A 72,089-nucleotide genomic window follows, 5' to 3' on the forward strand; every position below is an offset into this window, starting at 1 on the left:
GTTTTGTTCAGCGATGAGGCTCATTTCTGGTTGAATGGCTACGTAAATAAGCAAAATTGCCGCATTTGGGGTGAAGAGCAACCAGAAGCCGTTCAAGAACTGCCCATGCATCCCGAAAAATGCACTGTTTGGTGTGGTTTGTAGGGTGTTGTAATAATTGGACGGTTTTTTTTAAATTTTGCTGTTGTACGCAACTTTACGGTGATTGGCGTTCGCTATCGTTCGTTGCTAACAAACTTTTTGTTGCCAAAATTGGTTGAACTGTACTTGGTTGACATGTGGTTTCAACAAGATGGCGCTACATGCCACACAGCTCGCGATTCTATGGCCATTTTGAGGGAAAACTTCGGACAACAATTCATCTCAAGAAATGGACCCGTAAGTTGGCCACCAAGATCATGCGATTTAACGCCTTTAGACTATTTTTTGTGGGGCTACGTCAAGTCTAAAGTCTACAGAAATAAGCCAGCAACTATTCCAGCTTTGGAAGACAACATTTCCGAAGAAATTCGGGCTATTCCGGCCGAAATGCTCGAAAAAGTTGCCCAAAATTGGACTTTCCGAATGGACCACCTAAGACGCAGCCGCGGTCAACATTTAAATGAAATTATCTTCAAAAAGTAAATGTCATGAACCAATCTAACGTTTCAAATAAAGAACCGATGAGATTTTGCAAATTTTATGCGTTTTTTTTTTAAAAAAAAGTTATCAAGCTCTTAAAAAATCACCCTGCTTTGCCCGAACACACATATAAATTTCTATATTTACTATTATACAGTTGTGGTTAATTGAGCTATCCATTTGACAAAGTTAAAATAATTAGCTTTTTTTTCGAATTTGCCACGAATATTCTATATAATGTGGAAAATGGACTATATTCTACGAACTCTGCAAAATAAGTTCTGGGAGAAAGACTGAACTGAGAGGGGTATTCTTATATAAATAGAAAACTTAAATAAGCGCACGTATAGAATAAATATATACAAGTATATCATATAAAATTTAAAAGCCCTTTGAATAATTTCAACCCGGTTGAATTGAAAATATTCTTCAAAAGTCCTAATGAAAAATGTCACTTATACGCCATGTTGTACGAGTATAAATATTTTATTTATAAAAAGTTATTTGCTATATAGTAAAATAATGTAATTGTAGCTTTCTTCACTTCATAAAACAGATGTGCTAGTAACCATTATTTAACTGCTGCTGTGGTAACCATTGCTTACATGTATGCAGACAATATTTACTGACTCCGATAGCTGAAGGAGCGGAAGCATCGAATCTTCATACATTATTCGGTGTGCGCCATTCATCTCTGTCTGCTTCCGTTCCGTTTGCCTGCTTACTCAAAACCTACACTGGCAATTCGCCACGAATAGGAGCAGTTGTACTTGTCATTTTTAAACCACCTCCGCCTCAGCGCGAATTCCCATTAACACCTTGCTTTAGTCATTGAAAACATGTAACTTTGTAACTTTGAAACTACATTTGTTGCGTCGCCAGCGTTGCGTGCATTGACTACTGCAATGCTTTTACTACCTCCGCTGATGTCGCTCACAGGTCTGATGCCACGGCTTCTGCTGTTATAGTTGAGCTCTTTGTGTTGAGGTGAAGGCCGCCTCCTTCAGCCTTTGATTTAGAACGAGTGAAGGCAGGGAATTGTGCTTTATTGCAATCAGCACTTTAACGGTTTCATATATACATACCATTAGAAGCACACATGTGCACATTAGCATATATGCTTTGAATAACAACATTGAATAAAGTTAAGTCACTAGACGATCCGTACTTGTTGCAGCATAAAACTGAATGTTGATGCATTGAATGATTAGAAAAAGCAAATAACATGTTACTCTTTGAATTCAAAGGTTTTAGATTAATGGTATGTATGCATATAGAAATAATATTTGAATTTTTTATATTTTCGGGTACATTCAAGTTTATGTGCCCAATAAGGATAATATGTTATGATATACAAATAATCATATCCATAAATGGGTTCAACTCATGACAAAGCGATCAGTGCTCCAAAGTTTTTCTTGATAAGCAAGTACTTACCTAGAATGAGTAATAACCAGTAGTGTGATGGAAAACATTTGTTGGACTATTTCAGATATAATCATAGTTCTAAAAAAGGACATTTCGATTTAGTCCAAAGTGAACTACGGAACAGAAAAACGTTATGCTAGTTCCTTCTAATAATTTTTTTTATGTATGTATGAAACTTTCACGCCAAACAAAGGCTCCCTAAAAAAGAAAAATTTATTTAATATCTATTTTATTGATTTCGATTTCTCAGTGTGAATGTCCTGATCAAAATGTTAGGAAATTGTAGTGCTGCTATAGAAAATAATCCATGTAAAATTTCATGAAGATTTATTTTGTCAAATAAAAAAGTTTCGTACACAAGAACTTTACATCGGTAAGTTTATATGGCGGCCATATGCTATAATGGACCGATCTGAACTTTATGGATGCAAAATTCGAAAAGATAATTTACAAATTTGGTAGATCTTTTAGGTTAAAACACATTCTTGCTGAATTTTTTTCAAAAAGAGTACCGCAAACAGGTTTCTTTAGACATGCTTGTTCGAGCGAATTCCGATCCCACATTAGTGGAGAACTTTATATCTGCTGACGAGGCATAGGTTTATGAGTTTGGCATGCAAACAAGTCAACAATCATCAGAATGAAGCCCGTTTTCAGTCAATCGAAGACATAAAACAAAATTCGCTAAAGACCATACCAAAAAGTGTTCATGAAAAGTGTTTCTGGGACTGAAAAAATCGTGCAAACATATAGTGGGGATTACTGTGAATGGGAAGGAATAAATATTGATAAATAATTAAATATTTAGAAACTTGAAAAAGAGTAATTTGGGCAATAAAGTGCCACAAATAAAACTACAATTTTTTCAACCTTTTTATTAGTATTCCATCCATTAGATACCATTGCTAGTAACTATCGGAAAATCGAAAATGATTTTATCCTAGATTTGATTATACACTATATTGATTATATTCTACTTACATCTTTAAAAAAACACCATGGTAACTTCGTTTTTCATTCACCATTTATGTACTGTTCGAATGAACATTTATATTAGTTTGATACGAAGACATAGAAAACGATTTTTTGCAAATTAAAGAAGCTGTTAAAGCAGACTGGAATTAAAAAATGGAAATGATTATGAAAAAATGTGCATTTGATAAACTTAGAATAGTGGCCAAATCCATAAAACTTTAACCCTCCATTACTAACCTTAGGGTCGAATCGACCCAGACACGCAAACTTTTTAAATTAACAAAAAATAAAGAATATTTTTTAACGCAAGATATATGTGTAATCTAAATTTGTACATATTTAAACGTTTATAAACAATAAGAATAAGAAACATGTAAGATATTATGCATAAAAAATTGTTTTAAAAAATACCCTGGGTCGATTAGATTACATAATTGGAAAATCGCATTAGTCATTCAATTTTTCTTTTTACCATTTTACTTTTATATTTCAGGTTTCAAATGCACTTTATTTGAAGTCAATATCTTTAAAACTTATCATTTTATGCGGAATCTGGCTGGATAACTTTTTTTTCACTTTTTTAGCTATGTTGTAATGAATACAAACTTAATTTCAATTTAAGTATATAAATTAATTTTTTAGCACATCATTTTATAAATTTAACAATAAAATACTACAATATACTAAAAGACGTATACGTTTTAGCAATTTATAAGTTTAAACGATTTTAATAGATAATACAAATGAGGGTCGATAAGACCCATGGTTAGTAACCATGCGACATGATTTGAGGTTAGTAATGCAGGGTTAAAGAAGAATTTTCTACGATTTCCTACATACACAAAGGCTAATAATAAATATTCAGATTCCTTTCGAACTGTGTTGTCGAACAAGTACAACAGTTAATTCAAAGAAACAAATAGGACTTATTCATGAATAAAAATGCAATGCAATATATCGAAATAAATTAGAAATAATCAATAATTTACAATTCAGTCGGTTTGCAAAAATAAATACTATTCTATTTGTAATTTATTAAACAAATAAATATCTGTAAGGCTACATGCACTTTTTAGCGTATAAGGAAAAATGCAATTACCAGTAAATAAAGTTTGACATTATTGCTTTGCTTGGAACAATTTAAAATTATGTACTTCTGTTGCCATAGCATTTTTGCAACAATAAAGAAAATATATTGCAATAGATACTTATACTTATACTTATACAGATATAGCATATAAGTAACAATAAAATTGAATCATGAACAAGCACAAATAACTAACGAATTTATTTATGTTATATTTTAGCAAACGGAAATGGCAAATGAAGAGTATAAAAATAAATTTTCAACTACGCACAAACTACTAAAATGCCTGTTTTATGTTGTTTATTACAAAATTTGTATAATACTAAAACATAGTCGTTATGCGCACAAACAAATTTTTCAGAAGAAAGCTTGTACTGAGCAGAGTTGGCTCTCAAATTTACGTTTATTTCAAATTTTAGTGTAATATCATACAGTACAAACGGAGAATACTCTCGCTATTGACTTGTTTGTTTGACTTGTTGTTCGTAATATTATAAAAATTCGCCATGCATAGAGCATACGACACACGAAAACGCTACTAGACAAATTGATCGGCTCTTCTCCCTCCACGAACTCACACAAATGCCTATATTTAATACGATGCTACAAAAAATCAACTGTTCGTAGGTTAGAGTATTTCTTTAATTATATTTATGTGCAAATATCATTTAAAAGCCAAAAAATTTGCATTGGCGAAATTAAGCGAGTATGGTCGAAAGCAATAAAATATTGATGCGTTTACCTTTTCTATTTAGTATGTGTTTTTTCGTTTTTGGAGTTTCAAAAATAATGAAATGTAATAAAAGGCTGCAATCAAGCCAGGAACCCGAGGTTAGATTCGTAAGATGTCAACATTTTTTTAATTTAGATAAGCCAAATATTGGAATAATGAACATATTAAAATTCGAATACAAAATATTCCTTACAAGAACTTTGATTGGCTAGTTTGCATGGCAGCTTTATGGCATTAGGACAATAACCAGCTCAAATTTTCCTTAAGATACAAGTATTTTGTCAAGTGAAAGGGTTTTTCATCCATGGTTGCCTTTGAATAACCCATGCCCCAATTTAATAAAACTATCTTCTGCTTCTTTACTGGCATAGACAACGGTTACGCGGTTATAACCGAGTTAACATCATTCCAGTATTGGCCGTTCCAAATTCCATCACGAGCTTCTTTGTGGCGGGTGCAAAATTTCAGATCACTATCTTAAAAAGTGATGGAATGAGTCTCTCACGCTGATTGTTTACATATACACTTTATATGGTGTCCGACTTTTGCTTTGGTTGTTACAAACTTCATGGCAAACTTATAGCGTTTTCTTTTCTCGGTGAACATGTTGCCCATTATATGGCAACATTATATAAATCTTCCATTACAAACTTCAATAATTTTCCTTTTTTTAATTTAATATATTTATATACATACATATATATATATAAAATAACAGGATGACGAGACGAGTAGAAAATCCGGGTCTTTCTGCCCGTCCGTCTATCTGTGCAAACTGTAGCTTGAGTAAAAATTAAGATATCTTTATGAAACTTGCTGTGTGTGTATTTCGGCAAAAAAAAATAACGGGCTTGTGAATAGTACATGCACTGTCGCAAAACCCTTTTGACTCAAGATCGATTACAAAATATCTACTGATCTCTTTGCCCTCAGTGGGGCTAGCCTCTCACTAGTTTCAGAGCCTTAACGAGCCATTTTGGCGTCCACGCAGTAAGGCTGGGAATCCTACCAGCCGCCATCTGCAGAAGCTGTATGGAAGAAGACGTTTGGGAGGTCAAGACATAAACACTTGGGAGCGCATACCTATCGAGCTGGCGGGGATGTATATTAAATGCCTGTGCAAATTTGTATTGGCTGCTATGCGTTTTGATAATTTATGTGTTCATTCTTCTTTTCTACCGCCTCACAAAGGAATTCATATGGTAGTCGACGTGCCATCTATCTTAACCTAACCTAGATGGGCGTAATCGGATCACTTATTTTTAACAAACCTTATGCCGACTATGTCGATCAGTATATAAAGTGCATGTTCATAAAATTGATTGTAATGCTCTGGCCTTGATTCCTCAAAGTTGCAATAGCATTAAGTGTTTAGTTTCACCCGAATTTAGCCAAATTCTTACTTGTTAAATTTGTTTTTGTTTCAGTTTGGACGAATATTGAGACCCATCTTCTCCTCGACAGACATGCCGCAGACCAGAAATTGGGCCAATGAAAGCTATGAAAAACAAAAAAGAAATGTGGGAGAAGATTTCAACCCACATCGACGAAAAATTAGCAAAACAGTGTCATTGAACGATACAAAAAAGTGCTGAAGAAAAAGGCTTCGGCAGAAAGCAACCACACTTCTGGTGCCAAGAGACGGAGAATTGAGTTCAAAGAAGAATTTAGAACCATATCATCAATAGATAATTCAATTGTACAAGGTTGAAATGAGCAGCCAAGCTGCTGTATTTTATTACAACTTCCACACAGAGCCGAGGACATTGAAAAAAATCGATACATCGATTAAAAAATCGATTAAAATAAAATGATGGCTTTTAACATTGTCTAGCTTAAGCTGACCTATGTAATTATTACTTTAAACTTTAGTGTCTCTGGCATATGTAGTTTTTGATTTGTTGCGCTTTTGGTAGTGCTTAACAGTATCTTCATATGGGGTGTTATTGATGTTATCATCCAAATTCATTTGTTTCACTCTGTCGGTAGGAGTTCTTATAATATTTGTGTTAAGCGACTTTAGTTCTTGTAGCTCCATCGGGTTAGGAGATATGTACATTAAACTTATTAGAGGGCGGGGCCACCCCCAGATGCCTTTTGTTACTTCGATCCACTATGCCAATTACATATCTTTATCTTAATTTAGGGCTTAGTCATGGCACGTTATAGGACTTTGATTTATGGCGTTTTGTGGGCTTGTTAGTGGTCCGCTAACACTCACATATGAACTCTGCTTTAGTTTTTTTGCCAAGGAACATGTCGCTCAATTGCTGCAAGACCGGCATAAGTTAAAAAAATCGATTCTCCAGAAAACGCGTTTAAAGTTTTCAACTGACTACTACCTTACACGGTGACTCCAACCTTACACCTCTTCTCAAGCGGAACATATAAGAGGTATTCATATGAATTTTTCACTCAACATGAAGTATGATATAACGAACAATTCTGCAGCATTAACTCAAAAATCACGTTTTTTGATTTATGCCGGTCTTGCAGCAAATCAGCGATGTGTGCCAAGACACCTTGCATGAACGGGCAGAGATATAGACATACGGATTTCAACTTGTCTTCTCATCCTGATCATTTACACCCTTAGGTGAACAAAGCTATTATACTTTGTGGTAGCATGTTGCTACAGTATAAAATTTCACCGGCCAACTGTGGCTCTTACGCTTTGAGATGATTTGAGAGTACTTTTCATAGGAATTCTTCTATGTTCATTTCTTGCTCAGATATTTTCGGTATTTCAATAAGAATTTATGTGTATTCCATTTGTAAGCCTAAATAATAAACTGTAAATGCTTTCAAGTTAATTTTGTTGAACATTTAGAATTGATATAATTTTTATTGTGTGTTTCAGATAAATTATATGTACCAATATTTGCCAATGAAAGAAATTATTTAAAACAACTGGTAAATGCCATTAAATTTGGCATTATTTTGTTGAGCAGTTCACAAAGAAAATTGAAAGTTCAGAAATAAAACACCGGTAAACAAAGAAAACGAAAATGTAAAGCAGAAGACAAGATGCAAGTTATTTTCATGAAAGCTTTAAACGGATAGCAAAACGCAAAGAAAACTTAGATTTAGCAAACTGATAATCTGATTTTAAGCGGCTTCTTTATTTTCACGCTTTTGCTTCGTGCACTTTGTGCTGGAAGATACACATTTAATTGTACCTGAGTGATGTTTGTTGTTGGCTTTCTAGTCGTAGTGTATTACGTTGGGTGTGAAAATTGTTAAAGAAAATTTTATTTCGCGCTATTTTAGCTTTGAGTGTTTCTGCCACCTTTCTAATGCTTGGCTTTCTATTTTGTCATTTGATATCGTAGCGTAGTTGGTTGTTAAAGGTTATTTTATTTATTTGAGAATGAGAACAAAACTAATAGGTACGAAATTCGACTTCAGAAGCTTAATAATCAGGATCTGTTTCTGGGGATATCTAATATAATATAAGCACATCCTCCTCTTCTTTGGATTTGGGCTTCAAATCTTTAGAGTAGCGAATCGAAGACAATTTAGCATGTTTTATTTAATCTAATATATATATTGCATAAAATCAAGTGCGGAGATTGTGATATATGTATAATGTGCCTGATCCAGGGAAATCCTACATTTTTGCTGTATTTTTAGCTGACTACTTTACAGTTAACTATTTAATTTTTGCACTAAGTAAAATGTTGTTGTATTTGAAGTGGTATTGATTTCTGCCTGACATTTTGCATAGTAATTTAAGAAACATAAATATTTATCAAGTTGTCTAAAAGACAGAATTGGGTCTATTTTTATCGACAATTCTAAACTTTAGTGTTCTTGGCTAATTTGCGACTGAACACATGAAGCGGACCTGACAATTGTTGAATTATAATATCGCTAAAGCGATTTTGGAAATATATACTTTACGTTTATAATGATAGCAGCAATGAACCCTACAGCTAAAGCCTTCCTCTAATATAAGAAGAACAATAACTAAGTAAAAGTCTAAGTATTGTGTTGAAAGTTGGGCGTACAAAAATATGTGGAGAATAAGGAAAAACACACTACCCACATTAGGAAAATTGCAGAAAGAGTGCGATCGTCTTCCTTTGCCTCTAGCATCTGCACAGCATACACACTTTCACTAACCGCCTCCCTCAAGTGATGATACATACTTCTCGGGGTGATGTACTAACATTGATTGTGTGTCATCACATATCGTTAATGGACATGAACAGATCGAGTTTTATGGCTGTGTCCAAAGTTGGCAGAGAAGTTGAGAAGACATAGCACAAAAACTAAATAAAATATAATAACAATGGCGAACGCCATTATACGAAGGAAGCGCCCTCAAAAGGGAATGAAGAGTATGAAAAATGTCTGTTAAAAGGATATTATTACTAAAATATAGTTTCGGTCAACGAAGTGCACATTCATGCAACTTTCAACTATTGGCTGTCTGCGATTTGAAAGTGCACTTGATAGTAGTAACTGTGATAGTGACACTTACACTAGTAAAAGAGTAATTGATTTGTACCATTTAGCGCTAGAATAGCATTTTAAGGCGCACAAGGAGCACGAGCAGATTCAAGCAACGAAAGTTTTAGGTCAAATGAAATGCATTTGCTGCTGTGGACTCTAAAAAACTATGTAGAACCACATAAAGAAGTAGAAACGTTGAAAGTTTACCACTTTAAAATTGACGGAATTATTCAACGCTTCTTTGCATACAAGTACCCAAACATATTCAGCTATTTATTATAACCTCTTGTATTTGCCTTCACTTGTTATTTTTACACAAGCGCGCTTTCCAGAGCATTCTACTGCTGGCAAATTGAATTTGATTTCTGTAAACATTTAACAACATTGCATGCAAAAAATATGATACGCTGCAAGACGGCAGTGTGTGCCACCAAGCAAGCGCCGCGAAAGGAAAACAGTTGTACAGAGGTAGGGCGAATTGCCTCAACACATGTCGGGTTTTTTATTGCATATATCCTTGTGCAATTTATACCCGCTGCCTGCCAAACTGTGGCATGCAATGATGATTGCCATATTCTACGCGGTTTCACCTCACGATGCATTACGGTGTATATGGCTTGTAAATAAATGTATCTCGGCTTAATTGAATTGTATTTGAGTTATGCATAAAATCTTATAATTTTATAAAGAATGTTTATTATCATTTTAGAGAACATTCTTTGGCATTTTTTCTTTTTTTTTTGTTCAAAATTTTTGAGTGGATCGGAGTAATAACTAGTTTCAGAGATACAACCTTTAGAACTTGTGCGCTCGAGGCTAATTACATATGTAGGTCAAGTGCGCTGTTTTTAACCGCGTTTTTCTCGAAATTGTGTTCTTGATCTTAGTTGGCAAGATTTCTCGCGAACTACTCAGCCGATCTTCGTTTTACGCAGGTCTTGGGGGTACAATTCTTAAAGAGTTGGACAAAGTATTTTTTTCGATTACAACTATTCGAAAAACAAACTGTGGCGAAATTTTAATTTTGTTTTAAAAATCGCTCCCAAATTTTAATTTTCAGTTTTTTTTCCTAGTCCAAGTTCTAAGTTAAGGTTTTAACTAAAACAAGTATTTTTTCATTTTAGATTATCCCTAAAGGAGTTATACTGGCAACGCAGTCGCATTTTTTTTTTTTTTTTTTTTGAGCAATAGCCGATGCAGATGCGGAGGAAAACTAAAAGTCCACGAATGTATTTATGAATGAATCTTTGAGCAAGCTTCAAGGAATATGTAGACAAACATTTGTGTCTTCCTGCTGCATACGGATAAAGTGCCGTCTGAAACCATATTTTAGTAGACAATTTTAAACCAAACTATAAAATTATTTATATATAACGGTGCACTTGGTTAGGTGCTTAACAGAGTGCATTGAATTCAGTTGGCCAAAAATTGCTATTGCCTTTAGCGTTATAAGAATTTCATTAATTCTTAGCACACACACATTCATAAAAGAATATATAAATATGAATGTGTTCGACCAGCTGCGGTCACAATTGTAATATTGGGTTGTCAAAAAAGTCTTGCGGTATTTTCGCAAGTTGGCGCTGAAAGCGCGTAGTTCTAGTTTTATTCGTCGCATGTTGTGTATGAGCACTTGTTGCAAATTTATGCATAGACAAACTACAATCAGTACCAAATGGCACCAATCAAGTTGTTAAATTTCGGTAATATCCTTCAGTACGTGTAGTGATTGCCGTTTAATGTCTTCACTTGACTCAAAACGGTTCCCCCGGAGCGGTCGTTAGAGTTTGGAGCATGTGCGGAAGTCGCTGGGAGCTAAATCGGGTAAATACGGTTTTGCCACGATATTGGTTGAAAATTTGCCGAAGTACTCACGAAGAGGTTCATAATTGCGGCCTACTTATTCGAGTAGTTTCGCAAAAACATGACAGTTTGGCCGGTTCGTGGCTGTTGTTTCCTTTCCTTGGAGGCGTTTTTTACGTGGCGGGTCGAAAACCCTGGGGAGGGATGGTTCAACTTCTCACTATTGCTCGTCTACAAACGGATGTTCTTAAGTTACCCAGATGATGCTTGTTCTAAGACCGGAAGTCGTGAGCTGCTTGAGCCATATGTAAAATAATCGTTTCTGGTTTCTAAGAGACTGGCGCTCAGAAAACTTTACTCACTTGCGTCAACTTCTACACATGACTCCATCCTCCATCCATTGGAGTCAGCATTAACACCAACGAAAATGTCAGCTCGGAGTCCAACGCAGAATAACTCCTGCGAATAATTGCTACTTAGACTGAGTAGGCAATTGAGAAATAAAGTCCTCTCTCGACGAACGAAGACCAAACTTCATAAGTCACTCATTATTCCCGTCCTGCTATATGGTCCAGAGGCATTGACGATGACAACATCTGATGAGTCGACGTTACGTGTTTTTAAATATAATATCAATATATTAATGTGCAAAACCTCAACCGGAAGATAGGAATTGAAGATATTGACCACATATACCGTAATAGGCCGACCGAAGAAAAGTCAACAGAATGTATAAACAATATGATATTAGCTGTATCCCCCATATAGGGCAAATTTTCACCAGATTTTATCCTATTTAATTGGCCGATATATCGCGTACAAAGTCAGCCGGTTGTTTGAAAATTTTTCTATTAGACATATGGAGGATAAGGGAAATATTGATCTGATTCAACACAGACATACTATTATATGGAACGGATTCTGTGAAAATTTCAATTATCACACCTTGACCAATATTGTCGGCAAAAAATTAGCAAAAGGCAGTGAGTTCACATTTTCTCTATTTAAGGGCTTGAATAATTATAATTTAGTTTATACAAATTTTAGTTATAAGGTAGAACATCTTAAACAGAGGAGGTAAAAAAGAACATATTAAAAGATTGGTCATTGATTTTAACATATTTTGACCACCTTTCTGACAATTTGTGGATATCATACCAGCAGAAATCTTGGTTTTTTGAAGCAAACCATTCAGACTCCCAATTTTCGATTTTCGCGTAATAACCGGAGCGAACATCCCATCGATGAAAATAAATTGTTTTCGGAAAGGACCAAAAATGGTGAATGTGGCCGGTAGGGCAGCAGCTGCCAGCCAAGTACTTTGGTTGTATCCTGAACCTTTTAAGCCCTCTCAAACATCTCGGGTGTAAAATTTAATGCCTCTTTAGTCTAGTAATTTTTAATAGTACTGCTAGGTGAATGTGGTTTAAAAGATATGTGTATTAAACTTATTATAGGACGGGGCAACGCCCACTTTTTCAATTTTACACATGAAATCGCAAAGTTTCTTTACTTGAGCTGATAGGCCATCGCCATTTCAACAATCGTTAAACCCAATCTTTCTGTTTTAATAATTACACTTTTATCCTCCTACACGTTTGGATGTCAATATTGCGGAGGGAAGTAGGCAGAAAGAAATGTTAATAAAACCCTAAGAAATGTACTACTAAAATGTCTTTCTTAACTCATAAGTACGTGTGTTCTTTTTTTAGTCTGAAATGGCATAAAAGTCCTTAGCTACAGCGTTAGGAACTATTCAAACCATTGCAATGCATACAGCTAATTGGTTGACTAAGAAACCCACATCCTCGGCCGTGGTTAGACACTTTCCAAGCAACATAGCAGCAGATAAGCTTACTTAATTCTGCACTACGTTTGGCTTTGGCAAATTTATATGTCTGTGCAAAAATTTATCTCTTTATTTATCTTGCTCTCATTACGCTGATCTCGTGAAGCCACAGCCTGTCTGTGGTGACATTAACAATTTCGCAAAGTTTTCACAGCAATGAAGTATACTTACCAGAAGTAGGGTAGGCAGACATACGTACGTCAGCATGGTGACTGAAAAGTGTACAAACGCAGAAATCAAGAGAAGCCCTTTCGGAATATGCAGTTTGCGAAGATGAAAAGCTTTAACTTAAATATTACTCGCTGCAATGCCAACAAATACATATAAGCGTCACATTAAACGCTATAAACGTGCTACTTATATGTACACTCGTACATGGATTATTATGTGCACATATTATATGTGGCAGTACTAACTCTTTGAAAAGCCAATGAAAATAACGCCTGAAAGTTTTTCATTACTAACATAAGCTATCGCATTACGTCCTATATATACCTAGATCTGAAGCGGTCTGAGAAATTTTGTAGATTGAATATTTTATAAAAAGTATTGATAGAAATTTACCATCATGCAGACTCTCATACTTGTAATTTCGTTTTGCGTCGATTCATCATGATAAATGAGACTTGGGTTCATCACCATGATCCTGAATCAAAACAAGAGAAGAAAGAGTGGTGTGAACCTGGTTGTTCGACTTCGAAACGAGTTCGTGTCCGGAAATCGGCCAAGAAGATTATGGCAACAGTTTTTTGGGATGGGAAAGGAATTTAGTTTGTGGATTACTTGCAAACTGGTGGAACCATTAATTCTGAATATTGTTGCAATCTTTTGGATCGGTTAAAAGAAAAAAATCGTCAAAAAAGGCCCGGTTTTCAGAAGAAAAAACCCTTTTCATCAGCATTTCAACAATGGCTATAATCCATTAAATACAGTTCGAAATGATGAGGCATCTAGCGTATTGACCAGATTTGGCACCCAGCGACTTCCATTTGTTTCCAGAACTTAAACGATTTATGCGTGACAAGCGTTTTTCATCAAATGAAGAGGTCATACCGGCTATTGGAGCGTATTTTGCAGACCTTCCGGATTCTCACTTCAGGGATGGGATCCAACGATTGGAGTATCGTTGGAGCAAGTGTATTAATGTTCAATGAGGTTGAATAACAAAATGTATTTTAAATCATAAAATTGTGTTTTTCTTATCAAAAGACTTATTTAAGTTCCTGGTAAATTCTACTGTCCTAAATTTTCTAGTTAATTTGAGTAATAGTTTCGGAGATACAGTTTTTAGAACTTGTGCGCTCGAGGGCAGCTAGGTTAAGTACGCCGTCTTTAAACGCGTTTTTCTCGAAACTGTGGTTTTGAAGACGGTTGGCAAGATTCCTCGAGAACTAGTCAACCAACTTCATGAAAGTTTACACAATTCTTTGAGATACAAATCTTAAAGACATCGCCAAAGGATTTTTTTCGATTAAAACTATTAAAAAAAACGAAATTTTAATCTATTTTGTAAAGATGTCTGCCAAATATCCAATTTTCAGTTTTTTTCCTTCGTTTAAGTTCTAAGTAAAGATACTAACTAAAACACGTATTGGTTCACTTTGGACAACGCAGGCACACTTTTTTCGGGTGGTCGCCGTTTTTTCTAAAAATTTCAGAATTTCTTAGTTAATAGTGTATTTTTGTAACAATAATAAGTTCTAATAAAATATTTAATTTCTTGTAAGAGAAAAAAATTCTTGAAAAAAGGCCGTTTTTTTACCACGATATTTGTAACACTGGAAAGGAAACGTCAGAGACCCTATAAACTTTTGAGATATTGATGAGAAATGTTCACCTGTTCTTTTCTTACTAAAAAGCTGCTCGTTCGTCAGAATGACATACTTGTATATAGGACCACTGCAGCAAATAGCTGTCATACAAACGTCGGTATCAAGTGTTTGTGTGGAAAACTTTTTCGTTTGAAGAGATATTTTCACGAAATTTTTCATGGGTTGTTTAAAGCAATGGTGCAATATCGCGAGAAATTTTTTAGATCTGACCCATTACCATTCAAATTTCTATAAGGACTATTTGAGTTTGGGAAGGGTATTAAAGCTTCAGTTTTTTGTTTTAACATAATACTGGTTATGGTGTCGTTTGTTTTTATTCTCTTTTCGACTTAACCTGCAACTTAGTTATTTCATTACTGCGACGCACATAAATAGTATTATTGGTGTTTTTTTTTAATAATGTTAGAGCCCTTATATTTATATGCGCGATCTTAAAAGCATTCTTAATATAGAGCAATATATCTGTACCATAATACTTTTTCACCCAAAGGGTTAAATAACGCTTTAACTATTCAGTGCCAATAGGATGACTTAAGCAAAGTGTAGCACTTTTGCGGTCCAATATACTTTTATCTACTTCACAACTTATTCCTTCATTTTAAATATATGTATTTTCGGATATGTAGTACATTATTTCTTTGCGACGCGTGGCATACCGCTCCTGCTGCTTATTTCAATTTTACCATTAAGCGAGCTTCCGAAATGTCCATGTATTGTGACAGGGTCAGTTATAATTTACTATGTGTTTTTCGTTAGTGGCAATTCAGTGCTGACTCTTTGAGTTATTGCTTTAGTTGGCTTATGGTTTTGGTATTTTGCAATGAGTCGCTACATTACGAGATAGTTATTTTTCAATTACTCCGCCTATCATCTTGCCAAAAATCGTTCATTTTTTCTGCACCTTTGACTTGTGTAACACATAAATAAAAGACTGCATCCATAAAAAAGTAAAGCTTTTTATATAAAACGACTCTTTTATAAATAAGTTAGTATTTTAATTTTTACGAGTATAGAGTAAAGTATTATGTACTACATAATTTTACTTCAATAGTACCACTTTAATTTTACTTTATGGTAAAAACGTATCCGGGTACAAACCGCATTATTGGCTTATTATTACACATGCAAATTAATTCCCGCGACTAGGGAATTAAAAAAAATATATATATTTTATATCAAACGATTCAGTGATATATGCTCTGGGTTTTTCTGAATCAGAAAGTTGTCTTAAGCGGATATGTCTCCAATAATACCCACTTTTATTGGATAAAATAGGCTGTTTAGATAGTGCATAAAAGTTATATGACAATTTATTAATTTCATTTTAGAGTCCACCGTATTTTAGCCTTTTGGCGTCAACCAAATATCTTCAGCGATGGTATGAGAGTATGTTACGAAGACCCAAAAGATAGTACTTGATTGTACTTGTATGTTGAAATTGTGTCCTTATTTTTTATTAAAGTTTTGTGAAATTGGCGTTTTCGACTTTTGGCACTGAACCCAAATAATTTATATTAGTCTGAGCGTGTTTCCCGAAGTGGATATTTCAGTGTGAAGAAAGTTAAAAGTCACATGAAGCTAAATCAGGGAGATACGTTACTTGTTCAATGATATATGTTGAGTGTTTGGCACAAATACGTTAAACTACTACTACTGAGGTCGACTGACATAAACAGCTGCTGTAAACACACTGGTTGATAGATCGCGCTAATTTTTGGCATCACAATTAAGGATAGCTATATCAACCAAGAAAAAGAAATTTACCTGTATTCCATATAAGCGGGAGATAGGAGGGGAAATGAAGAATTCTCTTTACTTTTTTGATAGAATGTTAGGCTTGTTAGAAAAACGTAAATCATTATATGTAGGATATTGGAGATAACTACCCCCATCGACCCGATTTCATATATTTTTGCCAACACCACATACTATTAACATAGTATATAAGCAAGCACCCCACACATTTAAAAAGTATTATATGATGCATTAATTTCATATAATACAAAGCAATATAATATGATACCAACTAAATCGCTGAGAGTGCGGCACGCACACTCCACATCCGCTGCAGCGGCAAACATAGGATAAATTAGATAAAACGATAGAATATTATGAGCAAAACATTTTATATTTATATTGAGATAGCTCACATATTGGCGGTATGAAGTTACTCGACAGTCAGTTTTATTAGGTATGTGGAGGCTATGCATAAATTGGTATAGAGGATGGCAGTACAAAGGGGCATCTTTGGGCTAAAGATTTTGAAAAAATGGGCGGGTCTCCACCCTTCAATTAGTTTAATATACATATTTTCCAAACTGCTGAAGGTGCAACAACAAACTTCATATATGACAAAACCTTTTAGCACCCCTATCGATACACTAAAAATGGATGAAATCGGAGGTAACCCCATCCACACCTCATATAACGATACTGTTACAAACTACTAAAACTGCGTTAAATTCATAACTAAGACGCCAGAGACATAAAATTTACTGCCGAGATGGTACGTGATCGCTTTATGAGAGCCGGAGTTAATAATGAACGATGGGCGTGACGCAGCCCTCTCTTAGTTGAAACGACATATTCCGAGACCTGCCAGACTGATTTCAATTAAAATTTGGTAAGTGAAGTGACTAAAATCACGCCTACTTCCCGCATAAGACAATTTTAAATTCCATCTGATTCTTTACTTTCCAATGTACAAGTCAAGAAGAAATTAATATAACTGTGTACAACCTTGCAAAATACTTTTCTGAGCCTCCATATACCTAATATAAAGATTTTCGAACTTCCGGGTGACTTTATCTCAATGAGTGAGTTAACTCAACAAAAACGAGAGAGCGTGTTTTACTCATAATATCATATGAGCGAAAACTTGACCTAGCTCCCGTATAACTAATAGAGTATTTTTGAACATCCGGATGAATTTGCTTCATATGAATGATGGTGGTATGAAACGCATGGAATATTTTTGTAGTATATGACATGTTAATAGTATGTGGTGTTGAGATAAAATCGGGTTAATAGTACCCCAACTCCCATATATTGCATACTATGATTTTCTAAGAAAGCTTATGCTGAATCTGTCGTTCAGTGTAGGTGTTATATAGAGTATACTATATAAATGATCGATCGTCAACAAAATCATTATGATCTGAAAACGAGTGCTGAATCAAATAGATGAAATCAATCACTTGTTTTAAGCAAGAGGGTTCTTTTGCACTTGCACAAATCAGTAGTTTAGGAAAAGGTATTTAAAGCGATTTTTTAGTATACATTTATTTATTTGAACACATTTATTCCATCCATTAATTCTTTTTTAAATATTGTGTGTAAGGCAGATAAGAGCCTATATTTTCTGGTTGACTGGAAAGTCCTAACTCCTAAATAACGACACTAACTTAACTTCTATGTACAGTTTTTTTTGTCTGGCGAACTCTGCTTTAAATTTAAAATAGCTTTTATACAATTCGTTAACGTTGTCGTCCAACTGACATATCCCTAGGGTATAATTTGCTCCAATTATACTAAATTCGTCTAAAACCAACAATGCGCAAGAGCACAAAGCAATAAATAGTAACCACAAATACTTATCCGATCACGCTATGGTGTTGAGACCCTGTGGAGATTGTCTGAAGAGAAATATAATTCGCCGCAATGACACTAATATAAAATTTTTGTAAATATAAAGAAGTATAATGGAAATGTTTGTATCTAACAGTAAGTAATCTCTCTCTCATATTTATCATCGATTCGCCATTTATTTGCAACACTTAAGAGGTCGAGTTCAAGACGAAACTAGAGGATAAATGCATAAAGATCGTTATAGACACAGATTCAAATAAAAAAGTAAGTAAGTTAAGTATTTAGTTTCTGATTTTTCTAAAGTTCTACTAATCTAGTCTTTAACACTGGTAAAAACGACGAGTTGTAGTTGTTGCATAATACTTTATCTCCCACGTGGTGGAGACTGCAATAATAAGAGGAAGAATATTTCAAGAAAAGTATTTGGCCTTAACTTCTAAAATCTAGTTTAATGCTGGACTGGCAATTTAACTTTAATCGCATTATATTATATAATACTCAGCACTAAATCGTTTGGCAAAGTTGATCAATTACCTTAGAACTGAAAACAACAAATTATTTTACCTTTTTCCTGCTGGGTATTATCACACATTATATCGGTTTAACCGTTGATTAGTAAATATGGGAGCTTTTGCAGGCATGATGGGGTGGTCCTTTGACTCTCACATCATGGAACCCATTTAAATTATACCTGCACACACACTAAGCGAACAGACGCTTACTCATTCTGTGCACCATAATTTTGCTGGTCTCCGATATTCCTCGCATTTACACAAACGCTGTTATATCTATGTGTGCGTGTGTATGCCTCGCATAGCAGTGATATTGTTAGTGACATCACGTTAATGTTTTACACACCGAAAATGGCTGCGTGTTCCCCAGCTGCGGTTGAAGTTTTTGTCATGTCTCTGTTGTAAGCACTGTCTGCTCGTTTAACTGCTCACTTACCGTAAGGTCTATGTACATATGTTTGCAGCAGATCTATTTAACGTTATATGCTGAAGCGCGTTGTACTGTTACAGACATGGTTGCTATGCAATAATTTTACAAATTACTTCCGGATTACCACAAAATTTATATGTTCAAAGCGTTTCAAAGTAATATATTATGTGTATATTCCTAAGGTGTAAAATATGATTTTTGGTATAACCAGCTTTATGAATGAAGAGTAAAATATCAGCAGCAACACTGATTTGTATTTGTAAACATTTAATTAATATCTACATTTTTTTATAAATATTAAATAAACCTATCGAATACTGAGGCACAGCACTCTATACTCAAAAATAGTTCATATGTGAAGGGAAATACAATAATAAGATATTTACAATCTATAGATGGTTTTGTAAAATACCTATGGTTTTCAATGAAGCAATACCTGTTTCGGATTAGATCTCTATGGTATATGGATCCAAATTATAGAAATACATATTGGGCACTGTTTTTAAACTCTTGTTGGCTTTTTATGTTGTTGAGTTCAATACATAGGCTGCTATATATGTATATTTCTGGACTAGGCAACACTAAGTGTTGCCAGGTGCAATCTGACATTTCCATTGGAAAGTTTGACACTTTTAGCATAACATCACTCAGAACGTTTTGTCATTTAATCGTGAATTGTTTTATTTAATTTTGGAATTAACTCGTGCGATCATTTTTCACAACTTTCGACGTGGATTATCACAACAAGAGTGCATTGATGAACTGAAATCTTTCTATGGCTATGAAGCACCATCTTATAGCACTGTGAAAAACTGTTACAGCGAATTCAATTGTGGCCGACACTCGCTCAAAGGCGAATTCCGTGAAGGTCGTTCAAAAACAGCCGTTGTGCCAGAAAACATCGATGCCGTACGTGAACTGATAATGCAAGACCGTCATGTAACATACCTTCAGATAGAGGCATGCCTATGCATTTCTCCCACCAGCATACATTCGATATTGCATGAACACCTGGTCGTGAAAAAGGTTTATTCTCGTTGGATCCCGCACAATTTGACAATCTCTCAAAAAAAGGCTCGTGTGGATTGGTGTAAAGATGGTGAAAAAATACGATCGCGTTGCTTCAAAAGACGTTTATAAGATTGTCACAGGTGACGAATCATGGATCTATGCGTATGTGCCCGAAACAAAACAGAAATCGACCATGTGGGTCTTCCAAGACGAGCCAAATCCAACGAAAAAAAAAACATTTTTGTTGATAAATATGCCTATTTTCATTATTAGGCCAAAAATATATATAGCAGCCCACGTATTATATTCAACAGAACGGATCTAAGATTACAATCTGCTAAATAAATAATAACTCTAATTTATTGTTAGAAAATACTTCTTCCATTTTTACGTATCTAATCTCGTAATAGGTGTTACGTTTATCTGAAAAGTAGAAGACCGTATATACTTTAAGGCATCTCCGGATGACTGATTAATTTTTATAAGAAAGTTCATTTAATATATGTAATTAAAAAAATGCTAGAGCAAAATATCACAAGAAATATGACTTGCTATAAAAAAGGCAACACAATTTATACCGTTGCAATTAATATCTATACATAGTGGCATGCTTGGAAAATACGTCTTCCATATACATATATATAATAAAATGCACAGATGAGACCAACACTAAAGTAATAAAAAAAACGTGTACTTTATTCTATCAATGTTATGTAAATGCAATTACACTGCTGCTGTGTCATCATCCAGTACATTGTTATGTAAAAACTTATTCATGCTTAGAATTTGTTTATAAAACAGTTTTCCATTTCGCTACTCAGACATCATTGTGCAATGAAGCTGCAAAAATTGGCTGCATGCCGTGCATGGGTGGCAATGCTGGAGCGCACTCGAAGCGTTAGTCCTCAGCTAGCACCTTCGTTCTATAGCTTTTGTTGTATGCGTCTCTGCAATTTACCTGCGCAGCATTAAAATTCCCATAACGTAAATGCATGGGAAATTGAATATAATTGCATTACCGATATTTTTATGGCGTTTTAACGTTGAGCGTTGCCCAGGCTGCCGACAACTACTGCAAAATGGCTCTTTCTTGCGGAACATTATTATCAGTGATGCATTTGTTCTTATGTGTGTGCAAACTGTGCTCTTTGTGTTTCTATTTATTGTTCTTTCTTTCTCCTTTCTACTGTTTATGATTGGTTTATTTTCTAGTGTGTCCTCTCCTCACCTCATGAATATTTGCGCTACATGTGAAATTGAGTTTGCTAGCTGTACGCTGATGGAAAATGTGGTTTATTGTTTTTGTTGTTGCGTTTTATATAAGGCTTTTTATTCTATTTCTATATTCAACATGTTGAAATAAAGGCTATACCTGTTATCATATCAGTAAATATATTATATAATACTTCCACTTACATTGTCAGCATTTGCATGCCTCTGAAATAATGTACAGAGGGTGAAAAAAAAAACCAAACGAGGAGGCGAATTACGGCTTGCAACAAATTTAATTATTTTCAACTATTCATAAACCTAAAAATAATCGAGGTACATAATACAATACTTTATCAGTTTAATAAGGATGACAAAAACAAATTTGCCTTAGAACTGAAAGAAGCTTGATACTGCAGATGGATGGAACTGGAAAAATTATGAAAAATTTATCTTAAGGTCACCCATGCTCCTCATATACCGTAACGCCGAGTCCTTTTATAGGAACTGTTTTTTGCTCCTCCTGAACATTTGTCATTTTTCGAATTGTAACTCTTTTTTATCAGTAGTAGTCAGCAGTAGTGTCATCCCCACTCAAAGTGCTGGGTGGGATGTGGTACACAGAAACAAAACGTTTTTACACGAAAACCTATCTGTGCTTTATTAAAAATCTCTTCTACGTATTCATGCAAGACCTTTCGCCGATTAAAGAAGATACTTCCCTACAAACTATGTTTAATCAAACAAAAACGTATTTTTATTTCGTTAGAATTGAGATTCTATGGTGTTGTATTGTTCCGCTCCAAAATAATCCAATATTACGGCAAAAGTAGCATAGAAAAATGAATCGGAATCGGAACCTTGCTGCATGAAACTGATTACCGTACATTTATGTTCGTATGTGTATTGTTTAAGACCCAACATGCTTTCGTTGGGCTCATACAGTTACACAATCGTCATTTTCCTGTAGGCGCCCTGTAGGCGTCACACAGACACTGCCAAGTGAACACTTCGCTCTATAATCTAGTCAAACGCATTTTAGCAGTAACACCTGCAACTGTTCATTTCTTTTTTGTTCACAAAAAGGATAGGAAATATAAAATAGAGAGCTGTTTTGCTATTATGTTATGAAATCATACACCTCCATGTGAACGTCATGACAATAAAATGCAGCAAAATTCTTTTTTCCATGGAATCCTTCGAAATTTTTATTGTCATATAGCTCGCGTTTATTAGCTGTCTCCAACTGGGTAGACTTATTTAACTTTATAACTTTATAGATAGCAGTAGGGCGATTCGTCAAAGCACGCTTGAGTATATAATGCTGGAAAATTACGATTTCATGGTTTATGCGAATGACGAGGATTATTTGCATTATTTTGATTAGGGTGATCGTGATATTTATTGTTATCCTTATTATTTTGTTATTCCTTATTTAAAAGTACACATACATATATAAGTAAGCATGTTTGTCAAAGCAAGAGAGTTTTATATCAAGATCGCCTTAATAAAAATAATTGAGATAAGCAAAAAATATATTCTTCAAAAAAATTAAAATTCAACGCTTTTTATTTATATAATCAAAACATGTTTTACTTGTATTTTTTCTGAAAAAATAAAAATTATAATTGCATAGCATATCAAGCTTTTATCCAAACCTCAGAGTTAATAAGACAGTACAACAAGTGTTATATTACAATAGTTGACTTAGTGGTCCAATGCCCAATTTATGGGCTATTCCCGTCCATTAGCTATACATTCTTAACTAAGTTTAGCTACTTTGAAGGACCTCCCTCAGAAACATATGTATATTCACCACTTATAAGAGTTATATTCTTAGTTAAGTGATTGCAGCTTCATACTTGGCAATAAGCTTCATACAAGTATATTACATCACTTCAGACGATAAAGTGTCAAATTTATCTTCATGTGGCACATATATGCCGCTGCTAAAAGCACCGATTTAAATTGTAATGAAATATGTATGCTTTTATGAGCTTTCATGGAAATTTGTTTCTCATATGCCAAGCTTTTAAGTCGCATGCAAATATTAGATATGCCATTAAAATGTGTGGATTTTGCGAAGGATAATGGAAACGGCACCGACAGTTGTGTTCCATATCTACATTGATACTAGATTCATAATTATGTAATAATTAATATATTCATATAAAAATATGACCTTACAGGCAAAAGAAAATCAAAAAATAAATAAATCGTCTTAAAGTTGTATGATTTCTTTAGGGAGCTTAGTATGGAAGAAAAATTGTCCTGAACGATTAAAATTATTACCTCATATTTTTCATTGAAGATTCAGATCCTTCAGTGATTCCTTAAAAGATAAGTTACTAACTCAAATCTTCAAACCACTCCTGTAAATAGATTCCCACCCCAAGAATTTATTTTATGGCAAATTATTACGTTTTTTGTCTTGAATAAAATTTAATTATATAATCCGCCGCAACATTACTAAAAATATCTGCATTTTTAATAACCAGAATAACATTTATTTATTATCTCCGATTTTTATGTTGACAAAAATTAATATTTCGTAAAACGAAGTTTACTTCTTACACATTATGCGACCATTAAAACAATCAAATATTAGTTGTATTGTATATTATGCATCACTTTAAAATAAGCCATGCGCAGTTAGCAGAGGATATAGACTTGAGGACACTTGCACATTTCAGCTTAAATGTTATAAGATTCCAAAAGAGCTTTCAGTTGAAATGAAACCAGAAGAAAAACGTTGTCGAACAATATAAAGAATAAAATAAAAAAATCGAAGCAACAATTAAAGAATATTGTGAACTCCTTAAAATCAGTTATAAGAAGTACGAGCAATGAAAATACCTTGGCGTATACGTAATTTACATAAATTTAGTACGTATACGCCAAGTTACTCCCATTGCTCACATATTTATTACGTATACGCCAAGGTACTTCCGTTGCTCATATATTAATTACGTATACGCCAAGGTACTCTCATTATTGATAGTGCTGTTCGGGGAAAAAATATAATAAAGAAAAAAGTGTGTCACAATATAAAAAAAGAATTTAGTAGGCTTTACCTCTACCATTTGGAAAATCATGAAAATAAACTTGCGATTCTACTGCAGGACAATAGTTTACAGCGTAAAAGATTGTAAAGATACCACACCTCCCCTTTCGATTCAATTAATTGTTTCTTTCTGCTTTTTATTTACTTAATCATACTACCACAATTAATCCTCATTGTGTTTTCATGAAATTTAGGAAAAAACAAACAATATAAAACAAGTAAGGAAGTGCTAAGTTAGGGTGCAACCGAATATTTTATATTTTTGTAACTTGCGCGAATCAAAGCCAGGGGAATACCATAATGGCTAAAACCAATAATGTGGAGTAAATTCAGACGGATATTCGAAAATACTGATATTAATTATATAGGGGTTAGAATAGGTTTTCGCTCAAATGTATCTATTTTAGGCACAAAGATACACTGTTATGAATAAAACACGCTCTCTTATTTTCATTGGAATAACTCACATATTGGCCGATACATGCGCTGCAAAATCACCCGGATGTCCCAAAACCTTGTTATTAAGTATTTGGAAGCTTAGGGAAGTATTGACTCGATTTAAATAATTTTTGATAAACAGAATTACTATTGTCAGGAAAGGATTCTGTTTGAATTTCAATTGTATATCTCATACATTGGGCCCCAAGATAGGGGATTTCACCAAAAAGTGGGCGATGCTACGCCCATTATCCAATGTACACACCGGCTCTCATAAAGCTCTCTCAAACCATATCGGTGGAGAAATATAATGTCTCTGGCCTATTTGGTTATTTATTTAACGCGCTTCTAGTAGTTTTTAACAGTACCGTTATATGGTGATTTAGCGGTTTTGCCCCCCGATTATCTATTTCCACACTGTCGGTAGAAGTTCGTATATGATTTTTACTTAGCAAATTTGGTTGTTGCTGCTTAAGTGGTTTAGAAAATATGCACATTAAACTTGTTAGAGGGTGTGGCCATGTCCACGTTTTCAAAACTATTTGCCCAAAAGTGCCCCGGTATGACAGATTATAGTCGATTTTATTGTCTGACAACGCTATTGCTAATAAAATGGATATATATTACTGTGCGATTAAATCCTTTCAGTTGAGGAGATATATCAAAGAAATTTTATATGGTTATTGTTTAATGAAATGGTGTGAACTCCGAAGAGACTAGAATGAATAGCTTGTATGGAAAGCTTTTCCATTTGGCAAGACATTTTCAGTTTATATCGTGTTTCATTATTTTTGAAAATAAATATGAAACCAGAATATAATACACGGTATTCTTTAATTTCCGTACAGTTGGCTATAGAAGTTCGTAATTTGGCAACCATTTAATATATAGATACATACAATAAGCGACGAAAACATTTTTTAATACATTTTCCAAGTTAAAAATATGTGTTTGACATTTTGCATACCTTGTTTAAGTTCTATCTTATATATACTATACATATAATAATATTTGTGCTTATAATACAAGTTTACCAACTTTTTTTAACAATGTACGTAAGATTATAAGCACAGAGAAATTGAAAAAGTGAGCCCATGTTCATTTATAATACCATTTTTCCTAAGTGATTTTCTATGTCCACGAATATAGTATATAAAATATGTTGAAAGAGAATTATAATCGCCTCAATCATTTTAATAGACGCGAATATTGTTCCACGTGCATACTTATCTATCCACAGTTTATCTATTGTTCACACACAATTTTTTCATTTTAATACTTATTCAATGAACGAATACGTAAGCAGACATGTACCCAAAAGCGCACATTGATTTTTTCGTTAAGTGTTCTCGAATACTCTGGGTATAAATTCGTTACCGAGCAGATTTTACCTTTTAAGCTCCACCAGCTTATCACATATTGTGTCAGGTCTTACCTGCTGTGAGCAATTTTGCATGAGTGGTGGTATAGTATAGTTGTATGTTCTGGTTCCTATTTTATTTTCGACTTCAAGGGTAGGCAAACGTTGAGGACATTTTATATTGATTCAATAAAAAATTATTGCATATGGTATAACAACAAAATAAACATAAAATTCAATAAGAATGATCGAGTTTAAAGTAAATGTTTTCTGACAATATATTTAAAATGTATTAGCATTGTATTTATATTCATTCTCATACTGTAAGAACGTTGCCAGAAATGTCATTAAATTTTATTTAATTCATTTGATCACTAAATTTATATGAAATCAATTTACCAACTCAACTTTTAAGTGGATATGAAGATTACATATCTTCTCCAGCATTGGAAGTGCATAATAGACAGATTCAGAAAGTAGTTGTAACATTTCTCTGCCTTATTAAGTTCTTGCTACGTGCACCCAATTGATTGGCAACAAAATAACTAATGTCTTCGCCACGACTGCTTCCTGTTCATCTTTTTACTAGCTTAATAGTGTACTTCCATCACTCCTTGTTGTGGCATTGAACCTGCTAGTTGGCAAAAAAGCGAAAATAATGAAATAAGCGTTCAATTTTTCATCACCAATCGGCTATAAAAGCGGATGTTGGTTCGACGCAAAGTGAATAGTATTATGTGATAAAGCAAAAAGTTGTGTTGATTTCGTTGTTAACATAACACCATTAACTGCATTCTTATATCGTAAATCATATTCCATTTTGAAGAGTGGTTGCAAATATGGTAGCAAAAAACTATTGGATCTACTTGATAAAAGATTCAAATCTACACCTTAAAAATTTTGGTAAAAACTTCCATCACTACTTTAATAGCTCTAAATGAAGATAGGGAAGGCAAAATATAAACCTTGTATTAACAGATAATTCTTTTGGTTGGAAAATAGCAGCGATATAACGACATAATTCCCCGTTTCAAACCTGAGTTTTAATTCAGTAATAACCGCTTAGCTTAATAGTAAGTAATAGTAATATTTTTGTAATTTCAGACGATATTATCACGGTATTTAAGAAAAAAAAAACAAACGATTTTAGTTAGGCCCTCCCTAATATAAACATACATAAGACACGTTATGTGAATTGTATTTTATTTTCGAGTGAAAACATTTTTGCTAATTAATGTGTTATTACGGGTATTTAGCACAGTAAACACAATTCATAATGATATTGAAGAGCATACACTTATACCAGCTTTGGCTGAGTGCAGATTAACCGCATATGTTTCGAACTTATTTTTATTTATAACGCAATCAATTTTATTGCAATATGGTAAATAAGAAGAAGATTACGCTTATGCGAAATATAACATATAAGGTGTTCGCAAATGGGGATGATATGATTTCTAAGTGCCGTTTCAGCCATTTGAAATATGTTATCTTCTATATTATATATATAATATACTTTCATGTTATTCAGTTAAGTTTACAATGTAATCATGGAAAGATATATGCAAGAACAACATCTAAAGATTATTCAAAAATTTCAAAATAAAATAACTGTTCTCCAATTGCAAATTTTCGTGCACTTTTGAGAAAGAATTTGGGCTTACATTTATTATACAAATTTTCTCACTCCAGAGCTGAAGACATAGGACTACCCTAAACATAGGGAGTTTGCTCATTTCACCCTAGAAGCACTTAAAAATTATAACGGTGTGGGTTTTGGTCTGGAATCATCGATCTGTACTTTTTTCGTAATGAATCTGGTGACACCGTTGCCATCAATGGAGAGTGATATACAAGGTGCGTTCCAAAGTAAACAGGACTTAAAAAAACCAGACAAAATGTTTTTTCGGCAAAATCAATTTATTTTATTCAAAATAGTCTCCTTCTGTTTCAATACAGCTTAATTTACCCATGTGTTGAAATCGGCTGGATCGGCTAAATAACGGGTGATTTTTTTGAGGTTAGGATTTTCATGCATTAGTATTTGACAGATCACGTGGGATTTCAGACATGGTGTCAAAGAGAAAGATGCTCAGTATGCTTTGACATTTCATCATGAATAGACTTACTAACGAGCAACGCTTGCAAATCATTGAATTTTATTACCAAAATCAGTGTTCGGTTCGAAATGTGTTTCGCGCTTTACGTCCGATTTATGGTCTTCAGCGATGAGGCTCATTTCTGGTTGAATGGCTACGTAAATAAGCAAAATTGCCGCATTTGGGGTGAAGAGCAACCAGAAGCCGTTCAAGAACTGCCCATGCATCCCGAAAAATGCACTGTTTGGTGTGGTTTGTACGCTGGTGGAATCATTGGACCGTATTTTTTCAAAGATGCTGTTGGACGCAACGTTACGGTGAATGGCGATCGCTATCGTTCGATGCTAACAAACTTTTTGTTGCCAAAAATGGAAGAACTGAACTTGGTTGACATGTGGTTTCAACAAGATGGCGCTACATGCCACACAGCTCGCGATTCTATGGCCATTTTGAGGGAAAACTTCGGACAACAATTCATCTCAAGAAATGGACCCGTAAGTTGGCCACCAAGATCATGCGATTTAACGCCTTTAGACTATTTTTTGTGGGGCTACGTCAAGTCTAAAGTCTACAGAAATAAGCCAGCAACTATTCCAGCTTTGGAAGACAACATTTCCGAAGAAATTCGGGCTATTCCGGCCGAAATGCTCGAAAAAGTTGCCCAAAATTGGACTTTCCGAATGGACCACCTAAGACGCAGCCGCGGTCAACATTTAAATGAAATTATCTTCAAAAAGTAAATGTCATGAACCAATCTAACGTTTCAAATAAAGAACCGATGAGATTTTGCAAATTTTATGCGTTTTTTTTTTTAAAAAGTTATCAAGCTCTTAAAAAATCACCCTTTATTTCCCAGTATGTATTAGGTATATGGGGACTATACCTAATACAATGATTTTCGAATTTTCATGTGTGCAATGTATAAGTATTAATGTATTTAGCGGGACGCATTTTTCTAAAAGCAGTGTATCTTTGTATCGAAAATTGTTAATATCGGGTGAAAATGATTTGCACCTGAAGGTATTTCCTCGGATGTGATCCTGGCAAGTTGAAAGACTGTGAAATGTTGGGGTACACCCGAAGTTACTGATCCTTTGACAAAGGGAGATAACGGTTCATCCTTGTGCCTAAAATGGATAAAATAGGGTAAAAGTTGTGCTAGATCCCATATAGCTAACAAACCTGGAAGAGGATTATTTTGACATACTTGTAGATTTTAAATAAAAAATTTAGAGTTTAAAATTATGAACATAGTCTTACTACTTTTTGCTCCTAGTAATATATATGATCCGGACATAATTAATTCATTTCCTAGCGTTCACATATCACTATTTGTACATTAAATGTTTCCGGCTTAGCTTCTTACAAATAAACCCGCCAACTGCCAAACAATACCAACCTCTCACTCAAATATTTTGACTGAGTAGGAATTTCAATGCTTACCTGCCACTTAGTTTAATGTTCACTTGGGCGGTTAAATGGATTAAAATTCCGATAGAATTCAACTATCAATGTGCTTGTGCACACGCTGTCATGAATGTACCATGTATTCGACTGCGGGACCTATGTGCCTTCCGGACTAATTGGATTGATTATATGGCGCATTGAGACCATAAACTTGATTTCGTTTGCCGTTGTTGTATGCTGAATTCAAGATTTGTGATTCAAGTTGAGAAATTCAACGAGTATACTGTCATATATTGAAAAATTAAGTTTTTTATGTTGAGACAAACGCAAAGGGAAACCGTTGGTTTTTAGTTAAAGGTTTAATTTCTAGATTGTGCAAAATAGCACTCATTATTACCACGCAGTAACAAAAGAGGAAAAACCTCACGTCAAAGGTATAGAAACTGTAATAATAACAATAGCGTGTGGTTTGGAATTATCAATTCAAGATTTTCGGAAAATTATTCGACTTAGGTTAATCTTAATTTATAATATGATTCTTAATAAAGGAAAAACAATTAATGAAAGTATAGGGTGGTTCATCTAACGTTTTAAATTTGAATTATCTATATTCCGACATCGAAAACGTCAAATACCATACGGAAAGTGACAGATATTCAGTAAAAAGTCTAAAACTTACGAAATGGGTCACTATTCACTATTCTACAGTTCGCAGACTGGGCAAAAGATCTTTTGACCGAAGATGGCCAATTTTACCGAAAAATCATCTTTTCGGACGAGGCTCATTTCCACCTCGATGGTTATGTTAACAAGCAGAATTGTCGCATTTAAGGCACAGAAAACCCGCACGTAATCGTCGAGAAGCCAATGCACCCAGCACGAATCACTGCATGGTGCGGTTTTTGGTCTGGTGGAGTCATCGGCCCATTTTGCTTCGAAAATGAAGAAAGATCCGTAACCATCAATGGTAAGCGATATCGATCAATTTTTGTTCAAGCAAATTGAAGAATTTTTGTTCAAGCAAATTGAAGAGGAAGACTTGGACAACATTTGGTTCCAGCAGGACGGCGCTCAGTGCCATTCAGCAAACGCTACACTCAATCTTTTACGCCCTATCTTTGAAATTTAAAATTTTATATGGCCCACCCGTATATTTACAAATATTTGGTGGAATGTAATTTGATAACTTTTTGAAACTTTTCCTCAGATTCCATTAGTTTGGCTACCTCTATAATAAAGCCTACTGAGAAAAAAAAAAAAAAAATAGTAAGACACCATGCCGAAAATATTGGACAAATTAATTATGCAATAAATATTACAGTGCCGTTAGATAAAATAAATTGTGCATTATGGTCCGCAAAAGCAATTATGTGTGATTTATAGCGATGCCGCAAATTTAAAACAATTGCATTCAATACTTTTTATAATTCATAATTATGTATTATTATTAATAGGAAACAAAACTATATACTGATTTCGGGTCAAACTTAATTGCTGGACTTAGCTTCGATGTACGAAAAGTGTGTGGGTAAACACGAAGGCAACGAACAATCTGCTGAGAGCGAAATTTATATAGGGTGATTTTTTAAGAGCCTGATAACTTTTTTTTAAAAAAAAACGCATAAAATTTGCAAAATCTCATCGGTTCTTTATTTGAAACGTTAGATTGGTTCATGACATTTACTTTTTGAAGATAATTTCATTTAAATGTTGACCGCGGCTGCGTCTTAGGTGGTCCATTCGGAAAGTCCAATTTTGGGCAACTTTTTCGAGCATTTCGGCCGGAATAGCCCGAATTTCTTCGGAAATGTTGTCTTCCAAAGCTGGAATAGTTGCTGGCTTATTTCTGTAGACTTTAGACTTGACGTAGCCCCACAAAAAATAGTCTAAAGGCGTTAAATCGCATGATCTTGGTGGCCAACTTACGGGTCCATTTCTTGAGATGAATTGTTGTCCGAAGTTTTCCCTCAAAATGGCCATAGAATCGCGAGCTGTGTGGCATGTAGCGCCATCTTGTTGAAACCACATGTCAACCAAGTTCAGTTCTTCCATTTTTGGCAACAAAAAGTTTGTTACCATCGAACGATAGCGATCGCCATTCACCGTAACGTTGCGTCCAACAGCATCTTTGAAAAAATACGGTCCAATGATTCCACCAGCGTACAAACCACACCAAACAGTGCATTTTTCGGGATGCATGGGCAGTTCTTGAACGGCTTCTGGTTGCTCTTCACCCCAAATGCGGCAATTTTGCTTATTTACGTAGCCATTCAACCAGAAATGAGCCTCATCGCTGAACAAAATTTGTCGATAAAAAATTTTCGAACCGAACACTGATTTTGGTAATAAAATTCAATGATTTGCAAGCGTTGCTCGTTAGTAAGTCTATTCATGATGAAATGTCAAAGCATCCTGAGCATCTTTCTCTTTGACACCATGTCTGAAATCCCACGTGATCTGTCAAATACTAATGCATGAAAATCCTAACCTCAAAAAAATCACCCTTTACATTAACTGAGCCGTAGAAAGTAGCGAGTACATATACGAGGGCTGTCTGATAAATAACCGACCTAACCATGATGCACGCGACATTTTCAAAAAAAATTTTTTTTCTACATAGTCTCCTTGTAACTGCACACACTTCTCCCAGCGATGCTGCCATCTCTGCAACCCTTCCAAACAGAGCGCTGGAAATGTTCATGCGCGCACGTTTGTGGTCTAGCGAAAGCAAACGCGGCACCCAACGCGCGGACAGCTTCCTCATGCCCAAATCTTGGTTTAATATGTGACAAACAGTTTCTTTTGATATCTTCATAATCTCAGCTATTTCCCTATCTTTAATACGGCGGTCGTCTAGTACCAATTGATGAACTTTAGCGATGTTATCGTTAGTGGTTACAGTTTTTGGACGCCCAGGACGTTCATCATCTTCCAAGCTCCTGCGACCACGTTTAAATTCAGCTGCCCAAAATTTTACGGTGGTAAACGATGGTGCAGAGTCACCATACACAGAGTCCAACTCGTCTTTGATTTGTGAAGGCGTATTGCCTTTCAAAAATAAAAATTTAATTACAGATCGATATTCAATTTTTTCCATTTTGGGGAAATCACCGAAATAGACTCACAAAAACGACTGTCAACAGATAATTGCGCAAGATAAATTTCTGAAATTTTGGCGAGTAGCTATTATAATATGCACAATTTGAAGTAGAAACTTTTTTTTCAGATGTGCCGCTAGCTTCACGTTGAGGTCGGTTATTTATCAGACAGCCCTCGTTTGTATGTAGTATATTTTGGCTGTTGTCGTGGAATGAATGCCTCGGGAATGTGATATGTGGCACCGAAGTGAGTAGGCAAACATACCCTTTTAACTTTAAGTTATATCCAGGAAGTCAAATAGACAATAAATAACACGGAAAGAATGTTTGCAAACACTCTTCAAAGTATACTTGTTTGCAAAGCTATAAATCTATCAACTCCAGATGTGGAAATCTCTGGACATAATTTTGTGTCCTTACCCGTCTTAAAACCACACCAGCAGTAACTGTATAATTGTAGGAAGAATGAATGTTGCTACATACTTCTCGTATATGTCTACATACTGGTGGCAACAACTGAGAATTGATACTATAACAAAGAAGCAAGAATATTCAACCGAAATATAGCAGTCTGCAAATCTGAGTCGCAAAATTGCAATGTAAGGATTGATTTAAGGGAAACAGCAAGGCAGCATGGTGCAGTTCTCAATTTGGGAACAAAACGGCATCAAATTGAAGATTTATTCAGCGTTTCAAAACATGCTGTTAATCTTACAAATCCTCTACTATGTAGGTAGGTAGGTAGATTTGCTGTGACCCTGGGATTAACTAGCGCAGAATGCGCCATTTCCATGCACTATCTAAGACCTTATAATACTTCTATACCGTTAGTATTTTTGTGGACAACCATTCAAATTTGTTGCCTGATAGGTTTCAAGTATTTTGTTCCGGGTTTGTGATAGAGCTGGGCATTCATAGAGAAAGTGGAAACGCGTTTCCTTATTTCCCTCTAGCTTGCAGCTCCGTCATAAGTTATAAGACAGTTCCACTTTTAGCGTTTTTCCGAAAAGGAAGAATACGCACGGTGCCATATCAGGTGAATACGGGGAGTGGTTAATGGTTAAAATGTAATTTTTGGTCAAATAATCGATCATAATGATGTCCTTCGAATGTTGGATTCTGAGAAATTTTTGGTCGTCAGTTAATTTGTGCGGAACAAACCGTGCACACACCTTTCGTAAGCCCAAATGTTCGGTCAAAATGCGATAAATCGATGTTTTGGAGATATTCAATTCCAATGATGATTTCAGCTTATTTTTGATGAATTCACGCACAGTTTCGATGGAATTTCCGGTGATCACGGATTTTGTTTGGCCCACATGTTGATCGTCTTTTAAATCCTCACGACCACTTTGAAAACGTTAAAACCACTCGTGCGCTCTGTTACGGTAAAAGTTTTAACAACTTTAAAACAAAAGGGGGAGCTAGATTCAAAAATGCTTACTTTTGATCGCACCTTTTATGTATATTATTTCTGGACATAAATCGTTCTAGAGAGAATCCTACCCCTAAAGTGACTATGGTATTGAAATCTAACCTTGGACTACTCTCTGATTTGCTTATGTTTAGCGGGTCCAGCTTTGCGCTCTATCCATAATATTTTCTGTGCCAATCTCTTAATTCCACTTTCTGTCGATGTTGAGAACGACTGTCAAGAGTCAAACTTTCATTGAAGGCTTTTAACATTAGCAATGTTATGTTTTGTGGTGAACGCTTAACGGTGTAGATTGATTTGAAGGATGTGGTTAAGATCTTCTTTATCTTTTGTTCCTCTGGTGTTCTGTTCTTGATAAATACTGATTTTATTGTTAAACCCACTTGTTTCTCACCGTTTGTTGCTCTCGTGGTAAATTCCTGCCTTACAGGTGCAGGGTACTTTGGTTGATACCCGCTGTAATCTCTGGTGTGTTCTCTGGCGTACCATGGCCCGGAGCACTCTTAATTGGCACCGTTTTTGAGGTGAGGAAGGTGTCTATGGGGGAATAAGTTGGATTCGTCAATAGTCGTCAAAGTATTGGTGTTTGGTGCTTTTATGATATTTTTTTTCTGCTTTAATGCTTTGTCCCACGAGTAGGGCGGAAGGAGTTGGTCACTCGTCACCGAGTCAGTATACTTGGAGAAGCCATTTCATAGTAGACTGTTCGCGATTTATTAATCCTCGTTGACCAAACAGCCATCAGCACAAGTACCTTGTCACATTGTGTTAGGTTGGTTTCGGTGTAGGTGTCCTCACATTTCCACAATAGAAGATGGGTGTAAAACCAAAAAACCATCACGGCAAGGTGATAAAGGAGTTTCTTCGATTCAGCAATAGAAAAAAACCAAAATGGTTGGTTTATAAATATGCAACCAAATTACTTTAGATATTTACCTATAATTTTTCCAGTTTTCTTAGGTGTTGATCGTATTTTCAGTAGTTTTAAAAACGTCGATTTATATACTTATGTTGAGGATTGTTATCGATTGGCACGTCTTTAATCTTAAACCATAAAGAAACTACTTTAATTCAACTACAACTCAGTCTATAATGCTGGAATCTGGTATGAAGGACCACTATAGAGTTTCAGCATTGCAAAACTTTCTTGAGAAGTTTTCGCCCTCACTTTGTAATAAGTTGACTGTGTGCTTCTTATCTCTAAATTTAATTGACCCATACGTATAACTTTTATTACCGAAGTACCAACATTACCATCATCTTTTAGTAAAATTTCTAATTTCAGTAAAATGTTAACTGCTTTGGTTCGTAACATTTCTGGTGAATTGGTTTTTTGTGACATGAAAAGGGATAAATGAATTCACTCATTGTATGCAAAACATACGGTAGATTTGGTATGCCGGGGTGTGTTCTGGATAAGTAGGACTTTTACCTGCTATAGTTCCGTGAGTGGAACTCTATATTTGAGCTCTTCGAGATCTTCTTCTGTTATGAATGTTAGTAAAACTGCAAGGACGCCATTTACTGAGAGGGGGCCAGTGAAGATGTTGATAGTTCAAATAATGGCATTCAGTCAGTCAGTTACGTTCAGTAAGGTGTTCAACGTTGTCAAAAAGAAGAAGTTTATGAATTTTCCCCTGATATTCCCCTCGTTTTCTGAGAAAACATCCCAACTGAATCTGGTAAAAAGTCACAGGAAACCATGTCTGACGAATATGAAGGATGAGGTTTCGTTAAAGTTTTTTTTTTTTAGCCAAGAATTCATGAAAGTGGGGTCTAAAATTGTCCATTTTAAATCAAAAAATAAAACAAAACATTCAACAAAATTAGCTTTTGACTTCGTGTCAATCTTCTAATTAAAAATATGTAGTCTGTACTATCAGTTTAAAATAATGTTTTAGTTCTTTTCAACACTAGTCTTCTATTATCAGCTTTCGAAATCAGAATCTTAAGCTATAACTTGACAATTTAAAAAATCAGCTATTGCTAACAAACCGTAAGTTGTTTGTACTTACCTTCTTATGAACTACTTACTAAATTGAAAGCACTCAAAGTTAATTTGCGGCTTATGATTTTGTAAATTGTTTACGTGAAGCTTTTCCATTAACATCAAAACAACACTTTATTGACTGGAGACTGGTTTACTGCTTAGGACTAAAAAGTGCGGCGAATACCAAAGAGAAAAAAATGATCAATTCCCGAAGCGTGTATTAGCAAAACAAACGGGAACAGTCGCAGAAGAATTGTATGAAAAACTGTAAGTAAGTTGAAAAAATATTGAAAACAGCAAAACTGAAAAAAGGCAAACACTTCAGTCTAATCAAGACTAATTGGGCAACGAGAAACTTTTGTCGTTGACAACTTATTCAACTTATAGGCACGTGTAAAAGAGGGTATGATGCGTAGATATGTGCACAAAAGTGAAGCCAAAGTGAAATGGCCGCAAGGCAGGCAGCACATGCGTCTGTCAAAATATATTTACACATTGAGCGTGTGTGATGTTTTATATAAATATTCACGTGTGTTTGTGTGCAGAGATTATGAGTATACATATACTCGTACATTGCTGTGCTCACACACAAGTAGCGTTAAGGACAAAAAATAAAGCCATCAGCTGTAAATTGACTACATCCGTCTTCAAGATTTAGTCATTGAATCAGTGGATGTGTCATTGATTGAGATCCCAGACATTGTCCGGTGTCCGTTAATCCGAGTGAGCATACATTTTTGGCAGGAAATTCAGTGCCGCAATATTTAAGAATTGAAGACCTTTTGAGAAACATATAAGTATAGTAAATACGCATATTACGCATTTTTAATGACACCGAATTTGCAAAATTTTCATTAAACAAAATAATTCATTTTTGATTTTAGAACAGCGGCGAACCGCAAAAATAAAAAACGTTTGACTAAGATGCAAAAAGTAGTCTTCTGTGACGAGTTCATGTTCAACATGTTATGTAGCAAAGGGATTTCGTATGTATGTAAGGAGAACTCGTGAACGCAAAAGCGAAAAGTTCGTCCGAAGAACGGTAAAAAAGGGGGGGGCCAATTTTTTCATGCCTTCGGTTCACACAAATTATTTCATTCACAAAATTTATTCTTTTATATTTCTAAGGACAAAACTTTCTCTCGCAAAATGGATATTGGACGTTAGAATATTCAAGTAGTACATTGGAGCCTCATATTGAGAATCTTTGGCGTATTATGAAACCGAAGGTAGCAAAGAAGAGACCCAGTACCTGAGCTGAGTTGGATACAATTCTTGTGGATGTCTGGTATAACGAAATCGCAGCACAAACATTGTAGAATTACGCAAAGTTAATGCCACAGCGCGCTAAGACCGTTATGGAAAGCAAAGGAGTCTCAGCAAAATATTAGTTTTACATTTTTGGAGTGCCTAATATTCACTCTACCTAACGATTGAAAACTATTTTTTATAAAAATTAGCATTAAAGTTATATAAACATTTATTATTCACTACTAAAACGCTAAAATATTCAATAATAGCGAAAAAAATGCATTTTAATAAGAGAAAAGAATTTGCACAAGAATGTTTGCACAGATAATATTAAACATAAAAATCTAAAACACTTTGCTGAAAAAATAAGAAAAACCGTAGCTTTTTAACTGTCCATTTTAATTTCCGCTACTGTATATTTCAAATTTTCAAGTCAAATATTTCGATTTAGCATGTTGACTTTGAAAAACAGAGAAACTACTTCATCACTTGTGACCCAGAAAAAAGTTAATTTTGCCAAATGAAATTATATTATTAATCTATAAAGTATTTTTCAACGGAAAAAATATATGTGGTATGTATATGTTCGGAGTGCTACTCTCAAAAATAAAATATTCGCTCTTTCAAAATTCAAGTTCTTTATATCACAAAGAGGTCGTTATTGATGTATGGTATGTAATATCCAGTTTGGACGAACGAAGGTTAACTTTTATACTTGTAACTGCTAACTTTTATGACCGACTTTACCTCACTAAGGCTTGTGATTTTTGCAAATTACCTTCGCTTAACTTTAACATAGAAACAACTTCAAAAGGTTACTTTTACTTCCTGGCATGCATAAACCCACCTACTTTCTGTTACCCTTCATATAATTGGACTGTTAATAGCTTCTACGTATACTGTTTTTTCTCATTTTTGTTTCTTATTGCAAATGTTTAAAGTAAACTAACGTAATTGCGATCACGTCTTTTGGTTCGAAATATAACTGACTGCAAATTACTTTACCAAAACGTGACGAATTTCTGCTACTTACATACAAAAATTTTAAAAGTAAGTTCAAACGTGTAGAGAATTGGAGAATGCTGAAGACTAAGGCAAGCCAAAAGCACAATTTTTGAAAGGTGAGGGTATTTATTGATTTACATAAAAAATGGTTGAGAACCCTTTGAATTCTCCTTGCGAATGCTTATAATGTTCCTATATCTATTATTTACTTGCTTTTTATTAGTGGCCTACTGGTGTGGATTTCTAATCAAAGCGCAGAAATAACGGCAATTTAAGGCAATAAAAAATATATTTACAGCTATGTGGTTGATATTTTGGGTTAAAGGGAAGGAGAGCAAGAAAATTTATTTAACTTTCTAACCCTTCATCTTTTATTTATTGTTGAATGCTAATAAAAAGACAGCAGCATTACATTAAAAAATATATTTTATTGCCTTTTTATAAATAAAATTTAAAGCTTTGACTTGAGTGTTTTTTCCAACACGGCCAAAGGTTGTTTTTGGTTCTATGAAACAATAGTTAAGCCCATAATGTTCTACGGAATTTTTGTATGGAGGAAAGCGCTGAAAAAGTCTACACACACGAAAATAATTGTCAAGTATTCAACGAGCTGCTCTCAACTATATTTGTGGTACAATATGAATCACATAAACTGTTCTACAAAACGCCTTGCTGCATATAGCACCGATGGGTATAGCCGCAAGGTGTGTTTTCGCTTGAACTGCCCTTTGTATTTTGATGACTACGCTCGCAGGCACCCTGAAATCCTCGCACATTTTGGTTTTATCTTGGATTACCAGGTCGCCTAAGCAAGTCCTGGCTGACGTTTTTCTGCTCACATACTTTTGTGGAAGGCATGGAAAGGAAGGACTCGCTAGAGGAAAGTGGCAGTGAGCAGTGTTTTGAATGAATCAAATTGTACGGAGAATTGCTGGAATGTTAAATTTCCTTTAACTGTCTAATAACTCCAGTTTTAGGCTTCCTGATCATTTAATCGTCTTCAAAGCGCAAGTAGATGCCATAACGGCGGCACAAGGTCAAGGGCTCTAGAACGCAACCTCATTCAGAAAAGAGATTATTCACTACAATAGTAATGCAGCGAATTAAGCCTCAATTTCGCTGACTGATGGGATGTCTAGACTCCTTATCTCTAACATCAAGTTACTTTGATACCGACACCAAAATATCAACGACATTGCAGGAAATTGTAAGACTGATGAGCTTGCTAGCACTTGTAATTCAGTCTCAATAACAAGAGGTAGAAGCTCAGTTGGCCTCCAATCCAAAAACTTCACATGTGGCACCACCTAAAATTTTCAAAAGCTTACTTAGTTTCATCGAATATAACTACAAGTAGGCAGCTGTACATTTGCTACTAAACTAATACTTAAACACGCAAACATAAAAGTGTATATAAGTAGTTATAATCTTCCCAAGTCATTCCTATTTGCTTATGCTAATCCAATTACCATAGTGTTGACATTTGCTTTTTTTATGATTTATAATTCTATTTTAAGACAGTATATGTCTTAGAAGTCATTACTATCTGTCAAGTGCAATCCTTTCTTGGCAACCTTACCACCAACGAAAAATGAAACCCTCCTTGATTATGACAGTGAGCATATTTTGTTTTTGCTTATTTATGTTCATACATTTGGATTGTTTTTGTTTCGTAAGTTTTTGTTGTGCTTACCGCTATTGTCTTTTCACATTTCAAGTTCAGCTTAACTAACAAACTCACAAAGCGGCAACAACAAGGAACCCGCTGTAAAACAAATAGCTACAGTATCTACATAGCGGAATTGCAGGAAATTGTAAGATATGCGTCTTTATGGAGATATGTACATATATATTATTTGACATACATATTTTGGACTCCGGTGCCCAACTTTGGCGCCGTAACATATGTAGATAAACATGTGTGCACAGAACAACAACTATAATAGAAGAATGTGGTAAAAGTTTGAATAAGGAGTTTGACGAAACTGTACAAAGCTTACTAAACATGTCCATCCAACCCATGTCGCTTTTTCTTCACCCTAAAATTTTGATTTGTGTACTCACACCTATTTGTTTGTCCTGTGCAGATTTATTCCTTCATCTTTTTGAGGAATTTAGTTTTGATTTGACGTGCTTTGCAAATGTAATTTTAAACTGTTACATGTTAGTAATGTGGATTTAATATCTTTAAGAGGAATACAATCAGAATTTGCAATTAATGTAAATTAGAGACATCAACTTAATTAAACTTTAATTATTTCATTGTTTGTAAGTGTTTTTTTTTTTATTTAAATAAAGATTAGAATAAAGTTGTCGAATGATATATAATTTTGTTATGTAATACAATCCTGAAGATATCTTGTCAAAATAAAAAGTTTTCCATACAAAGCAGGTGATTCCGATCGTTTACTTTGTATGGAAGCTATCTGCTATAGTGGTCCGAAAAATGGCGGTGTCGACAAATGAGAAGACTCTTGCGAAGAAAACGACGTGTGCAAAATTTCAAATTTGGTACAACGATGACTCGTAAATATAAGAATGTACTGATGTATTTACAAGTAACATAGAAGACCGTTCAGCAGTGCCTGTTAAGCTGAAAGAGCCAGAATTCTTCTTTTACGTACATATGTTTAATGAGATGCCCGCACCATAGAGGAGGAGCTCAGTGAAGATATCTTTTACTATTTTGGTACATCTTTAATCAAAATGCTGCAAATGACAAAAAATATAGGCTTGTGTAGAATATCCTTTTATAAGAAACCGCATTTCATAAAAAACTGTTAATGGCAATTTACTAAGAAACTTTTTACAAAGTCCGAGTTCGAGTTATTCGAGTTTAAAATGTTAGTAGTCATAATTAAACAACCGACTTACTTACATTCTTCTTCTTTTTATACTCTTGCAACATTTTGCAACAGAGTGTAATAGTCTTGTTCACCTAACGGTTATTTGTATCACCTTAAAATATTCAAACTAGATATAAGGTTATATATACAAAAGATTATGGTGACGAAAAGAATTAAAATCTGGTTTACTGTCTCCCCGTTCGACCGCTTGTGCAAGCGATAATTGAGTAAAAGTTACAATATCTTGATGAAACGTTATTAAGAGGTTTGCTGTTAAAGAACTGAGCCACACAACGCCATTAAGCAAAAATTTATAGAGTGTCATATTTAAGCGCTAACTTAAGATAAAGAGATTTAATTTGGCAAAGTATTATGAGACACCTAGGGGTAAAATTTTTGAAAATGCATAAAAGTGGATGAGTCCACTCTCCATATATCGTTTCTATTAAAAAGTAATAAAAGTGCGATAAGTCAATTACAAAATATGCCAGCGAAATTAAACTTTACCCCAAATGTGATCAGAAGTGCTTTAAAGATGCCGGGTCAATTCATTCACATATTATCGATTAGTTGCCCAGGGATTCAAAATTTGATATAAGCTTTCGTGTGATAAAAATATACTTAGATAGTTAAAATTTTTTTAATAGTGTAATTAGTCTATAAAATAATCTGCCGACTATTCATTAACGCAACAAAAACTGCGTAACTGTCAATCAACGCTAAATTCATTTGCAAGTTTGGTCGACGGGGCGTATGAGTAACTTGTTGCTTCTAACGTAAGCTGTAGAAAAGTTTGTGCTCGTTAAACACCTAACTAAAAGTTTAGCGAAAATACATTTTATGGAGGAAAGAAAGATTAGAGGAATTTAACAGCATACTTTCACGGTTGATAGTCTGTGAATGATAGCTGATTGGAGCTAAGAAAATGTTTGCCGACGGAAGATAGACTAACAGTTAGTAGAATACATAAAAATTGAAAAGTGTGTTTGTTGTTTCCATTTGATGTGCTGAAATCCAGACAAAACATCATTATGAAGCCCAGCATCCCCTGAAAATTTAACTTATTTTAAAAAGGTCTTTTTTCAGATCAAAGCAGTGTTTCATCTAAATGTACTTTTCAGTGAATTTACTGCTCAATTTCCTATTATTTCTATTATATTAGTAGTGAAAACTTTTTTAACACATATTTTCAGTAAAAGGGTAATAATGTATTTCTGAAATAATATTTACATATTTATCTAACTGCTGAACACTAGTGCCGATAGACTCTATTTGATACAATAGGGCAAATAAATGGTGACAACAAAACAAATGGTGGTGTTACATATATGATAAAAATGTAACAAGTCTTTTATACAACATTGTTGCGGGCAAAGCACATTGCACCATCACTGTTAGACAGCTATTGAGAGCATTTATGTGCTCTTGCTCTAAAAGGTGATAACTTGCTACGGAGCGCACTGCGATTGCAAGTGCCAAAGGGCAAAGTGTAGAGCACTTTTAAGCTAACGTCATTCACATTTAAAAGTACAATTCTCCCGGCACAGCAGTAGCTGCAATAAAATATATATTGCTGTTTATAGTTTACAGCCAGTTTAGTTAGTTTACAACCACTAGACTTTATTTCGCTAATGATTTATGTTAAAAGTCTTCAGTAGATATTACATTTACTTCAATTAATATCCATTGGTTTTTATTTCACGTCAGTTTTATATTGAGCCTTAAAGTTACATATATTGAGTTTTCCATAATCGTGATTTAATTTCATAATTGCATTAATTTTTCACCTTTTAGGCATTTTCTGTGCCGGAGCACTTTAAGGGGCTATACCAGTGTGACACATTCAAAAAAAATAATTTTTTTATTTGCTTTTTTGATATTTATTTCCATAAATATCCTGCGAAATCGGGAAGGTCGTACCTTGAATAGTTTTTGGATGGATTTTTGGATTTTTTTTAAGTGAAACTTTAAACGCGTTTTTCTCGAAACGACATTTTTCAAAATTGCCGGCGTCATAACTCAACGAGAAATGCACCGATCAACTTCAAATTAAAACTGAGTATTAGTTGAAAATTCGCAATTTGGCATTAAAAAAAGACCATTTTTTTACATAAAAACCCGAAAAATAACGCCATTTGGTTAATTTTTGATATTTTTCAAAAATCGTAGGTCATTGTATAGGAAATATCTTTAAGTTTAATAAACTTTTCAAAAATTTTTGTTTCAGGTACTCATTCGGCCAGTTGGGGCACTTTTTTTTGGAACCTCCACAGACAACCCATAACTCCTTTATTTTTCAACAGTTTTAAAAAAAAAATTTAAAGTTAGTTGAAAATATACCTTTTTACGGTCAAAGGAGTTCGAAATATTCAATAGCGTACTTTCGCTTAAAAAAATTCACGAAAATCGCCTAATTTTTCATGCGTAACACTGGTATAGCCCCTTAAACTTATTAGAAGACGAGGACATGAAATTTTTTGTACCACAGGTGCACCTTGCTATTGCTATCCTTGTGTCAAATAAAGGTTTCATATCTTAATTTAATGCTTAGTTATGGTATTTTATATGTTTTTGGTTAATGGCGTTTTGTGAGCGTGGCAGCGGTCCGCTTACGCCTATTTCCTAAGTCGTCCTTACTTTTTTTTCCATTGAACGCACATACGAAGTTTCGTCAAGTTATATTTTAAAAATACAGCGTGCACAGACTGAGAGACAGGAAGTCACCCGGATTTCATCTCGTCTCATCATCCTGATCATTTATATTTATATAACCCTATATCCACCTCGATTAGTTTAAGGTGATATTGTATATACAACCGTTAGGTGAACAAATTTATGATATACTGTAGAAACATGATGCAACGACATTAAAAAAAAGAATATATAAAATCAGAAGCGGAAATAGCTACACAAAATACAAGAAGAATAAAAGAGAAATAAACACACTTACATTTATTAATAAGTACTTGGTGTATAGTGGTATTTTTAGTATCCGTTGAAATTATTTTCCATTTCTCAATTTCAGCTTAACACAAGCAGCGGTACCTTTTAAAGCGCCCGAATTTTGTATTGGTGACAGCCAAGATTTGTGCATTTTCATTATTGAGTAATAACAAACTAATAAATATGTTTAATTTGGTAGCGTGAAAAGATATTATGTTCCTTTTTCACCTTGAACGGGTCCCTTTCTCCTGGCCAACTGAAACCAAATGATACTTGCAAAAAGCTTGTTTTGATCTATGTACTTTTCAGCACCGTGCGGTAAGGCCTTTGTCGGCAGGTAATTTTATTATTATGCTGTATTATTTTGTTGATTTACGGTCACATTCCTTCATTATATCCAGAGCAGTTTTCCATTGCATAAAATGAAGATGTCTGGCTTGTAAATTGGTGGCAGTTACACCTTGGCTCAATATCGGCACAATATGTATTTTAAATGAATTTTCCCATAATGTTCATTTGTCTGTTCGCAGACATACTCAATCCCTCCATGGAAAATATTCACTCAGTGCCGTAGTAGTTTTCTTTAGAAACTTTTGCTGTGCCTTTCAGTAATTATGCGACTATTAATTGTACAAGTTTGAAGACGAATTTCGAACTCCATAGTCGCTAATGAAGTTTGCTCGCAAAGAGTTGAAAGTTATCTATAGACATATGCTCGTAAATACATGCAGTATGCATGCTTAAATTTTTGCGCTTTCTCGCCGAAAGTTTAACTTTTTTTGTAAATCACAAAAATTACAAAATATTTCATATTAATCTCATCTGAAAATTTGCTTTTGAGCGCTTTCTATATATCATTATTTGTGCACAAATAATTTAGATTTCACGGAAAATACTCACACTCTCTGCACCCAAATTGCGGCATGTGAATCATTAGTTTTGGCTTCCAAACAATTAAATAAACTCTTTGCATGTAAGCAGCTTAGAGTTTGACACTTTTTGTGTCAGAGCTCCATGTGAAAATAATGCAAAGTTTTAGCAGATTATACACAATCAACTAATCTTTGTTAGAAAATGCTCACGCTCAGAGCGATGATCAGGATTTAACATAATGTTGAGCTGGGTTACCGTAGACGAGCGTTGGTATACTGTGCCGAACTGCAGCAGATTTGGTGAGTAAGTACCATGTGTTAGAATTTTGCATGGCCAAATGAGGTAGAAAGAGCTTAGTACAGCTTAAAACTTTTTAGAATGTCGCAGAAGCTAACAAGCTATCGTACCTTCGTATATATAATATATGTTGATGTGGTTGCAATTCGAGTGCAATGTTGACGATATAAAATTTTTAGCCGTAAAATAATAGTAGAAACTCAGTTTTTTATGGTAGTAAATGTGGAGCGTTTTCTACTTAATTGGAAGGAAAATATGAAGGTTTTCTCACATTTAACAAATTTTATAGAGTTGGTGTTTAATGTCTTATCGTGCGAAATCAAAAAAATATTAGTTCGTATGTATTAAAAATTCCGAAGTATTTCCAAGCAAACTTTTATACCTTGAATAGGGTATATTTAGAATGCTTTAAAGTTGGTAACACACAAAAGAAAATGTCGGAGACCCTATTAAATATATACACATATATGTAAATTATCGGCATGATGTGTGAGTCGATATAAAAAGGTACGTCAATCAGTTTTTGAGATATTAACGTGAAATTTTGACACCTCCTTATCTCTGTAAAGAGATACTGAAGAGTTATATTCAAGAAATTCAGTACGGAGTATTGTCCGAGACAATTATGCGATCTCAAAAACATTCGCTCAATAAATCCATTGACTCAAGCGATGCGTGGGAAGTGGCGGCGTCTTGTTAAAACTAAATGTCGGCGAGATCACGAGCTTTAATTTAAGGCATCAAATAGTCGAATATTGTGACGCGATAACGGTCGCGTTGACGGTTGCATTCTCACCGGCATCATTTTTAAAGAAATACTATATGGGCGCTAATTCCATCGGCAAAAATAGCACACCAAACCATTGATTTTTCCGGATGAAATGGTAACACTCGAATCTCTCTTCGTCCCAAGTGCGGCAATTTGGCTTGTTTACATACCCGTTGAGCCAAAAGTGAGCCTCATCGCTGAGCAAAGTTTGAATCAAAAACGTCGGTTCTACTTGGAACTTTTCAAAAGACCAAGGATCGAAGCGATGTCGCTTGGGAATATCGAGCGGCTTCAGTTTTTGCGCAAGCTTTATTTTTCACGCTTTCAATTTAAGATTTTGACGTAAAATGCGCCAAGTCTTTCCATCTTCGTGTTTACTCTCAGTTACGGCTGCTATAATTTCTTCACTGAGTGCTGGACGTGATATATTCGATCAAATATTATCCAATAAGGAATGTTGGGTCTGAAGATGGGTGATGGAGTTGCGAATAGTGGGCTCAGTAGGCCGCTTATGTTGACCATAAGTAGAGCGTACAGTGTGAAACAAGCAAAAAAATCACCCATACTGGGATCACCCATTATTTAGCTAGTGTTTTGACAGAAATTCTCCGATAACTTGTTTAAATGCCTCACATTTCAAATAAACATTGATAATATCCATTAAGTAATATTTTGTGAATACAAACAAGAGACAGGAGTCCTTAAAAAGTCCATTTGGTAATAATTTGGACAGGTTTGCAATAAAAAATGTCTTAATAAAGTTAATGCGATAAAAACTAAACCATAACGGTACATTTTTCATAACTCATACGGGACGAAAATTTGACATTTCTGGAGAAAAGTTCAAAACTATAAGTCAAAAAACTTAAATTTCTTGCATTCTAACTACAGTGTCTATATTTGGGCGTATATTTTCATTAATGAAGATACATGTAAAATATTTTTTATCATGGGTGGGTGAATACTGTTGTTAATTTTCATTGGGGGTGTTTTTTTTACGTGGCGTGTCCCAAACTCAGCCCACAACCCTTTTTAGGGGATATTTCGCCTTCTCACTTTAGCTCGCCTTCAAACGGATGTTCTTAGGCTACCCAGAGGATACTTGGTCAAAGACCGGAAGTCGTGAGCTGCTTGAGTCATATGCAAAAGAATCGTTTCTGGCCACTCCCAAGTGAATGGCGATCAGAGAACTTTCCTCGCTTGCGTGAACTTCTACACATGTCTCCATCCTCCAACTTCTACACATGACATGAATACTGTACAATACTATACCCACGATGCATATACTTAAGTAAATACCAATTTTTTGCAGTAAATTTCCTTTTCACAAATTCTCAAACAGATAAACATCCCAAATTGCTTTCGAACTTAAATGGAAACTAGGAAATCAAACTCAAAGTTATTTGGCATGCATAAAATAATTTTTAAGGAACGAGCTATTATTAAATTTCCACGGCTTTGATACTTGACATGAAGCACTATACAGCGATGAGTCATTTATTTGCAGAGTTCGTTAAACCATTGATGGATACGTCAAGTAATGCTATTGTGGCTTCTTTCGCGTATAAGTAGCTTTAAAGTATGACCACTTTAGCTTCTCAGTAGTTTTAGGTTTAGTATCACTTCGCAGCGTTCATTATACCTTTATGTTCATATTTTACCTCCGTACTATCTATTAGCTCCTAACTTTCTTCTTATATTGGTATGTAGAAATAAACTAAATAATGAGGTTTGCGGAGGTTGATCAGTTGTTAAGAAGTGCGCGTGAAAATATTCTTTTGACGAAAAGAGCAATGAAACGAGCTATAATGACTCAAAACTTCTTTGCAGCTGCGCTAAGTACTCTTTTATTTTAATGAAAGTGAATCAAAGAGAATTTGTTCTAATCAAAAGTATTTGTATGAAATATAATTCATCATGCATCTTGCAGGTGAACTGTTCTTCGCTAATGTGGGGAAACTTCTTTTGGTTGAATATCTATATATAAATATCATAAACACGCACACATGTACAATTAGGGTACCCGTTATTTATCAAGTTGATTTTTGCTTTTGCTTACATCCACTGTAGTGCTAGTTATGCCCTCACAAACATATCAAACGTAAACAAGTTCATTATTTTCAATGTATTCAGGGCCTAAATCATTGTACATTCACATAACTGATATACATACCGCCGAAAGCTAATCGAGACAGATATAGGGTTAGACATATATAAAAGAAAAGAATGACGAGAAAGTTTAAATCCGGGTGACTGTGTGTCCGTCTGTCCATCCGTTCATCCATGCAAGTTATAACTTGAGTAAAAATCGAGATATAATATTAGGTTGCCAAAGAAGTCTTGCGGTATTTTTATTATATTATATTTATTATTTCCTCAAATGGTTTATAACGGTTTGATGACTCATGCCCAGATCTTGACCGATGCTACGGCTGCTACTGTGCTGGTCTCTTTCGACCAATTCAGCCATTTTATCGCAATTTTCGAAGAAAGGCCTTCTGGAGCGTGGCGCATCTTCAACCGCCTCTACACCAGAACGAAAACGTTGAAACCATCGTTGTGCGGTGGAAATGGAAACTGTATCGGGTCCATAAACTGCACAAATTTTATTGGCGGCTTGAGATGGATTTTTGCCTTTATCGTAGTAGTACTGTTAAATATGCTGTATTTTCTCTTTATTTTGCTCCAAGCTTGCGATGCTATAACTCACGAACGACTTAAAAGAAACGACAATCAATCAAACACGTGTTAGCGCGTGGAATGGGCTTTCCAAAAAGGTATAGCATGACACGATGCGACGAATAAAACTAAAACTACGCGCTTTCAGCGCCAACTAGCGAAAATAACGCAAGACTTTTATGACAACAACAAAGTACATGTACATATATATTAATTTTTTTTAATTCCAATCTTCTGGTTGACGTTTTACACTTTAAGGTATTTTCCTGGCTTTGATTCTTACATGTTGCGTACAATAACTTCGGTTGCACCCGAACTTAGTCCATCCTTACTTTTTTTCAATACTTGTTTTATCTCCACATCAATTTCTTTATCTTTAAAAAAAAATATATCCGAATACAAAATATTTTTCTCCACGAAAAAGTTTGAGTTCCTGAGTTTTTCTCCTAAAAATATTCGTTTAGAAGTTATGCATAGTTAAATTTATGTATAAGATATAGGGTGATCATAGTATACACATAGTACACCAGGTCGAATGAGTAACACAAAATTTATAAATCACTTGCATGAATGCTCAGGTCTTTTATAACTATATAAATTAATATATATTTTTTAAATTAAATTGATCAAATTTAAACTACAGTGGGCGTGTGCAAAAAACTTGCGAAATAACGGCCACCCTAATGTATGTATGTTTGTTTGAATTCATATTAGCTAGTACTCAAAGAATAAGTACGTCAAAGTAATATTCGTTTTTGAGTCAAAGAACTTTAGTTTGCTTTGGAAAATCAGCTCTAAGTCTCTTCATAAGAGAACGTAAACAGCTAGTATGTCTATGAACGTATATATGTATATACACAAACTGGAAGTTAATTTATTTAAAATATAGTAGCAGAAGACCAGATTAAGGTGAGAATTTATAACAAATATTTAAAATGGAATTGATATATACAGTATCGTAAAGCATTCTGCAGCATTCAGTGATGGCGAAAAGTTATTCTTCATACAACCCTATTTACAAATGACCAAAGCCAGTGTAAAGCGAAAAAGGCGCCGCCTTTCATCGTCAGATAGTAGTAAATACCTCGTACATATAAATACAAGGTACTTTCCGAAGTAAACACATCTTAAAAAAACAGAACAAAATCTTTCGGCAAAATCAGTTTCAATCCGCTTCAATAGAACTTTTGCACGATCCAAAACCATGTCGAACTAGTGTTTTAGTTCGTTGGCCGGTATGGCCGACAGTCTACTATACGTCTGCATAACGCTTTCTTTTCTTGGGCAAATGCATTATTCCGAAAAGAAAGAAGTCGCCATATCAGGTGAATACAAGGAGTGGTTAATGGTTAAAATGTGATTTTTAGTCAAATAATCGTCCTTCGAATGTTGGATTCTGAGAAATTTTTGGTCGTCAGTCAATTTGTGCGGAACAAACCGTGAACACACCTCTCGTAAGCCTAAATTTTCGGTCAAAATGCGATAAATCGATATTCATTCCATGAGTTTCAATGATGATTTCGACTAATTTTTGATGAATTTACGCATAGTTTTGACGGAATTTCTGGTGATCACGGATTTTGATTGACCCACATGTTGATGGTCATTTGAGTCCTCACGGCCACTTTGAAAACATTAAAACCACTCGTGCACTCTGCCACGAGATAGGCAATCGTCGTCATAAACTTGTTGAATCAATTGAAACCGGTTAAAAGTTTTACCAATTTTAAAACAAAATTTAATGTTGGCTCTTTGTTCGAAGGTCATTTTCGCACCGATAACACAAACATACTGACACTTAAAACGCAATAACTTCACTTCCAATCTATGAAATGTCATGAAATTCTCACTGGGCCATTGATAATAATAGCAGATTCTAACGCACCAGTATATAGATGGCGCCAGCAGGGGCGCGGTATTGAAAGAGTCCTGCTTACTTTGGAACGCACCTTGTATATCTCAAGTTTGGTCGGTCAGTCTGTTTGTTAGCTATATGCTATAATTGTCCGATCTTAACAATTTCTTATGAGAGTGTACCAATGTCTTGGATAATAATCTACGTCACATTTCCTGAAGATACCTTGTCAAGTAAAAAAGTTGTCCACACAAAAGTTCGAGTTGAATTGGCTTACTATATGCTAAAGTGGTCGATATTGACGGTTCCGATTAATGACCAGCCTTTGACATCACAAGCACTGAGGGGTTAGTCACGTTTATACAGAGGACTCAATTGGTCATACTGATTTTTTATACATGTACATATTATGGTTTATAGGGTCAATGACGTTTTTTTCTGGTGTTACGAACAAAACGACAACTTAATATACCCTGTTCAGCCCATATGATCATGCAAAATGTATAATATTAGTAACCACAAGCGGTCGAATTTACTTCAACATTTAGCTGTCGAAATTCAATTAAGAAATCTTGTTGAATTTGGTACGTATTTGCTCTCTAATTCAATAATGAACAGACTTCTGGGAAATCAGTTGTTTGTGTCCATGAGCTCTTGCAACACAAGTGCATAATTTAATGCATCATATTGTTCACTGAATTACAATCAAATTAGAGCAAGTTTACCTGTTGGGGAATATATGTGCCTTGTAGCTAATTATGTGGAATCAGCAAGTTAATTTGGGTCAATTGTGGAATATTTATGTACTTGTTTTGGTTATTGAGTTTGATTAGAATTCTATTGAATTTCAATTTCCAAAGTAGTATGTTTGTATATAAACCTTCCAATGTCATCGATTTGGTTAATCGTGAAGCGATTTTGAATCTAATCAATTTTTCTACGCTGAAGTTAGACACGAAAAAATATCTATAAACAACTAAGGAAGATCTTAATTCGGGTGCAACTGAACATTTTTTACTCTTGCAACTTGCAAGCCTCAAAGCCAGAGGAATACTTTAAGGTGTAAAACCAAACATATAGAGTTAAGTCAGCCGGATGTTCGAAAATCCTGATATGTATTAATTATACTGGGGCTAGGTCAAGTTTTTGCTCAAATGTGTACAATGTATACATAAATATGAAAGTTTCATAAAATAATTTTTTTTATAAATTACCACGACCACGCTCTTACTTGACAGACTGTAATAAAGTTTTATAAGATTGCTTTTATACTCTTACAACATGTTGCTACAGAGTATAACAGGTTTGTTAACCTAATTTTGTATCTATCGCCTAAAACTAAATCTATATAGACCTTGCGGACACTACAATCCCTTTTCGATATGTCTAACAATAAATGCACGAAACACTATCCGCTTGCTTTTCTGAAACCAAAATTTGTTTATCAAGCTGCGTTACATTGAAAAAAAAAAAATGAAATGATAAATTCAACTTTCTTTTCATTTCAAAACACATAATTTCACGCAGGACAACGGCTGCGGGGCCAGCTAGTAAAATATATATACGGTTATAACATATATATAAAAGTTCAGGATGATAAGAGGAGATGAACTTAAGAAAGAACTAAGACATCTTATTAAAACTTGGTACACGTGTTCTTGGCAAAAATCGGCGAACACCCACAAAACGTCATTAATCAAAACCCTATAAATTGCCATATTTAAGCACTAAATGATATATTGCAAAATAAACGTGGATCCGGCCACTTTTAGATGAAATCACATATCTCGGAATACGTCTAATTGTTTTCAACCAAATTAGGTACCTGACATTCCCTTCGCATTTCTTGGTCACAGTGCCTCCAGTACTAAACACCGATTATATTATAGTAAAGTTGAAATTTTTAGCATCACATGTCTTTAAACATATGCATTTAACTTGAATATTGTTTGCTTATAAAAAAGGTAATCTTGCTTGATAATTATTTATGAATACTTCGAAATTCATTATTAAAAATGTTTACAATACTGGTAATATATTGGTAAGTCAGGCGTAATTCTACTCCTCTTAATTACTCTCTAAGTCCACATTTTCTACCATTATTTGTTTATTACGTTAGGCCCTGTTTAATCTCATAATAATTTACATTTTGTCTGCTTTATGCAACATTGCAGAATGCAATGCAGAAGGAACAACATTTCAACCAAGCTTCGGGCCAAAAGATGTCCGCAACTTTATAAACACATGAATTTCAAAATAATTCAAGCACAATTTTCTACATAGAACAAGGAAAACTGTTTTCAACAAAGCCAATAAAGAGCTTATTTTAAATAAATATTTTAACAACATTTGTCAGCTGCCATAAATGGCACTCAGTTAATTTCATTATTACTAAATATAAGCTTCTTAAATGTAATTCTGTGAGAAGTTTCCACAAAAAGGCAATTTATTTAAAAGCACCATGACATAACAGCAAGAACACTACAGAATTCTTTAAAAATATACAAACCGTATAGTATATAATCACTAAGTAATGCTGTCGAAGATTCAGCACAGCTCCCTGAGAAGTTTATGGAAATGTGATTATACTTACATATGTGCACATACAACACTGAATATATAATATAACAATTTTAATTAAACACACTTCGTCGTATTCACATATAATGTGGTAAAATATTAAATGAAAATAACCATAGTTTGTTAACTATTTTCTAGCACATCTTGATTTTTTTGAATATTTTTTTTTATTTGTATTATTACAACTTATTAAGCCATTGATAGTAATTTAGTTAACTAGTCAACACTCGAAATTCTACATTCCTTCCCTTCCCATTCAATTTTGATTTACAATTTTATTTACTCTTGCGCACTTTTACCATTGGGCACAATAAAGGGATACCCTGCTTTGTAAGCCATGGAACAAATAATTTTCTATGGGCATTCCAAGTACTGTCTATGATGCTGATACTTATGAGTGCGAATGCTTGAGGTACAGTAGTCACCTAAAGAGAAATATCGGCCTATAAAACAACATTAATCAACATTAGAAAGTACCATAATTAAGCTCCTGAATAAGATATATGGCTGTTATTTAGCACATCGATTTACATTAGAAAGAGGTATCGATGGTTGAAAAATTTTTTAAAATGAGTACCCGTCCCTTAATAAGTTTAATATACATATCTCCTGAACATATCTCCCATTCTAGCTATAATAACCAAATTTGCTGCGAAAAAATACCCTGCCCACCAGCTCACTCCATATATAACGGATTTGGTAAAAACTACTAAAAGCTTGAATAACTGAATACGCCAGAGGCACAAAGCTTTACAACCGAGATGCTATGAGAAGACTTAATAACAGCCGGGTAAAAACTGGACGATGGGCATGGCTCGCCCAAATTTAGGTAGAAACCCATATCTCAGGACATTGATTTCATAAGTAATTATCCTGACATTTCTACGTTATCGAACGAAGATGAGAGGCATCTGATGAAAACCGCGTGTACCAAGTTTTTTAAGATTCATCTGAATATTTAAATTTTTAGTATACAAATCAAAAACCAATTAGTGTATCCGAATAAAACTTTTCACGAATATTATTTTTGAGATGCGCCACCTTGAGACAAAAATTTGTTCACATTAAACCGAATATGTGGACCCCAGTTCTTATTGCGAATTTTTTATTGGAAAAAATCCGTAAATAGGTGAAATATATTATAGAGGTTCTCAGAAAATTCGCATCAATAATTCTCTTATCCCTCTTATGGTATACATAATAGAAAATCTTTGGAACTTCCGGCTGACTTTATTGCGCACACTATATATCAGTCAATATATGAGTTGTAGCTTTTAGAGCACCCATGTAAACTAAGTATTTGTGTCAGATGAAAATCCGGGTCTATCTACAAGTGGATTTGGATCCAACGCCTTTTTAATTAGAAATTCCACCGCTGCTGCCATATTTTGGTGCTCTTGTGCAAAGGCAGATACTATTTTATCCGCTGATTGCTGATATATTATATAGGGTGATTTTTTAAGAGCTTGATAACTTTTTTAAAAAAAAAAAACGCATAAAATTTGCAAAATCTCATCGGTTCTTTATTTGAAACGTTAGATTGGTTCATGACATTTACTTTTTGAAGATAATTTCATTTAAATGTTGACCGCGGCTGCGTCTTAGGTGGTCCATTCGGAAAGTCCAATTTTGGGCAACTTTTTCGAGCATTTCGGCCGGAATAGCCCGAATTTCTTCGGAAATGTTGTCTTCCAAAGCTGGAATAGTTGCTGGCTTATTTCTGTAGACTTTAGACTTGACGTAGCCCCACAAAAAATAGTCTAAAGGCGTTAAATCGCATGATCTTGGTGGCCAACTTACGGGTCCATTTCTTGAGATGAATTGTTGTCCGAAGTTTTCCCTCAAAATGGCCATAGAATCGCGAGCTGTGTGGCATGTAGCGCCATCTTGTTGAAACCACATGTCAACCAAGTTCAGTTCTTCCATTTTTGGCAACAAAAGTTTGTTAGCATCGAACGATAGCGATCGCCATTCACCGTAACGTTGCGTCCAACAGCATCTTTGAAAAAATACGGTCCAATGATTCCACCAGCGTACAAACCACACCAAACAGTGCATTTTTCGGGATGCATGGGCAGTTCTTGAACGGCTTCTGGTTGCTCTTCACCCCAAATGCGGCAATTTTGCTTATTTACGTAGCCATTCAACCAGAAATGAGCCTCATCGCTGAACAAAATTTGTCGATAAACACATTTCGAACCGAACACTGATTTTGGTAATAAAATTCAATGATTTGCAAGCGTTGCTCGTTAGTAAGTCTATTCATGATGAAATGTCAAAGCATACTGAGCATCTTTCTCTTTGACACCATGTCTGAAATCCCACGTGATCTGTCAAATACTAATGCATGAAAATCCTAACCTCAAAAAAATCACCCGTTATATAATGCTGAATATAGTCCGGAGAGCACTTATTACTCGATAGCAGAAAGCCCAAGTACTGCAATTAAATGTTTAGCATACGTTTTTTACGTGCCTGTATCCATATTGTTGCTGCTATTTGTTTACTTTAACGGTTTATACGCCAGGTGTTCCTATTTTAATTCAGAATCCAATATTACTCCCATATACTTCGGCAGCGGCTGTAAGTAATATCCCACTCCCTTATGGTAAGCTCTGTTTGTTTTTCCACTTTCCTGGTGCTTACGAGTAAAACTTCTATTTTGGGCGCCGCCAGTTCCAGACTTAAAAAAAAAGAACCAATACTATTGTCTTCGCCAGTATCATTTCCACAGGCCATACCTCAGCGAAAAAAAGAGTTTGGAAACACCCGTCGATGTGTATGTTTAGCCCCTAGCTACCTAACTTAAATGTTGAATATGTATACGTATTATTAGGGAAATCTTGTATATCATAATTTCAGTACAAATATAAGGTAACAATTTGAACATTTTGTTGAAAAGTACAATGTACTTCGCACAAACAATCCTCAGATATCCTCCAGAATAAAGCTTCACTTTAAAAATTAAACTACACATTTTCTGCTCCCGTCTTCCAGTGTAATGATACGAATGCAAATACGTACATACTCGTACATACATGTAAAATTATCTACATGTAAGAGTTTTGCGGAGTTAACGGAGGAGTGCAACCGTCTGCATCAAGTATGTTAACAATTGCACTTCAATTACCAACCAGAAGGTAGAAGTTAGCAAGGTAAAGTAACATGCATATTTTTTTTGTTATCGATATGCCTGATAAATGCTTTAATCGAAGCTTTAAAGTTCAACGAAGTGTAGAGACTGCAGATGCAACATGGATCAACGCCTCTAACTACTGCAATTATGTAAGTGATGTGCGTTAATGCATGAGCGTTTGTTCGAAATAGTGTGCGTAACAAACCCATAAAAGCACACGGAAAATAGGAGCGGCACAACAAATACTTACTTAAACAAATGCATTGAATAATATACATACAATGAGCCAAGGATGAAAAAAGTTGAAAGAGGATAAAATGTGTATGCTTTAACGTGTGGGAAAGTTGAAGGGAATTGAGAATTCAATAGTTAGGGTTAGTAAAATTGTAATGCGTTAAGTTATAAATACAAGGTAGAGTCCATATGCTCTGTTGTTAAGTCTCAAAAATGGTTAAATAATTCTGAGGTGTGGTGATGTTAATTCGAAAATAAACTAAGTAAAACGGAAATGTTAATAAAAACGATATTTATACCCTGAACAGGGTATATTAAGTTTATCACGAAGTTTGTAACACTCAGAAGGAAGGGTCGGAGACCCTATAAAGTATATAAATAAATGATCAGTATGTCGAGCTGAGTCGATTTAGACATGTCCGTCTGTCTGTATATATACGAACTAGTTACTCAGTTTTTAAGATATCGTTTTGAAATTTTACAAACGTCATTTTATCTTCAAGAAGCGGCTCATTTGTCGGAATTGCCGATATCGGACCAATATAACATATAGCTGCCATACAAACTGAGCGATCAGAATCAAGTTCTTGTATGGAAAACTTTTACATTTGACAAGAGATATTCACGAAATTTGGTATAGATTATTTCTAAGAGAACAATATAATCTCCGAAGAAATTGCTCAGATCGGATTACTATAGCATATTGCTTCCATACAAACTGAACACATAGTTACTAACAGAAATGCACCTTTGAAGGGTATTTAGCTTCGGTACAACCGAAGTTAACGTTTTTTCTTGTTTATTATTAAAAACGCTGCGGATACCAACAAGTGCTTTGGTCAGAATTACTTGAATTGCCGTCAGGCGAAGAAACTATTCTAAGGCGGTTGACCAGATTACATAGAGGAGTATAAGCACAGAAGGTCACGCAAAAGAGTATGAAATTCGAAAGAAGGCGTTCCTGATGATAACATCAAAAAATCAAAAAACAACAGTTTGCTTAATACGACTTTAAATATATATTGCGCAGTAAAATAAATCCATTAATTTTTAAATAGATGGCTTTAATAATAATAGTTGTTTAATTGCAATCCGGTTACACTAAATGAAAGATAAAATTTAGATAAATTTAGATTCTTGCGCTTTCTATCTGACTTATCCCTTTAATAGGGCACATATGGGCCAATAATATGCGAATAGATGTGTTCATACATTTTTTTGTAGATACTTTACATGCTGACCGAAGTATTGGTTGTACAGTCTTAAATTATGTGTATGAGGATATCAGAAATTTTCCCTGATTTTACTAATTTTTGACACAAAGCCATTTTCTTAAAAAAGTGTTCTCCAAGTTTCAATATTAAACCCTTGACCGATTCTGTAAAAAGTGTCCTCATTTTCGATATTAGGAGCATTACTCTTATCGAGAAGTTTCGATAATATCTAGACATGAGATGGAATACCTAAAATACGTTATTTGTTTTATTTCAAAGATGTCATTGACTCTTGATTTCTAATAAATTGTAAAGCGAAAAAGAGAACGGTTCCGAATCAATTATCCACGATCTTCATGTACACTCTCAGCTACGGCTGCTATATTTGCTCCCCTGTATGTTGAGCGTCATCTCTTCAAAACCTGAATGTACTTTCATAGTATATACATGGTGTAGCAGAATAATAACTACTCATAATATGCACCACACTTTTTGCTCATCTTGATATTGATGACTCAATCGCTAACATCACGAATTAAGAACTGCTAATACCAATTTAATAATTGCCTTCCCACTGATCCTAAGCTTAAAAAGCATAAATTTGTAAACTTTTTCTAGATGAACTCTTGAGTCTCTCTTCTAACTTTGAAAATAGTGAACTGAGCACCAACTTTCTGTCACTAAGAAGTGCATAAAAGCTCCATACCCTTTAATATATTGTTAAACTTCTAATCAGATTGTCCGTCTCTGGGTAAAGTCATAAGTATGTATTGCTCAATTAAAGTATTTGAAATTATCGCTTTCCTAAACACCATTCCCGATACAAACACAATTTAGTGTGAAAATTGTTAGCTCTTATTATCTACACAGCTGGCGGCATTAAAGTTTCGCTTGTCCCATGTCAAAATGTAAATTTGGTGCTTAAAATTATTTAATGAAATTTCCTTTAGCTCCTGGCTATCAGCTAAAATTGTTGTCAAATAGGTGTTTGTATTAGATGAACGCTGACTTTATTATCTGCACAGTATTTATTAATACAAGTTTGAATAAATTTCATCAAATTGTTATATTGTTGGCAGTAATTTGGTTAGCCGGTAGGGAAATGAGTATTAAACGTAATTTGTCCATGCAAACGAAGAGACGTTGAGTGTGATATACTCGTATATGTAGTATGTTTAAGATTCCTTAGTATTCACAATGTGTTATTTTACTGTGCGAAAAGGGAAATTAAGGAGAAGCTACTACTTCTGAGTAAAATTCAATTCTTAGTGTGTAGTTATTGAACAGCCAGAAAACGTCAGTTAAAAACTTTATCTCAGACATGTTTCCCAAAGTATGACTTAAAATCAATTTTAAATCTGTTTATGTATGTAAAGAAATTGCTTTTCGCTGATGGAATAAAGATAAAGAAAATTATAATTTCGAAAATAAAAATGAAAATATTAAATCCTACTGCTAGAAAAAAAGAATATTATTTAGATTGATAACCAATACCTTATTTTGACAATATTTCAAAGCAACCAGTATATCTTCATAAGCGTCAAGAATAAAAAAACTCAACTCTCAATTCAAATTGTGTTCATGCCACTTTATTTTTAACAACTGGGCTTATCAAAGTCCATCGCCGTAGGAACAATATATTCGATGCTGAACTGTCGTATGGATCATCATCTGGTTCCTACTTCTATTTTACCCACGTTTAGTTGGACAAATTAATATATTCTGAGTTCGAAACTGTGCGTGAATGCATTAAAAATCAGCCGAAACCAACATAGAAATTCTTTGAAATGGAATTGAACATCTCCAAAATATCGACTTATCGCATTTTGACCGAACATTTGCGCTTACGAAAGGTGTGTTCCGCACAAAATAACTGACGACCAAATATTGCTCAGAATCCAACATTCGAAGGACCGATTATTTGACCAAAAATCACATATTAACCATCAACCACTCTCCGTATGCGCCTGATATGCCACCGTGCGACTTCTTCCTTTTCGAAAAATCTATTTGTCCATGAAAGGAAAACGTTATGCAGCTGTAGAGGCCATTTAAAAGGCTTGCACCGACATACTGGCAGCCATTCCAGGCCAACGAGCTAAAAAAAACTCGTTCGACACGCTTTTGGACCGTGCAAAAAGCTATATTGAAGAAAAAGGAGACTATTTTGATTAAAATAAATTGATTTTGCCGAAAATTTCATTTCTTCCATTTTTTTTAAAGTCCTGTGATTTTTCCATGGATGTCTTCGACTTTCAATGTGCCACTTCACAAATGCGTGGTGGAAAAAATTGCACCATATCCTTGCACCGTATCCTAGGAGGGATAACTTTTTTCTGTTTATATTTTTTCAATAATAATAATAAACTTTCCTGCGCTTTAGTTTTAGCATAGACTTAGTTTATACTTGAGTTATGTCTTTAATTGTCAGGACCATAAGATATATTTCAAAATTAAATTCTCTCAGACATTTTAACACTAAAAAGTTAAGAATATCCTTTGTTTAAGCGGATTTTAATCTTCATCTTGGTTTCCAATATTTTTCACCAAATAATTATGTCTAATTAAGCACTTGGGATTCAGTACGTGTTTGTTGTTTGAAATGAGCGAAAAAGAATCCAAAACGGAAAGCAATTAATGAATGTTTTACAGCTGCCGTCTTATCTTTTCAGAGGGAACGACAACTTAAGTGACGTGGTGAATAATAAAAAGTAAAATAGAATGACAACAATTCGCACTCATTTGCATAGATATTAAAAATTACTGTGGAAGTCATTAGTACTCATCAATCAAATTATACCACCATGGAAAAACATAAATTTATTTGCACCTTAATACATATTGGCACAATTGGAGAAAGTTGTCTATCAAATCATAAATGGAATGTTAAGCACGTAAGATTTAAATTTACTACTCATTATAGTAATCATGCTATATTCCTGTTGATTCGAAATAACTTTAATTTATTTTCAAATTTTCGTTGAAGCTCCGCAATAACCGGTCCGGCTTCACGTGCAGTTGTCCATCTTGCTGGAATCAAACGCCTGAATTTACGATGCAACAAACGCATTTGTTTCTTAAGCACCAACATACGGATATCGATGGTATGGTCTTCTTGCGATACTTCCACATTCTGCAAACATGTTTACTAACCTCATAATGGTCCATTTACTCGGGGCCTGCCGCTAAAATTCTGTCTGAATTCTCGTTGGAAGGAAATGATTAATAAATATCTAATAAGTAGTTGTATTTCAAAGGAAAAGTTTCTAACATTTAAAGGTCCGGTTGCATTTTTCCTAAAAATTTGATAGTTGGTATTATAGAAGTGTGAGAATTGTTGCTTACTGGAAATCCAAAGGTTTCAATTTCATATTGCTTTTACCTTTTTTTAATAACTCTTCCCAAACAAATACTCGCAGAATATTGTTTCATCTACCAACTACAAATGCGCTTGCAGAAATGCCTAGGAGTGCAATAATTCCAAGCACCCACAATGGAAAAATTGTAAATGAAGCAAAGTATGCCAGAACAAAGTCAAATCCGTAAAAAGCTCACAAAAGCAAAAATAGTGGAGAGGCTAAACTTGATTTACGCCCGAAATTGAATTCAAAGTTTATTAGCACAACTGAGTACAAATACAGTGACTTTGCGTTAGCCTGCGCTGGTTTGTTTCGGAAATGGATGCTTAATTGCTGTAGACCTGGGAATGTTTCGAATTTCGAATACACGTATGTATGTATATTATATATAATATGCATGTTTAGCTGTGAGCATGTGAGCTGTTGTTTTGACCCTGTAGGAAATCTGGTAATACATTCAGTAGTCGATTCAGAACTCCGCATGTAAATCGTGGATACAAAACCGAATTTTTATATATAAGGAGATTGCAGTGCTGTGGAGCTGAATAAATGCGTTTGTTTTTTGTTTAATACAGGCTTTAACCAAAATCGCTCATGATTTCCAAAAAATAATAATAATATCTCAAACTATTGATTTTTAATTTATAATCATTAGATAAGTTTTTGTATTTTTCTTAAAAATGAACTACATAATTTTGCTTTCAGGATACATGCTCAACTGTGATAGTTGTTTCACGTACGGTTTCAATAAATGCAGTACAATGTTAGAATGCTCATATACACAAATGTACCTTTGTATTAATTTGAGTGGCTGCGAGGTTAGTTCATGGGCCTTTTCAGTTTTGGGAATGAAAAAGTCACAGAAGCCAAGTCTGTGTTATACAGTGGCTGCGGCATTAATAGTGTGTTGTTTTTAGCCAAAACTTCGCACAACTTGTAGAAAATATACTTTATTGACCGTACTTCTTTGGCAAGAACTTATAATGCACGTTGCATCTGCAATCGAAGAAAACTGTTAGCAAACCTTCACATTCGACCTAACTTGGTTTCGCTTTTTTCGATCTTGGCTACCGAATGCGAACTATAGAATTAGAATGATTGGTTTCCTCATAACCATCCCACCACTCCTGAACAATGTCAATGCGACACCCACACCCGAATCATTGATTAAAATCGAATGACCGAAGCCAGTCGATATATTTAGTTCATCAGCAATTTTTCTATTGGTGATTCAAAATGTTTAGACCAATACTAGTTTCTTCATTTCATTATTGTTTTGGTCATTTCCTTACTTGTTCGGGCGTCCGGCCCGCTCTTTTGTACTACCGACAAAAGGCGTCCAAGCAAAACACCTGTCAAAAATTAACTTAATATTAAAAATTGCCGACCTTGTCAGCATAAATACGCGATACTTTTGTACAAAACCTTTTGCACAAGCCTCTTGTGAGTGAAACCAAGTCAGTGTATGCCAGCACCGTTGAATAAATATTTGAACAGCAACACAAAAGGCGAGTTGTACAATGAGCTTGCAATATGAGTACATCATGCTTGGGAACTTCAGTACGCTAGGTATTACTGTTTTGAAAATGGAAATGATTTTTATTTAATTGCATGTACAAACCCACAATACGAAATCGTGAAATTTTGTTCATAAAAAATCTAAATTTTTAGTCTTGTTAAAAACACTTCCCCTTTCTAATAATATTTATAGTAATGAATTAAAAGACGCTCATGTGTTTTTAATTGTTTTAATAAATTTTCATACATTCTTTTATTTTCACTCATTAAGTACATCTGGATTTTACTCATAGATATCAATATGATTTATATTAACTATTTTACATTCAAGACATCTGTTACAACCAAAGCACAAAAAACCATACGGCCAATTATCTTAGATGACTTGAGGTCCGTCCAATCACCTAATATAAAAGTGATTTTTTAAATGACCAGTTAAAGGCTATAGAAACTGTAGAGACCGAGTTTTTACAAATAACTTTATTAATACGCCTTACATATGAACAGGCAGATATGATAGACGTCAGGACGATTTTTTTTTTTATTTTCGGCATATTTGTGTTTGAGAAGGTATGGATCGATTGCGGTTATTTTAAAAAATACAGTCTTGGCAATTAGACAGGGATCAATAAAATTCAAATTTCGCTATCTGACCGCATCCTTCATATATTTGGCTCAAATTATCTTCACTTATATATCCAAAAGATAGAAACATTTCAAAAAGTTTCTTTTTCTTCCTGACATTTAAACGCACATACTTGCTGTGTTTCGCTTCTTATATTCTTAAGTGTTTTTGTTTTCCTCGATACTTGCTCCGGTGATAAAGTTTCAGTGCATTAACGCATCTTCGATCACGTCGTTCTGTTTGTGTTTAAAAATTACTACAATTTACTGTAATAAAACGTGACGGATTTATTGCTATCAACATCTTAAGGTGAGTATGACGTAAAAATAATGGAGAAATGGTTAAGAATATGGCAACTCAGAGTTCAACACAATACTTGTAGGAGAGCTGATACTTACTGATGAACATAAAAAAATGGTTGAAAGAAAAGTTGTGTACCCTTTCATGGTATTTTGTTTTTTTATTCTAAGGCGTATATTACTTTTGTTTTATGATTGGCTTGCTGTTCTGAATTTTTAATGAGAGATCCATTTGCGATATGACATATATTTTATTTTCTGTTACCTCAGTAAGTAGACAACTGACAGAATACATTCCTGCACAAATCGTTTTTCTTTGTATTTCAAGAAGTTCTTATTTTATGCTAATAAAAAATGTGGCGGTAAAACTGATGTTGTCACTTGAAGAATTTAAAATATTTATGAGGAAGTTATTTTCGCATACAAAAACTTTTTGGACTGTAAAAAGGTTATCTGAAGATAAGTCATTTTGTAAAAAATTGCCTAAGGACTAAGGGATAAAGTAAGTACATATTTTTCGGAGTGTCTTTGTAAGATGTGTATGGCTAAATATCAGAGCTGTGGTTTGGTTATCATTTGGAAGCGTAACTAAATGTAACGTCTTCGGTCGCGCAGTCTATGACACATACATGCCATTTTAAAACTGAATAACTAATGTAATAAACTTAAAAAGCGTCGCTAATTTATATTCATATTTTATTTAACAATATTTTTGATTAACTTGAATAAAGTATTGTAAATAAAAAATAACCCAACCCGAAAACCACATACAACCTTTGAAAAAAAAAAAAATCCATAGTTCACAGGTAAACTAAAAATATATACCAATTTTGAGATCCATGTATGTATTTTGTAAACATAATAGGAAAAAAATTGGAGTAATTTTCTTATATCATGGGCTCTTCCGCAGCAATAACAACGCCTAAAATTACTATTTTTCATTGCTGGTGGCAAATTCCGAAAGCCTGTAATTCGGTTACATTTAACCTTTGAATGAGTGGAGCATAGCGCTACCACTAATGTTTAAAAGATCCCATTGAAAAGAGTTAAGACCATTCTCTGGTATTCTAGTTTCACTTCTGTTTCAAACAGCAGCAGTCTTTATCCATTTTTTATTATCTAGTATGTGTGGTATCTTAAAGAAACCCATGGGGTCGATACTACGCCAACTCCAATATACTACGTATAGACTTTTTCGTTTTTCCAAGAAATCTTGTGTCGAATTTGTGGGTCAGTGGATGAGTAATATAGAGTATATGAATATAAAAAAAATTCTTAGATTCTGATCTTCTGGACCTTTTACTTCCTTGTCGTTGATCCTTGCAAGTTGCATAAAATGTTCGATTGCATCCGAACTTAGCCTTACTTACTTGTTAACAGTACCGGATATAGAAAACTTTGATATTTGAAAATGTATCTCCAAGAAATTTTGTAAAGATATTGTCTAAGATAGCGGTTCCAACTTCAAAGAAAATATTCAGATCGGACAATTCTACCATACAGGCATAAAATGATGAAGATATGTTTATAATCTTTTATTATATAAAAAATACACATATGAGGGGTATTATACTTAGGTGCATAGCTTTTTAGTTTAAATTAATTAATGAAGAATAGAGAGCACCAGACAACCAATATATATCTTATCAACTTGAACTTACTAATTAAGTAGAGAAAATTTAGTAATCCTAAAGATGAATATACAAATTTATTATGCACATGTGTATACATATGTATATATATGTAATATTCATGCCATAAAATTCCCAAGTGGCTTATAAATTAATAAAAACAAAAAGACACGACACATTTGCTCTTTACAAATTCTCAAACGAGATGGCCATAAACAGTTTAAATTACTCAGCAGCTGGCAAGAAAACACAAAGTGGCACTAAAAAGGCAAAGCGTATGCATGTGTAACAGACAAGCTCTTGTTATGGCCGTTTTATTCGTACTTAATGTGTATATGTTCAAAACTTTTACACATTAAAATAATTTGTTAGGGTGAAAGCAACAACTTATAAATTGAGGTTTAATTAAGCAGAGGATGTCACAAAACCTTTCCACGGTTAGGAAACTTCTTTTAAGAAACCATAAAAAACTAAGGCTGAGTAGGTGTGGGGCCAAAGATGAACCACTATCGTCAAGGCCGTAAGACCAATCCCAAAATTCGGTTCGTTGATGCTATGGATTTGTATGAATTGAAATGGAGTCAAAAAATTTCACAGTATTCAAGGACGAATGTTCGCATTCAATTTTATTCATATTTTGGATCAAAATTTTTGACGAAGCGTGAGATAATTGACTCCAAGCATACCAAACGAGTTAGAAAAAGTTGGTTCCAAGATAAACAAATTAAAGTTTACTCTTGGGCTTTGCACTCACCGAACCTTAACCTAAATGAACACCTTTGGGGAGAACTCAAAAAGTCCTTAGAATATGGAGGCCTCTCTGAAACTAATAACTAGCATTCCTACCAATATAAGAGCTGTTTTGCAAGTAAAGGGATGGCTATACAAAATTTATAATAAGTTTGGTTTTGTTTAATTTTTTTTTGTTTATAAATTTTTTCGATTTGATTTTGGTTATGTTATATATTTTATCCGTGAATAAGTTAACATACCGGAAACAATCGAACAATTTTTTGATGAACTATGTATATATGTATATTTATTTTTCTCGTTTGCTATAATGTAATAACACCGTACGCATGATTAAATTCAGTTGATAGGATAAGATACTTTACATTGTTTGCAAACTTTTCCATACTTCTTCTTATTGAATGGCCAAGCAATTGCTTAAGTTTTCACTCACACTAGGTTAGACTCACCCATAAATACATTTGCTCTCGTGAATTAATTCTGCTTAATTAAACGTTTGGAATTCTGGAAATGGCATTTGTCATTGATACTTTCGCTTAAGTGATAGCATTGTAAGCATCCAACCGTGTTTCAGTTTGCATGGAAAACGAAGTTCTCTTTAATTTGCGTAGACATTAAAAATATTGCTTTCGATGCAAAGAAGATAAATAAGTACAATATAACGGGTTTTTTCAATAGGGACTCAGCAAAAAAAATCGATAGGGACGCCAAACGGCGCAACATTTTTCCCGCTCTTTTAAATTTTCACTCTCTCACGTCATTTTCAAGCCTTAGGCATCTATGTGACGTCGTTGTGGCGAATTTTGCAAAAAGATCTTGGCCTATCTTCTTACATGATTAAATTTATGCAAGCACTGAAGCCGCTTTACCTCCAGAATCGTTGTATGTTTGTGAATTTAGCTGAGTAACAACCACAAAATGATCCGGATGTTCATCAAAAAGTGATCTTCAGCGATGAAGCTTATTTCTGGCTGAAGGGCTTCGTCAATAAGCAAAATATGCGTTATTGGTCACGAAGCATTCCCGTATTCACGTATTCCATCAGTTACCATTACATCCCAAAAAATTTCGGTTTGGTGAGGTTTATGGATCGGTGGTGGTCAAGACCGGCACATTACTGTGAATGGGAATGCTACCGCTTAATGATAACCAAATATTTTTGGCCCGACTTGAACAGTATGTGGTTCGGCACCACAAGCTATACAGCGATCAATTTGCCACCTCGATCGTACGATTTGACTCCATTAGACTATTTTCCTTTGGGACTACGTCAAGTCCATGATCTATGCCAACAATCCAGTGACAACTAATGAGCATCGTTCGAATATCGAATGTGGAATTGCAGCAGTATAGGTCGATTTATGTTTGGAAACTGTTGAAAATTTGGTTTATCGTCTGGAATTCTGCACACGTGCTCCTGGTGATCATGAAAAAGAAATCGAGTTCTAAACATATACCATCGAATGTACATTCACAGGAATAATGAATTTCATTGATATTCCAAACCGTGTTGACGTCCTTATTAAAAAACCTGTTAATACCATTTTATATGTTGGTATTTTGCTGGTCAGAGAAAAAACCTCAAATGGGAGCTGGTCTTCTGGAACACGAAAGAGTAAAATTTCAATTTGAGGAAAACTTTATTTTCAAAATGTTATTACTAGAGCTTTTTAGCTACACAATATTGTAGCCTTATATTATATTATTAAGCAGCTTAAATTGTAAACCTAAGGATGTCTCTTTGGCCTTTAGTGTATTTTATACTGCTAAATTTTCGCACTCGCGACTTGGCTCTCACGTCGCTGCTGACAGAGAATCCTTGTGGTTTACGTGAGAAGCTGCCTTTATGCCACGATGTCTGAATTTCGTATCTCCGCAAAAGTAATACGGCTGTGTAAGCTGACGTTGAGCAACACCAAAAGCTCCGTCAGGATCGGGAAGGACGTCTCCGAACCGTTTGATACAAAACGAGATTTCAGATAAGGCGACTCCCCATCGTGCGTCTTCTTCAACTTAATCGAGCAGGTACAATCTTCTATAAGAGCTAGCGTACGCCGATGATATTGATATCATCGGCCTCAACACCCGCGCCGTTAGTTCTGCTTTCTCCAGACTAAACAAGAAAGCAAAGAAAATGGGTCTGCAAATGAACGAGGGCAAGACAAAATATCTCCTGTCATCAAATAAACAGTTGTCGCACTCGCGACTTGGCTCTCACGTCACTGTTGACAGTCATAACTTTGAAGTCGTTGATAATTTCGTCTATATTGGAAGCAGTATAAACACCACCAACAAGCCAACAGCCTGGAAATCCAACGCAAGATAATTCTTGCCAACAGGTGCTACTTCGTACTGAGTAGGCAATTGAGAACTAAAGTCTTCTCTCGACGAACAACTACCAAACTCTATAAGTCACTTATTATTCCCGTCCTGCTTTATGGTGCAGAGGACGATGACAACAACTGATGAGTCGACGTGTCGAGTTTTCGAGAGAAAGGTTCTGTGAAAGATGTATAGTCCTTTGCGCGTTGGCCACGGCGAATATCGCATTCGATGGAACGATGAGCTGTATGAGTTATGCGATGAAATTGACATAGTTCAGCGAACTAAAAGACAGCAGCCACGTTAGCCTGGCCATGTTGTCCATATGGACGAAAACACTCCAGCTCTGAAAGTATTCGACGCCGCCGGGGGAAGCAGGGGAAGAGGAAGACCACCACTCCGTTGGAAGGAGCAGGTGAAGAAGGACCTGGCTTCGCTTAGAATATTGAATTGGCGCCACGTAGCGAAAAGAAGAAACGACTGTGGGCGCTGTTGTTAACTCGGCTATAATCGCGTAAGCAGTGTCTACGCCAGTAAATCAGAAGAAGACGACATTTTCTTTCAAAGCTTAATTTAAATTCCACTGTCGCATTCTCCATTGAAAAGCGTATACATAAGAGAACCAACAGAAAATGTTTCAATGTTTAGAAAGATTCCCCTTCTTACCTGGACATTCACGTAAGATATATAGACTTTGAGAATTTCAAAATATGGTTAGTATCCATCATTCTTCATTCAAGTAAGCAATCGCTCAGTTTTTTGTGTGTACTTCGCGCTTTGGTGTCATGTACATGCCTATCTGTAAGCCGCTTCGAAATCTGTATTTTTTCCATTAAGAAAATTGCATTTACCTATTTATCAGGCTAGCTCATAAGGATTCGGCGGCATGTTACGCCAGGGACAATATGATAAGGTGTTGTGGGCGTAGGTGGTGAAAGTTTTTTATTATTCCCCGGATACGCTTTTTATACCTACCGCAAAAGTTGTGATACTTTTGTAAATGTCTCTGCTTTATCATTTCACTTCACCATAACGTAGATGCAATGAAAGTCTATGCCTAGGTGCGTGTGTTGTTTACTTTGAATCAATCATATTATCTTCTTCTTTACTTATTGCCTTAAGGCATTTGTTCTTTTTTTTTAAAGCCCTGTTTACTTTTGAACGCACCTTATATATTTACAAATTTGTTTCGAAGTATGTTCTCGGATACACCACAGTAATCTCAAAATTAATTAAATCAACCCATTCATGTCATTGCATCCAATCTAGCCTATGTACTATACAAAAATTTCATACTTTCCACCTGACAAAATTTGTGATACTATAATAAAATATAGTAGATAAACAAGTTTTCTTAAAAATTACCAAGTTAAACATTGAATAAAAAAAAATGCTAATATTCGGTGAAGGTAATAAAATTTTTATAAAAATGGCACATGCTTTAATTTCGCCCGGCAGTATATAAGAAATAATTTCTTCTGAAATTTTATGTAATAAACATACAAGTATATGTCGGACAAACTAAATTCAATACAACAAAATGTGGATAGAATAAATACAGTTTTAACAAAATATGTGATCGGATCAAACCACAACATTAGCATAGCATTATTTTACATACAACGTAGTAAAAAGTCAACGAACGAAAATTATTGCAAGAGATTTCTCAAAGTAATCAAAATCACCATCAGTAGGCGGCAGTTATTCTTATTACTTTAAATATCGATTTCAATAATAAGCACTTATAAAAACATACATCATAAAAATGTGAAATCACTTTCTGATATACATACTCGTATTTGTTCTCGTATAAATATATAATTACTCAGCGGCAATGGAGTTTTTTTGTTGACAGGGTTATAGTCTTATTGCAAAGGCGGTTGTTATTTCCTGAGCTTTGCTAAATTTTCAATTTCATATACCCCGAGGCTAGTTACTAATCGAAGCTTTCAAAATGTTATATTTATTTTGCTCTATTCTGTGCTTGAGAGCTTGTGGGTTAAAGATTTTAATTTAATTTTAATGTAGCGTGTGTTGGAAAAGTTTGCAAAATTTCTTGTAAACAAAGTTAATTTCCAAAATTGAAATAAGAATGAATAAATTATTTCTATTAGAAGCTTTTGCAATGTTTGAAGTCATTGTCTAGACTCTGTTGAAAACATTTATTGATATTTTTAAAAAAATACTTTGAGATGCCTGAATTTTTGCTTTCTATCAAAAATTGATGAAAAATAGTTCTATACTGATAGGTAAATATTATCTTACTGAATATTGTTTGCAGTTCTGTAAAATTTATATGTGCGCTGCTCAATTGGATAGAAGTTTATATTTATTAAACAAAATTTTCAATCTATATGAAAGCGGTTAATAACTACACATCCAGCGGCATTAAAGTTTGGCTTATTAAAATGTAAATTTTAGGTCTCAAATGATTTGGTGCGATATCCGTTTGCTCTTGGCTATTACCAAAAGAACTGGTTTAATGGTTGTATGCATGTAAACATATTTGTTTTCACATTACAGTATAATGAAGTTGGAGCTCCAAAGGCTGAGCTGAGAATGAAAACTGTTTAACGATGGGCAATAAATAGTAAGAATTTTTAATTTAAATTTCACATGAAAATCTATTAGTCGAAATATTTTTGTTCTAGGTTGGTTTGACTATCAGTGATATCTGTGCCAAATATCCATCAAAATAGTCATTAGAGTTTAGTATAGGCTTGTCTTTCTGAAGTACATAGAGTGCATTCCTCGATTTTTATGATGAGTAAAATTATTCAACAAAAAAGTTCCATTAAATTTTGTATGTGGAATGAAATTTCGATGTTGCAAAAGGCCTTCAGTGATAATTGTTTGCTGCAACCAAGTGTATTGGTACAAAATATGCAAAGGGGGACAGCCATTAACTTCAACTTTGATCATCAGTCAATAAATTAATTGATAAAGGGTGATTTTTTAAGAGCTTGATAACTTTTTTTTAAAAAAAAACGCATAATATTTGCAAAATCTCATCGGTTCTTTATTTGAAACGTTAGATTGGTTCATGACATTTACTTTTTGAAGATAATTTCATTTAAATGTTGACCGCGGCTGCGTCTTAGGTGGTCCATTCGGAAAGTCCAATTTTGGGCAACTTTTTCGAGCATTTCGGCCGGAATAGCCCGAATTTCTTCGGAAATGTTGTCTTCCAAAGCTGGAATAGTTGCTGGCTTATTTCTGTAGACTTTAGACTTGACGTAGCCCCACCAAAAATAGTCTAAAGGCGTTAAATCGCATGATCTTGGTGGCCAACTTACGGGTCCATTTCTTGAGATGAATTGTTGTCCGAAGTTTTCCCTCAAAATGGCCATAGAATCGCGAGCTGTGTGGCATGTAGCGCCATCTTGTTGAAACCACATGTCAACCAAGTTCAGTTCTTCCATTTTTGGCAACAAAAAGTTTGTTAGCATCGAACGATAGCGATCGCCATTCACCGT

The sequence above is a fragment of the Bactrocera dorsalis genome, chromosome 5 (assembly GCF_023373825.1).
Source record: "Bactrocera dorsalis isolate Fly_Bdor chromosome 5, ASM2337382v1, whole genome shotgun sequence".
In the NCBI taxonomy this organism is placed as follows: domain Eukaryota; kingdom Metazoa; phylum Arthropoda; class Insecta; order Diptera; family Tephritidae; genus Bactrocera; species Bactrocera dorsalis.